This window comes from Schistosoma haematobium, chromosome ZW (genome assembly GCF_000699445.3).
Source record: "Schistosoma haematobium chromosome ZW, whole genome shotgun sequence".
NCBI classification, from domain to species: domain Eukaryota; kingdom Metazoa; phylum Platyhelminthes; class Trematoda; order Strigeidida; family Schistosomatidae; genus Schistosoma; species Schistosoma haematobium.
The window spans coordinates 30,839,937-30,906,313 of NC_067195.1; the positions used below are offsets into that span (position 1 = coordinate 30,839,937).

At 38.9% G+C, this 66,377-nt stretch overlaps 3 protein-coding genes across 4 annotated transcripts; 1 reads left to right on the forward strand and 2 right to left on the reverse strand.

Moving 5' to 3' along the window:
- Positions 1-3,987: 3,987 nt before the first annotated feature.
- Positions 3,988-11,198, reverse strand: MS3_00003266 (uncharacterized protein). The gene is made up of 4 exons (XM_051211010.1): positions 10,933-11,198; positions 6,512-6,813; positions 4,378-4,542; positions 3,988-4,249 (listed from the first exon to the last, which is right to left on the reverse strand). Exons 1-4 carry the CDS (start codon positions 10,935-10,937, stop codon positions 4,221-4,223), a joined length of 501 nt encoding a protein of 166 aa, XP_051071036.1. The 5' UTR covers positions 10,938-11,198; the 3' UTR covers positions 3,988-4,220.
- A 7,620-nt stretch (positions 11,199-18,818) lies between these two features.
- On the forward strand, positions 18,819-23,270 carry MS3_00003267 (uncharacterized protein). The gene is made up of 8 exons (XM_051211011.1): positions 18,819-19,097; positions 19,134-19,208; positions 19,255-19,450; positions 19,499-19,654; positions 20,690-20,923; positions 20,963-21,070; positions 21,724-21,879; positions 22,515-23,270. The coding sequence occupies exons 1-8, from the start codon at positions 19,018-19,020 to the stop codon at positions 22,581-22,583; spliced, it is 1,074 nt and encodes a 357-aa protein (XP_051071037.1). The 5' UTR covers positions 18,819-19,017; the 3' UTR covers positions 22,584-23,270.
- Positions 23,271-29,177: 5,907 nt separating this feature from the next.
- MS3_00010350 (uncharacterized protein) lies at positions 29,178-60,018 on the reverse strand. Of its 2 annotated transcripts, XM_051218712.1 has the most exons (16): positions 59,915-60,018; positions 59,770-59,881; positions 59,313-59,738; positions 59,194-59,280; positions 57,130-57,364; positions 56,237-56,408; positions 53,918-54,131; positions 52,839-52,964; positions 47,754-48,181; positions 45,814-45,936; positions 42,940-43,200; positions 41,076-41,373; positions 35,489-35,655; positions 32,376-32,625; positions 30,689-31,080; positions 29,178-29,331 (listed from the first exon to the last, which is right to left on the reverse strand). In XM_051218712.1, the coding sequence occupies exons 3-15, from the start codon at positions 59,520-59,522 to the stop codon at positions 30,691-30,693; spliced, it is 2,961 nt and encodes a 986-aa protein (XP_051071038.1). In that variant the 5' UTR covers positions 59,523-59,738; positions 59,770-59,881; positions 59,915-60,018; the 3' UTR covers positions 29,178-29,331; positions 30,689-30,690. The 2 variants fall into 2 exon arrangements, with proteins under 2 accessions (XP_051071038.1, XP_051071039.1); XM_051218713.1 differs by having other exon boundaries at positions 59,194-59,738.
- Between the last annotated feature and the right edge of the window lie 6,359 nt (positions 60,019-66,377).

Here is a 66,377-nt window from a genome sequence, read left to right on the forward strand (position 1 = left end):
AACTGTGAATAAATTTGTCTGCATTGCCAATTATAATACCTAGCCATCAGAATCCTTCAAAAAGTAAGAGGATACTCTAGGATAAAGAAATATCCGATAGTTGCTGAAGCACAGACAAGTAAATTTGGGTTCGTTACTTATTTTAGAACTTACTTACTTACTTACACCTGTTACTCCTCGTGAAGGAGCATAGGTCGCTCACCAGCATTCTCCATCCAACCCTGTCCTGGGCAATCCTTTCCAGCTCCTTCCAGTTGTAATTCATCCTTTTCATATCTGCTTCTATTATCCGACGTAATGTGTTCTTTGGCCTTCCTCTTTTCCGCTTCCCTTCAGGATTCCAAGTTAGAGCTTGCCTCGTGATGCAGTTTGACGATTTGCGTAATGTATGTCCTATCCATTTCCATCGTCTTTTCCTAATTTCCTCTTCAGCTGGAAGTTGGTTTGTTCTCTCCCACAGAAGGCTATTGCTGATGGTATCCGGCCAATGGATGTTGAGTATCTTGCGTAGACAGCTATTTATAAATACTTGTGCTTTCTTGATTGTGGTTGTTGTAGTTCTCCAAGTTTCAGCTCCATACAGTAGAATTGCCTTGACGTTCGTATTGAAGATTCTCACTTTGATATTGGTTGAAAGTTGTTTTGAGTTCCATATGTTCTTCAATTGTAGGAATGCGGCCCTTGCTTTGCCAATCCTCGCCTTTACGTCTGCATCTGAACCTCCATGTCTATCGACGATGCTTCCCAGATATGTGAAGGATTCTACATCTTCCAGAGTTTCGCCATCAAGGGTGATTGGATTGCTGTTCTCCGCTTTGAATTTGAGGACCTTGGTTTTCCCTTTGTGTATGCTGAGGCCTACTGATGCAGAGACTGCTGCTACATTGGCTGTCTTCATCTGAATCTGTTCACGTGTACGTGATAGGAGGGCTAGGTCATCTGCGAAGTCCAGATCGTCTAATTGGTTCTGAGCTGTCCATTGTATTCCGTGTTTTCCTTCAGATGTCGAGGTCTTCATAATCCAGTCGACCACCAGAAGAAAGAGGAAGGGAGAGAGTAAACAGCCTTGTCTGACTCCGGTCCTTACTTGGAATGCATCTGTCAGCTGTCCTCCATGCACTACTTTGCACTGTAGTCCGTCGTATGAGTTCCGGATAATATTGACAATCTTCTCAGGAACTCCGTAGTGTCGAAGAAGTTTCCATAATGTCCTCCTATCTACACTGTCGAATGCCTTTTCATAATCAATGAAGTTGATGTATAGTGACGAGTTCCACTCAACTGATTGTTCGACGATGATCCGTAGTGTTGCAATTTGGTCTGTGCACGACCGATTCTTTCGGAATCCAGCTTGTTGGTCTCGAAGTTGGGCATCTACTGCATCCTTCATCCGGTTCAGCAACACCCTGTTGAAGACTTTCCCTGGTATTGACAGTAGTGTAATGCCTCTGTAGTTTTCACATTTGCTCAGATCTCCTTTCTTTGGAATCTTGAAGAGGTGTCCTTCTTTCCAGTCCATCGGCACTTGTTCCTCCTCCCAAATCTTTTTGAATAGAGGGTAAAGCATGCTTGTGGTTACTTCGACGTCTGATTTCAGTGCTTCAGCTGGTATGTTGTCGGGTCCTGCTGCTTTCCCGTTCTTGATTTGTCTGACGGCCATTCTAATTTCTTCCGTCGTTGGTGGGTTGACATCTATAGGAAGATCTGTGTGTGCTGCTTCGATGTTCGGTGGATTCATTGGAGCCGGCCTATTCAGGAGTTCCTCGAAGTATTCTACCCATCTGTTTCGCTGTTGTTGAATTTCAGTGATTGGCTTGCCTTCTTTGTCTTTGACCGGCCTCTCTGGTTTACTGTATTTCCCTGATAGTTTCTTCGTTGTATCGTAGAGCTGTTTCATATTTCCTTCTCTAGCAGCTTTTTCTGCCGTCGTTGCTAATTCTTCCACGTATTTCTTCCTGTCGGCTCTAATGCTCCTCTTCACTTGCTTGTTTGCTTCTATGTATTCAGCTTGTGCTTGGACTTTCTCTGCTCGTGTTCGGCTGTTGTTAATTGCTGTCTTCTTGTTCTTCCTTTCTTTGATCTTGTCCAGTGTTTCTATAGAGATCCATTCCTTATGATGGTGTTTCTTTAGGCCCAGAACCTCTTGACACGTTGAAGTCAATGTTTCTTTGATGCCTTTCCAGTTGTCCTCCATGGTGGTTTCTTCTTCCTTCAGTAGATCTTGAAAGGCTTGGAATCTGTTGTTGAGAGCTATCTTGAATTCATTGAGTTTGTCAGTATCTCGAAGGAAGGCTGTATTGAACCTTTGTATTGCTGTTTGTCCACTTGTCCAGTTCTTTTTTAGCTTCAGTTTTAAATTGGCTACAACTAGGTGGTGATCTGAAGCTACGTCAGCTCCTCTCCTGGTTCTCACATCTTCCATTGTCCTTCGGAATTTTTTTTTGATGCAAATATGGTCTATTTGGTTCTCTGTAGTGTGGTCCGGTGAGATCCATGTAGCCTTGTGTATACGTTTGTGTGGAAATATTGTGCCTCCTATGACTAATTTGTTGAATGCACACAAATTTGCAAATCTTTCTCCATTTTCGTTCCTCTCTCCCAGTCCATGTCGTCCCATAATATCTTCATATCCAGTGTTGTCTATTCCGACCTTGGCATTTAGATCTCCCATCAGAATGGTGAGGTCCTTTCTTGAGCATTTCTCTATGATTGACTGCAGCCGCTCGTAGAATTGATCTTTAATGTCGTCGTTGCTATCATTGGTGGGTGCATAACATTGGATAATATTCATTAAGATCCCCTCCTTCTTTGTTTTGAATGATGCTTTGATGATTCTGGATCCGTGGGATTCCCATCCTACAAGTGCATTTCGTGCTACTTTGGACAGCATTAGAGCAGCATCTCTCCCGTAGCTAGCCTTTTCTGTCCAGCTTGAGTCCAGTGGGTTTCGCTGATTCCCAGTACTGCCAAGTTGTATCTCCTCATTTCCGTTGCTATTTGGCTGGTCTTCCCGGTTTCCCACATTGTTCTAACGTTCCATGTACCTATAAAAATTTTTGCTCTGGTTGTTAGAAGGGGCATCGGCCTCGTGGCTTCCGAAGGAATTCGGCTTTCACCATGAAGCGTCATAATTCTTCTAAATGAAGACCTTCTAACTCTCAGGGCAGAGTTAAAATGGTTTGAATTATTTTTTCTGGTAAGCGTTTTTTTAGCGAGTTAGTTTTCTACGGGATGGGGACGCTAACCCCATGCCCAACCCTCCTCCTTTACCCGGGCTTGGGACCGGCAGTAACTCTAGAAGAGCTACAGGCGGAGTTACTTATTTTAGAAAGTGACTTGTAATTCAGCAAAAATTTAAAAAATGCAGAAACATTGGTTAGTCCTGATAACCCTCATATTTGTTCAGGTACTAAGAAATTTAACAGACCGATTTCTCGACAGACTAATTTGCATTTTCCTTGTTTCGAAAGTACGTGATATTATATAAACTACTTATTTATAAAATAGTAGATTAGATGACAACTGGTTTTATGAGAAATATGTTTGTCTCAATTGCTAGTTATTTGCAAATTAATAATGAGAACTTTTATTTCACAAGACTTGTGGCTATTTCGTCATTCAACTTTATTTAAACAATGTCGTAAAAAGGAATCCAGAAGGATCTTGTTGGAATTGTAAACTAGATATTGTGCACATCAAAGGCGAACCATTTCCAGTTGATTCGAATTTGACTGTACGAACTAGGGTACTACACCTTAAAAATCACATTAGTAGAAGTAAATAAAATATTTTCTAAATACAGTGTACTAGATGTTCCACAGCTGTGACCTTTGTAGAAATGATGAAGTGAAAGTCACAAAATTGTCATTTCTAACTTATGAAATGTTCTGATAGCTGTTTACAACGACATACCATAGGGGAAAAGACTGAATGTAAAACTCGAAATTGACTTTGACTCCTCAAAACACTTATTGAAAAATAAAGGCATTTAGAAGTAGACTATAATTGATCAAACGTGCTAGAGATAAAGCAACAAATATACTCATTTTTGATAACTCATGATTAGTTTGCAATCAATACCAGTAACACATGCACACGATTCAACTTGGATTCTTTATCAGATTCTTTAATAATGTATCTTTGAACTGACACTTGATGGTAGATGCTCAAATATGAGCGATAAGTTCTAAGGATTTAGATAGCATTTTCTTGATTTTTTTTTACCAAATTTCACAGCTGGAGGATGTCTCTAGATTAAAGTACAAAAACAAATAAAGAAATGCTATTAGAATCACCGTTACTACAAGTGGATTAATAGAAAAATCACTTAAACACATTACTTTCGTTTAGCTAAACACCTTAGGTATATTTGCCTACCTTTAGAACATAGGAATTTTATGAAGTCATGAACGGATACAACAGAGCCATGAGAGCACAGCAATACTTCTTTTGAGAAGACTTTGTCAATCTGTCCAGGAATCCCTCTCAATTTCGGAGGATAAATATTTGAAATGTCTGTTGATTTGCTTGATGACCTATTGCCTTCAGAATGAAAAGTAAAAACAAAACATTACAATGGACAAGTTGACAAAAAATCACACAATAACTAAAATATTTTTCAGATATGGAACAGTCAAACAGATGATGGCAAACCATCAAGATTTCCATTTGTCCAAGAAACCTAACAATATTTCTTCGACTGAATAAAAAACTATGAAGATGACGGCTCTGCATGACCTACACACAGACTAAACTTAACTTGTATCATCAACTCCACACACTGCAGCAAGTAATTTCATTTAACTAACCTTTTTAATGAACGTAAACTACTACATAACACGAAGTGAACTGGTTAGTGAAGGAAAAATAATAGTGAGGAATTAACAAGCTCAGAATCTCAAGTGGGAAGATAAAGGGTGGATACATCTGCATCATCGCGGATGATGTTGAGCTGTGCTATTCAAACTCTAACCATTGGTTATGATAATTACACGGACACTAACCAGGCAGTCTATGCCTAATAACATGGCTCAGTTCACTTGTCAATGACTTCATGAACTGATGCCATGTTTTGGTTTGGCCTCCTCTAGCTTTCTTCCAGCTTACTTCACCACAAAACCGCTCGCCGAGGTAGGCAGTGGTTGACTCTTCACGAGCCTCACTTAAGCGTCGGATAGATGTTATTGTTATATCATGACGAGAATAATGAATGAAAACTTTTGGGATCCAATACTATACGTGTATTTTTATCGTATAATTGTTAAATAACTATACTATTCATATTCGTGTCCCTCTTATTATGAGCTTCATTTTGATCTGTCAACTATTATTATACGATTTACCATTCTTGAGTTATGCGCTATATATCAATTACTATAACAGACATTCACAGCCACATTCGGCTAACTTTTGACTTTTCGAACATTGGCTTAAACTCTGATGGGTCTTTTTACTGTAGCTTTTCTGCATCCCGTAAGATGCAGATAAAACGTGCTTGCACCAGAGAACGATTAGAATCTAAACATATGCACCAAAATGAGCATGTCTTCTACTAGGCCTCTTCAACGATGACTGGTGAGGATCTGGTCTATTTGAATCCATCTTTGAGTCAATTTGAGTGGAGGTGGTAATTTAGTCAGACGTCTCAACCGTGTACAGATCATACATCGGTAAGACCACCATCAATTCAGCTTCTTGTTTAGCAGTTTACTCCGTTCTAATTAATGGGCGTGAAACACGATCATTAAGAATAGAGGATATTCGTAGGTTACCGGTATTCGACCATAGGTGTCTTCGAAGCATCACTCAGGTATTTTGGGACCACCGAGTAACCAATCCAGGAGTCAGGGATAAGGTACTGCATAAAGATGCCAAACCGACTGATGAGGTAGTAATTCTTCATCAACTGAGGTGGCTGGGACATGTGTTCGTACGCCCAACCACTGCCTACCTGGACGAACGGTTTTTTGGTGGAGTAAGCTGGAAGAAAGCTTAAGGACGCCAAACCCACTGACAAGTGAACTGAGCCATCTTAATAAATGTAGATTACCTGGCTGGAGTCTGCGTAATAACCATGACCAATGGTTATAGACTTTTAATGAAATGGGTTAAAATCGTTTGCAATGGCCTAGGTACATCCGTTTTTCCCTTGAAAACTGGACTTCTAGACTCCTCACTTTATTTTTCTTATTTATATTTTCTTGTCGAATCGTGTCTTCAGTCCTTAATCTTTCCTTTATCACTGATACTGTTACCTCTACTACTCTGGGATTTGTTCTGACAATTTCATCTCTCTGGGTTAATGGGTTATAGGATGTTGAACTGATCTATGTACGTACGAGGTTGTACGTTGTGATTGGCGGACTGACACTGCTGTGGATAGGATAAAATGACCCGGGATATTTAGTGTTTTGCATGATTATGCGCTTGATTGAAAAGCACGTGAATATACGCGAAAAGAGTGGTTATAAATTAAATAGTAAAAGCTTGTTAATAACAATGTATGAATTACTATTGGATGCTGAACTTCGACTTTGCACGCTGGCATCACAGGAGTCCAATTTAGCTGGTTGTAGCTTTTTCAAGTTCTTCAATCTATTGGCTTTCACTTTGAGAACTAAGTACTTATCTTCCAAGATCCCTTTAGAACAATCGCCCGAGTATCTTTTTGGTCGCCAAGTACCAGCAATTATTCTTCGTACAGTAGCTTCACTTCGTCCAAAATACTTTGCGATTTCTTCAACATTTTCCCCTTCTTCATACAGCTTTAGAATATTTCCGCGTTCTGATTCGGTCAAATATCGACCCACGTGCCTTAAATATGTGGCGGATTTCAATTAAATCAGTTTAGCCAGAGAAAAATAAAGTTTAATTAATTACTTATACAACTATTTGTGGAGCCCAACATTTATTTAATTGTTAAATTGTCAACTAGAAACAACATATTAAGCTCCTAAAGTGAGAAAACGTAATTATCAAGTTTAAGAAAAATAGACGGTCCATCATCAAAGACCATGCATATTTTAAAAGACAGATTTTGCTGAAACTATTATCAAGTACCGCTTGAGAGATAAAAATAAAAACTTTATAACCACTAGATATTTGCAATGACGAAAAAGTGAACAATACGTTTACAAAGTTGTTTGTTTAAAGAAAATGTTTGCGCTAACAAGATTATTTTAAAGGCAAATAATAGATTAGTAGTTTAAGTTACTTCACTCAAACTTACATTTAATTTCTCCCGAGAAGGTAAGTTTACTTTTTTGATCCTAAGAGGTCGGCTATGAACTGTAGACAAAAACCAATCCTTTAAAAGACATCCTCAGATATAATTACCACCCAACGAAAGCAAAAGAGATGGAAAACACAGTGGCTGTAGGCAACACCAAACAGCTTTTCAGACTGATAAGAGACCGGGATTAAGAAGTCAAGTGTGAGACAATCTGGGCACTCTTATCTGCTCTTAGTCTGGACGCTTAAAACGATGGTCACAACACTTTTAGGATCAGTTCAGCTGGTCTCCAACTGCCCACCATTTATAAACAGCTTGATCTGAACGTTGAAATAGGGCCCCGAACCTTAATTGAAGTTCAAGGAGTCACAGCTAATCTGAGATGAAGAAAAGCAGATCGTTCAGATGGGTAAACTCCAAAGGACTTTAGCGATAGTGGTTCAGTTTCGGCGATTACGTTGAATAATATTTTAGCTAAAATCTGGAAGTCGAACGTAATCCCATCTGATTGGTCGCAAGCACTGATTGTCCCAATGTATAAGAACGGGTCAAAACCATCCTGTGATAACCGACCATAGAGGAATTAGTTTGACTAATATAGCATCTAAAATACTAGCTTCCATAATTATCGGACGCCTAACTAAAACTCGTCAGCTGCAATCACGAGAAAATCAGCCCGGTTTCAGACCTGGTCGTGGCTGCATCGACCACATATTCACCATTCGCCAGACTCCAGAACACAGGAATGCTTATCGGCGTCCACAATGATGGTCTTCCTTGACTTAGAAGCGGCATTTGACTCTATAAACCGAGAGGTGCTGTGGCAGTGTCTGTCATTGAAGGGTGTACCTCAAAAGCACATAAACCTCGTCAGGACTCCTTACTTAAACACTACCAGTCCAGTGAGAGCTTATGGAGAACTGTCATCTGATTTTACAACCTCAAGTGGTGTCCGGTAAGGCTGTCCACTATCTCCATTTTTGTTCAACTTCATCATAATCCTACTGCTGGAAATAACGTTCTCGTCGTCTGAATTTTTGGGGATTGATCTCCTACAGGGAGGTTCACTTATCGACTTAGAATATGCAGACGATAGTCCTGTTTGGTGAAGACTCTGAAAAATGCAGTCTTGGTAGCACTGAGCAACAATGCCAGAATGTTTGGGATGCGTCTCTCCCCTTCTAAATGCAAGTTGCTCCACGACTGGCCTGTGTGAACACCTGAACTGATGATAGGGAGTGAAGTAGTCAAACGCTTCGACAACTTCACTTATATTATCTTGGAAGTTTTATCAGCCCTAATGGGTTGGTGTCTGACAAAATCACTGCACGGATTTGGCTTTTGCCAACTTTTGTCACCTATGGCGAAGGCGAAATACCCGTCTATCAATTAAAGGAAGAGTATGCTACTCAGTAGTTAGTTCTGTTTTACTTTACGGTTGCGAAGCGTCTCTATTAAAGGTAGAGGATACTCGTTAGTTACCATTATTCGATCTCAGGTGTCTTAGAAATATTGCTCGCATCTGATGGGAACACTGAGTAAGTAGTAGTGAGATAAGACGCAAAGTATTAGGGAATGATGGTAAATCAGTTGATGAGGTTGTGGATCTCCATCGATTGAGGTGGTTAGGGCACGTATTACGCATGCCCAAGTACTGACTACAGTGGCGCGCAATGCTGACTCATGTTAGAGACATGGCAGGAAGTTAGGGAAGACTAAACCAAAACGCGGTATCAGTTCATAAAGTCACTGACTTTTGATCTGAGCCATGTTGGTAGATACAGGCTACTTGAAGTCCGCGTGAATATCGTAATGAATGGTTGGAGACTCTGAGTGGCATGGCTCAGAACGGATCACAATGGCGTAGGTGTATATACTCTTTGTCTCCCCTTAAACCGTGGGATTGAAATCACATCATATTTTTCTTTCTACGAACTAATTCTTCCTCCTTGTATCACATCCTCATACGCAATCCTTTTCTATATTACTACGATTGCGTTAACTGCTTTAATGAATTTAGTGTTTATCATGATTTGCTAATGAGGTATGGTAACTTGGTCCTACGTTTTAGTTGACTAAATGATTTATCACCCACATTAAAATTGACTCAAAGAGATGAAATTCTCATCATTCATTGTTGAAGTGGCCGAATAGAAGGCTAATGCTCATTTTGGAGCATATGTTTAGATTCTAGTCATTTTCTGGTGCAAGTACGGTTTATCTGCGTCTTAAGGGATGCAGAAAAGCTGCAGTAAAAAGACCCATCAGAGTTTAACCCAACGATCGAAAAGCCAAGAAGATATTGCGGGAAGAACTACAACAGTCCACCAACTCTTAGTGCATTTTAAAAGGTTGTAGGTAATCTAGATCAGGAAAGAGCAGCAGATACAGATGGCTCAGCACCAGAGATCTTTAAGAATGGTTGTTCAGTTTTAGCAGTTAAATTGAGTGATCTTAGCTGGCGTCTGGGAACTGGACGTAATCTTATCTCACTAGTTTCGATCTCTGACCTCATTCTACAGGATGAATCAAATAGACTAATATAACATCTACCCGACGCTTAAGTGAGGCTCGTGAAGAGTCAACCAAAAGACTAGCTTACTGATCAGCAGTTTATTCCATTCTAATTATTGGGCGTAAAACACGATCATTAAGAATAGAGGATATTCGTAGGTTACCGGTATTCGACCATAGGTGTCTTCGGAGCATCGCTCAGGTATTTTGGGACCACCGAGTAACCAATCCAGGATTTAGGGGTAAGGTACCTCGACGAGCGCTTTTGTGGTGAAGTAAGCTGGAAGAAAGCTTAAGGACGCCAAGCCCACTGACAAGTGAACTGAGCCATGTTATTAGGCATAGATTGCATAGTTAGTGTCCGTGTAATTATCATAACCAGTGGTTAGAGTTTGAATAGAACAGCTCAACATCATCCGCGGTGATGCAGATGTATCCACTCTTTATCTTCCCACTTGAGATTCTAAGCTTGTACATTTTCCATCATTATTCTACAATCCACTGTTTTGTATTTCTTTTCTTTGGATCGCGTCTTGGATGTTGTTCTTTCTTTTGACACTGAAACTATTACTACCTCTACCACTATGAAATTTCCTGATGTCATCTCACTGTGATGACGAGGTATGGTGACTTGAATCGATTTACATACGTACTGTGTGACGAGGGTTTTGACTAGTTTTTTCGATAGTACCGTTCACCCAAACAGAAATGACACAGAAACGCGTTGTTAGTTATATCAACAATTACCCTAGCGGTAGTTATTCAGGTGTAAACAATTACTAACAGAAATACATGGAGTAAATAAAGTGGTATTTCAAGGACGAATATTTTCCACCACTGCAACTGATTTTGATCCACATAATCAAGTAATTCTAAAAGCACTACTTCTTACAAATTAGTGAGTTTTTTTGGAATATCTAAAATTCCTAGTAAAATGACCGGTACAAATCAGCAGATCAATGGATCACTAATTAGCAAAAAGGCTCACTAATTCACATTACTTCAGATAGATATTAGCTGGATATATACGCGTTATATTACCTAAGACGGATACTGAAAAACATGCGGATCTAAGGATGAATAAGATCAATGAATTGTCATGTAAGTTATCACTGTATCTAGAGAAACTACCGATCATAAACAGTCAATAGGATGATTCTTCAACACTATTAATCACTAAAACTTACTTCATTACGAATGCAGCGGTCCGTGTTTAGCCAGAAGGTAATTTGTGTACTGAAAGAGCATGCAGAGTAGCGTGAGGACTAGAAAAGAGAATAACAAAAAAGTTGAGTCGACGACACTGAAAGCGCACAAAATGCACTAACATTTAATAACGAGAGAAATCGACGAAAACCAGCAATAACGAAAGCCTCAGATTAATACAACCATTGGAATAAAAACTAGAACTAGTCGTCGTACCGCCTTCAACTAACAACAGCTGTTACCGTATGGTTAAAACAATAATCAATGAAATTGAAATTAAAGCATGCAGAAAAAAAAGTGTTAAAAACTTGCTCTTAATCCCACGTTTCAAAACCTACTGATGCGTTTTCCGACAGAAAAATTCTAAATCGTATATACTGTGGTGACGATGTATGTATCACAAACGTCAACTGACCTTCATAATAAAGTTTGTTCGTAGGCCAAACAACACCGTGCTTGGTCATAAATAGGCCTTCATGATTAATATAAGAATTAAACCTTCCAACACAATTTTGCAAGTATTAGTGTCCGATGACAGCAGATTCAAACATTAACTGTTAATAATCACATGAACTTGAGCGTGCTGTGATGGTAGAATGTGCGTCGTTCTCGGGATCTCAGCAAGCCATGGTAGATGTTGCCACATCCTGAGCACTGTTTTAAACATTTTATTGTATTGTTACAGCTTTAGGTATTTCAGTGTGCGAAATTTTATTGGAAAAGCAAAGTTCTTATTCTTCGGATTGGATTTCCACATTTCGAGCTGCTTGTTTCATGCATTATATGTTGACCGCAGTTATGCACGTTTTAAGAAATCAATTCAACCGTTATGATAAGCTACTTTTCAGACATTTTTGATAGGTGCAGAACGTTGAAGGTTTTGATCGTCATTTGTGTCCTCAATTATGACTGTGACTCGGGTAGATGCTGATTTGAAGACCAGCTTTGTTTTTTTTTCTGGACGGATGTATATAAACTTGCAAAAACATCACTTTGTTGCACAAACTAGTGGTTTATTCTAATAAACATATCGATCGATAATACGCTAGGCTCCTGATTATGGTTGAGAACAATTATGGTGTAATGGGTTTAAGGGAAGGAATACTTGTATTCACCTTATTACATTGCTGATTTTTGTTTGTCTAATGAAGTAAGACCTGCAAAGTTGTTTAAAAAGAGAGATAGGCTACCGGTCAATCACTGTTCATATTAGTGCATTTGATAGTAAATAGGGCTATTACAAAGAATGTAGATTCCAGAAAATTCGCCATTTTCTTGTGCATTGTTACGGCCGAACCTTCAAATGGAAGGAAAATACGAGAAAATAAGTACAAATAAATAAATGCATGATTAACTGTCCTTCCACTATATTCATTAAAACTGTCTGACAGTCAGAACCCGATTTGTGGTGGCTAAATAAGAGCTTTTTAACCACAGTACAAAATTCCCATACAGAATTTCGAGACTGCGTTTCTGCCTAGTGGTTGGGACGGGCTACATTTGTACTACAACCACCTGACACCATCTATCATTTATCTTGTTTTCGTCAAATATACTGATAATTATTCTACTCTCGCTCTTTTATATTCTCATTATATAGTCGTTCAGCGAATTAAATGCAAACCTAATACTATGTAGTAAAAAAAGGAAATTATGTCACTTTTATTTCTTCTATGCGACGAGGGAAACAGTTTTGGCCTAATCAGTTTCTCGTTGTACGGCATCTGTGCGATTCCGATAAGCAGCATAGATTCTGTCTCTTGGCTACTTCACAATAACTATGTACTGCAGATCCCATACAATACACTCGCCAATCAAGCATCACTATAACCTACGCACTACTTAGGTAGTCTGTGAACACGTGGACTTCATTGTTTAGTTCCTCCTTTGTTGATATAGTACTACTATCACTAAATGATTCAAAGACGCCTTCTACTCTCTTCGTCCCTTGGACTGTGTAGGAGTATCAGCGCTTTGGGTGTCTTACAGAACTCCTAATAGTCTTTTATTTACACCTTCTTCCAAAATTCCATGAAGGTACAAATTTTTATGGCTTCCCAAAATTAAAATCATCTCATCAGAGAGCGGTGAAATTAATCTCGCTCACGTTTTTTTCCTCACACGAAAAGTGAATAAGCGTCCTTACTGAAAAATCATGAAGGTTATCTGGGATTCTCTGGTGAGTTAGTACTACGTGTGACGTTGTACTTTTTGCGCACTAATTCTCACTTACATACAGTCCGTTGATGTTAGGGATATTTGTGCTTCTTCTCCAATTGCTAAGCGTGCAGATTTTTAGTATATCTGAATTCCAGAAGTTTCGTCTGGCTCACTTTGACATATAGATATTGACAATTATATGGAAATCGAAGAATAAAACTGCATTGTCCCTCTTACTGAGTTGAATGTAGTGGTAGATAAATCCCCATCCATCAAGGATATTACTGATGAAACAGTGGTCCGCGTCTTCGTCCAACTATAGGAGGCATATTTGGGCTGCACTTCTACTATCATTAGAAAATGTGGACGCCAGTTAGAATCTGGACTTTACCGTTGTCCGATTGAGCTATTAGGAATCACACGACTCCGGACGAACGCTTATCACCCATAAGCAAACTGGTCGGTAGAACATTTCCATCGAAGCTTCCCTATCAGCAGCAAATGTTTCACAGTGGGCCGACACTCTTCCACTTGTCGTACTTGGTGTTCGCGATTCAGTAAAAGCTGACTGCACTGCAGCTCAAATTGTTTATGAAACGACACTCCGACTTCCAGAAACCTTCGTGGACCCTTTGTCTTCTTCAATGAATATGGATCTAAACGCCTACACGAGTAGGCTTACAAACGCAATGTGTTCAGCTAAACATGTTTTCGTTCAACCTGTCCTACTATATAGTACGCACGTCACTGTAAATCGTGAATCAATTCGACGACTTCTCGAAACGGAATACCAAGGACTCTTCAAATTCCCTCAGGGTGAACCTAAGTACTATATCATCGATAAGAACGGAACTAAATATAGCCTCGGGATCGATCGCCCCAAAGCCGTGTATTTGGAAGGAAATACTTATAATGTCTATCTTCCCTCAGTACAATGGAAAGGGACGAGTCTCACAATTACGACAACTCACCCGAAAATCAACAACCAACTGACTCTGGCAGAAGAATAAGGTTCCCAGAACACCTAAGCGATTACTAAACGTAAAGCAATACATAACACTTTAATCGTTTAAAGATCCCTGTCATATTAAAAGACCAGTATTTGAACGAGGAATATTCTTTGCGATAAATTCTCTTCAGGTTCTACAATTATATTTCCAAATTAATAATCCGAAAAATGGTCAGGTCAAGGGCAAAGTACATCGTTTGGAGCATGTGAATTTCGGATTGTGATAAACAAAATACAATAAAAATTGTTAATGTTAATATGACTCATATAGAATGTTAACTTGAATCAGCTTATATGTTAAGTAAAATTTTAAGATCCATGATCAGAATAAATATGGATCAAATAGGGTGAGAGAGAAATAATAGTAAAATTACAATTCGATCAAATAAGTAAGACGTAATACGGAGGGATGAATGCGAAGTGAATGAATCATGTATAGGGTAGATTAATGATGTTTGACCAATAAGACGAATAATAATAATGATAATAATAACAATACAAAGATTTATGGATAAAGATAACAGGGACAATTACAATTGACTACGAAAGGTCATAGTCAAATTAGGTCATTTAATAGTTAAGATTACGATTGCTTAATTGGCTTTGATGTTGGCCAGGGGAAGAGGGGTGGTTGAATATATTTATTTTGTATTTATCAGTTCACCTGCTCCTGTGGAGCGAGTTATATTGGTCGAAGTTTCAGGAATTTACATTTACGTGCTCGTGAACACCTTCCAGCGCGGCTAAACAAAGGTTTGATGAAGAAGATGAACAGCGCAATATTGGCCCATTTAGTACAAACCGGTCATAGTGCCAGTATAAACCAATCTTTTTCAATTATTTATAAGGTAAGTAATTCTTTGCCAAAACTGGTCAGACTAAAGTCCTTCAAACGGCTGAAGCAGCAGCCATCCGGATGAAGAAACCGGAGCTATGCGTGGAGAAGAAATATATTCATCCCTCCGTATTACGTCTTACTTATTTGATCGAATTGTAATTTTACTATTATTTCTCTCTCACCCTATTTGATCCATATTTATTCTGATCATGGATCTTAAAATTTTACTTAACATATAAGCTGATTCAAGTTAACATTCTATATGAGTCATATTAACATTAACAATTTTTATTGTATTTTGTTTATCACAATCCGAAATTCACATGCTCCAAACGATGTACTTTGCCCTTGACCTGACCATTTTTCGGATTATTAATTTGGAAATATAATTGTAGAACCTGAAGAGAATTTATCGCAAAGAATATTCCTCGTTCAAATACCAGTCTTTTAACATAACACTTTGTTTCTTTCCAATTTTCTCTTGTATTACTGTGTCAAAAAACTTTTTCAATATGCTTATATATATTTCAAAAAAGCCAAACACGAATTTTTTTCGAATATGTTTATGTGTGCATAACTTTTCCAAATAAAAATTTTCACTGCGCGGAAACCTTTCCTGCTTTAATTCATGTTTACGAAACGCATGAATATAACCTTATTATCCTTTTTGAACCCGTTTTGTGTCCTTGCGCACGTATGAGTGTAATTCGACAAGCACCCATATATCCTATTTTGTTTTTCAGGACGGCTGGAAAAGACGGAAAACTACGAAGAACATAACGACTAGAAATTTTCGTCATACACACTTTTACATTTCCACATCGTTCTTTGTGTTAGGGAAAGATACTTAGATGTTACTGAACATAGCAAGCTATCTGAAGAGTATCTACTAATGATGAGCTCGTTTGGTTCAAAATTCCGGTTGCATATCTATTGGTATCATCATTATTCCGCTAAAGAGAGGGTGTGCTGCAGGGGTAAATAAATCCTCAATATCAATGGCCTTGTATGTTTTCGAAGTTTGATGCTGGCCTGACTAGTTTCACAGGGCTAATGGCTCGCGGTCACGCATTCGCACTAGATCACGAGTGGGTAAACTGTGCAACACATCTCCTACAACGCTAGCGGGTTTACATTATTCACTTTCCGTGATATCGATATTCTAAAAAATAAATATTCGAAACATTCCGCTTCTGATTTCACTGGGCTGGCATACTTTGATTTTGAAGGTGTCACTGGATAAGGTGTTGTCAAACTAGGAATACTTGTGACATATTTAGCTAGTTATGTTTGTGATGTCGTATCCGTGACAGGTCATTGTATGTTTAAGGGAGAACGATTGTTTCTAGTTAATTCTTTCACACTCAGCACTAGGGCACATTTAATAACCCTACCAAATATTTTTTGATAACTCTGAATTCTCTGTTCTTAAACTTTCTCTAGTTTACATCAGATGCATCGAAGTGTGTCAGAGAGAAACATCAAACACCAAACGAATAAACATTGGTTTTTTTGGCTAGACTTTATTGCTTCAAATAATTTGTATATTTCACTCTCATTTGATAAGTTATCGAAAAATGCATTGGGCAAGTTATTTCTAATGGATACAATAACTCCTTCCTTACGCTTGTGAGTTCTACCGGTTCTGAGGTCATATATTCCATAAACCAAAAAGAGTACTGATGCAAAATCGCAAGAAAATAATACTTTGATAATTTGACATGAAATATTTCATCTAAAGTGATGGAAACTAGGAAAACTTATTCGGAGTGAAAATCCAACGTCGCCATTTAAATAAGGTGTATGATCCACTAAGACTAGTGTAGCTTTATAGCTAAACTGTTATAATATTTGAAAAGAATTTGAATCATAGTATGTACTAGGAATCCCAGAATTAACGCAATTGAATCAAGAATTACGACACGAGTACAAACGAATGTATTGTATTTAGAATTCGAAATGGAGCATTCAACAAGTACCATTAGTTCATTCGAACACCACATCCGCCACAGCGTAAATACGAGTATAAGTGTCTGTAATCGGTTTTACGTCTTCTTCTCAAGTTTATCCTGAGTCTGTCCGACATTGTATTGGATAAAAACTCGGTATTATCTGGAATGTGCTCATTAGTTTTGGAATTAACAACCGAAATCGGAACAGATTCACCTGGAATTGTATACAATCGGCATGTCGGTTTTGTACTGAAATCACTAATATCTAGAATTTGAACCATAGATTTTTCAACACTATTCACCGCCACGAAATAATGTTGGATCTTTATATCCCCAATTTATGAATGATGTGGCTTCATTTAAAACATATTTCTCACATTGATTAGAGTATACATCGAAAGTGGATTTGTGATAAGGATGAACAGCAGTTGATATGAAATCATCCGAATCGTAATCAAAATCGAGGTCATTTAGTACTAGTGCTTCTCATTGAACAAGTTTACCACAAGAAACAAACGCATAATGAGTACAAGTAATATTTGATATGACATCAAGATTTGACTCTTCTGAAATAGTTTCCTCGAAATTATTAAGAATGTCATTGCAGAGTAAAGGATCATTAGAAGAATCAGCATCTACCAAAACTACATCAGGTTTTCGATCATAATTATGTCCACTCAACATATTTTCTTCAGATTTGCGAGGAATTTCATCAGAAATATGTGAATCATTGGGAAAAGCCATATCTGGTACAATAACGTGAGAATTCTGACAAATTGATTTATTGGAAACCATTGTCTCACCAGGATTCTGAGTTTCATTAAACTCCGAACTGCTATATGACCCTACATTGTCTTTTAACATCGTTGATAAAGATAAATGATCATTATGAATACTCGACTCAGTAGAATCAGAATTACAAGACTTAATATTAGTTGCAGTAAGATGAACATTAGTATTACAGACTGACTGAATATATCCAATATCACCACATTCGGAGCACTTAGAATTACGAAATTTACATGAATTAAAAGAGTGGAACTTGCCACAGGACAAAAATTGACCAAACTTTTGCCCATCTTCGTGAAATGCATTGCAACTCCTTGATGAATTATCTGCATATCGTTGATTATGCACTGGGTTGGGATGACGTAGTAATGTAGTGGAAATTTTTGTATCCTCGTGAATCACTTTACAAAATCTTCCTTTACTGCGTTCGAAATTTGTATACTTAACATAGTCTAGCAGCAGTTCCTTGAGAGTTGTATAAGGAAGCGACATAAGCTTTTCTGGCATAGCCAGAGTTCTTAATAAGTTATATGCTTCTTTTCCGATGAATGTGAGGAAATGTACAACAATATTAACATCCTCATCATCTTCCTTGGTCACAGTCCAGATTTCGAAACTTTCCAAATAATCTTCAAAAGCTTCAGAAGTTGAATGAATATCTAACTTTTCCATCGCAGGCTCCATTGCGACGCCAATTTAATGTTTCGAATTATTTGAATTACATTATGTACTAGGAATCCCAGAATTAACGCAATTGAATCAAGAATTACGACACAAGCACAAACGAATGTATTGTATTTAGAATTTGAAATGGAGCATTCAACAAGTACAAAGGTATCATTAGTACATTCAAACACCAGAACTGTCCAGGTGCTTGAAAATTCTTTCATGAACAGTAAGAAAGCAGATTAATCGGTCCTAGCAAACTCTCCGCAAATATCGTGGGTGGTGAAATGAACGTCTTGACATAAGCAGCAAATACCAGTGAGGGAATTTCGCCGTGAAAGTTGACTATAAAATTAAAAAAATAGCGACTCACACCATGTGCACTTGTTTTTCGTAAGATATGTATCTGAAGGTTTTTGCGTAACAGTAGCTTCATGTTAAGATAGAAATGACCCGTGATTAAGAATTAACGATCGGTTGAATCAGTACCTTTATTTGGAGAATTCCAGTTAGTAAGAAGTTAAGTGAGTCAAGGATATATACCCATTACATCGAGCGATTTACTTTAACGGCAACTCTAACCAACTGTTCGAGTTGCTCAATACATTTGTTTCAAAGATACAAAAGGTAGGTCATTGCCATAGCTTCAAAAATGCAGGGTACAGTTAAAGAAGAGGATTGGATTAATAGAGCCACAAACGAAGAGTTGCTTAAAGCTATAACAGAAATACAGTAAACATGGACAATTTATTGTTTTTGATAATCTAGAAGCCATATTCCTGAAGAATCATTGGAAAATGAGTGTTACAAGAGCTTTCTAGGCAAACTAGATATTGAAACAGAGTTTGTAAAATATATGTAAATAATGTTTATCACTGCAAATCATCAGGAAAGTTATGCCATCTCTGAGTAGGAGGGCATCATTGGTGAGAAAGCGTTCAAAGAGTAGGAGTTCTGCTGTAGATAGGTTTGTCACGTTGACAAATGAACAGAAATGTCTTATACTACAAGCACAATATGAAGACCTCAAAAACGAAAGCGAACAGACACGAATTAGCTTTGAAGAAGCATTGGATCTACAAAAAGTAATATACGTGTGACTCATATTAATGGTACTATCCCATTTTCATCAGGCTATTTCTGAAGAGTTGAAAGCACGTCAAGAAGAAATCCTGAAAAATTATAACCAATTTTGCAAACTAGTGGGAAACAAGAATTCATCTGAGGGTCTTCAAGTTGTTCCAGCTGAGAAGGTCTTACGTTTTTCGGACGACTACTCGAAATTTCTTGTAAGTATAGTTAGTTTATCACGTAATCTATTACTCGATGTTGAAGTTTATTTTTATATAGTACCTAACTTGAACTTATTGGGGCGCAAACGATTGACATAAGTTTCTAAGTGAGCAAAGTATGTTTATTCATGAAATATGTTTCCACCCTCAAAACATGTTTTATGCTCAGACGTCTAGGATTTCACACTGTTCCTAAGGAAGACACTTATTGACAATTCCTTATCATAAATGCTGATATAGCACATTCGGAAATACATGTATCCAAAAATCGGTCGATTCTAACCTTGGCGTTGGCTAGGTTCATAACTTGGCATTCTATTTTTTAATGGACACTTTATTATTTATTTTGACGCAGATCAACTAACAATTATGTTGTGTAACAAACATCGAACTACATGAGGGAGATAATTACAGCACTGACACCTTATTTTCTAATTTTCGACCAGTAATGTCGAACCGAAATTTCAACCACAGATGTTTGTCTTGGTCTCACTTGTGACTGAATTTCCTGGATTAGAAAACTGTCCATTATTTTTAATTATTTGCGTACTAAAAGTAAACAATATTTAATTCGCAAGAGAAAGAAGACCGGAAAAGAAATGGTTGAGAGTGTAGCAGTACATGATCATGGAGTGGTTTTTATATTTTTGGCTAAGGATTTAAACCAATTAAACACTTATATGAATCCCAGTAAAATGTGCATAATTGTAAGGTTTAGATTGAAAAAGGACTGCGTTCGCTATGTAACGTCGTTAGGCTAGCCGATATCACTCCATAAACAACAATACACTTTAGTATAACAGTAATATACGTCTAGATTGGATATAGCGTAATAAGCAAAACACGCTGATCAAATCTGGACATGAAGTCTTAGTGGTTGAAATACAAATTTGGACACATTAAGTCATAATTTCCTAGCGAAATAAAAAGATGCAGAAATTAGTACAAAATTTTAGTTACAACGTAACCCAATACTAAGCATTTTTCTGATGTTTTTGAATATTTTATTTCTTAACACTGTATACATTATAGGACACTCAATCGGATAAACTTCGTTTGAAAAATAGTTCTATAAAAAGTACTTTGAAGAAAGTTGAAGAACAGCTGAGGCAAAAGGAATCTGGCGATGTGTTAGGCGCTGTCGATTTTGAACAGACGAAGATAGATAACACTAAATGTCTTGCAGAAATCGATGAAAAAAATCATAATATTCAGAAAATGAAAATAACTGCTGCAAGGACACTTCAAATCTTAAATGGATACAAAGTAACAATATTATTCATCACTGACTGTATGTTTCATTAGAAAAAGTTAAATGAAGCATTACAAGAGGAGAAATACATTAAAGAAGAACAAAAGCAACGTCGAGAAATGCAAAAGCGCGTCGAAAGTGAGACCATCCTAGCAAAGCAGGTACCTCTTTTTGGAATCAATAAGTTAACCCATATATATATATATATATATATATATATATATATATATTACAGCTCATAAGGAATATTTCCTACAACCAATGGAAATACTACAAATACCAGAAAACAGTTAAGCAGTCTGAAATTCCGAAACAAGATTCTTAGATAACATATGATGCTTGACAACATATACGCGACGTACAATCAGAAAACTTAGCCAATAAATAACAAGCATTGGAAAGGTCACAGCTTTAGTTATATAATACGTAAATTTTGAATTTCTACAAAAATATGATTATTGACAACTTACTCATTATCAAGGCTTAAATCTTATATAGCGATTTTTGATATTAGGCTGCTGAAAATATCTGTTTGATAATCCAATGCACAGTGTTGAAGTGAAAAATGGCTGTTTCTCATAAAGACTGAGTGAGAAGCACATAGATACACCACTGTTATTTAACTGAATGATACGAACATAAACGTTTAAGAGTGTAGATCGATAGGTAGCCTAGCACTCAGATAAATGCTTGGTTGTATATGATAGTAAATATAACAGATCATGGCGGAACATTTTTCTTATAGTGATAAAACTTCACCCTGAGCCAACTGAATATAATCGCAGATACTTTAACTTCCCTGTTTTTCATGAAGGAATTACAATTTGAAAGAACTCTTAACGAAAAATTCGAGGACCAAATCTCATCATATCGTGTACCATCTGTAATCGATTTTGTAAAATTGGTTAGCGAAGAACGAGATTTAACACGCAAACAAAATATATACACTCGAAGACTAAAGATAGCAGAAGTAAGTCACATTCTTTAGGTATAAAATGCTATGTATTACATGGCAAATAATTGTACTGAATATCCAGAGTTCTACATTACTATTTTACTAATGCTTTGAAGCAGTTTTGTTGTTTATTTGTTGACACATTTATATAAAGCATAAACATGGTTTACGACATTTTCTAGCATGGACATTAAACTTTCATTTTCAAGGATTAGGAAATATTACAATGACTAAAAGCGACAAACATTAACATAGATTTATAGAGGATTTAAATTTAATAACACTAGGAACTGAAAAAATAAATAGATTGTGCAGTTACCAATTATTGGTGACTAACAACAGGTAGTAAAAAACAATTTACACTCATTTTTTTCAGGAAAAAGAGCTCAAGTAAGAAACACTAGCCTTATATTGTTACACATTGAACTGTACTATTAGCATAGGTGAGTAAGAACAAATAAATAAAGATGTAATATACTTATTTGTATTATTTCGAAGTAAAAATAATCGTCAACTTACTCGTACATGTATATAATAAGTTTGTTAATGCAAAACTGAGATTTACATGAGCAAATGCTTATATTTATAGTAAATGTATTATATAACTTGGAAATTAAATGTAGATATTTAAATTACAATTCTTCTTCAAGGTGGAACTACATTGTCAAAAGAAACTCTGGTTGAAAAAACAACGGGGTAGCCATAATGAAACAATTTAACCGATGGCGTCTACGGAACAGCTTCACGATTACTTTTGAAAATAGAATTTATCAGGATGATATTTATTTATTTATCCATCGTAATATACAAAATATTGAAACAGAATTTATACTCTTTTCTATAAAATAGTTTAAATTGCTTAAAACATACTAACAGAAGAATAAGTTAGGCATACATGGTAAATTGCTTGGATTGGAGCTAATTTGCACAGTAAAAGATTTTCTTTAGTCAATCAAATTAATTGACTTAAAAAACTTAAACATCAGAATTACTTTTTACTTACTTACGCCTGTTACTTCCGATGGAGCATAGGACGCCGACCAGCATTCAGCAATCCATTCTGTCCTGGGCCTTCTTTTCCAATTCCATCCAATTCTTGTTCATTTTTCTCATGTCTATTTCCATTTCTCGGTGTCATGTGTTCTTTAGTCGTCCCCTTCTCTTTTGGCCTTGAGGACTACAAGTGAGGGCCTGCCTTGTGACGCAGTTGGGTGCTTTCCTCAATGTGTGTCCTATCCATTTCCAGCGCTCCTTCCTGATTTCTTCCTCCTCTGGGATCTGGTTTGTTCTATCCCACAGTACGTTGTTGCTAATAGTGTCCGGCCAACGGATCTGAAGTATTTTGCGTAGACTACTGTTAATAAACACCTGTGTTTTCTGGATGATGGCTTTCGTAGTTCTCCAGGTTTCCACCCCATACAGTAGAACTTTCTTGACATTTGTATTGAAAATCCTGACCTTGGTGTTGGTTGACAGTTGCTTTGAGTTCCAGATGTTCCTCAGTTGTAAATATGCTGCTCTTGCTTTGCCGATTCGCGCCTTCACATCTGCATGAGATCCACCCTGTTCATCAATGATGCTGCCCAAATATGTAAAGGTTTTTACATCTTCTAAATCTTCTCCGTCAATTGTGATTGGATTGGTGCATGCTGTGTTGTAACGGAGAATCTTGCTTTTCCCTTTGTGTATATTGAGACCTACTGCTGCTGAGGCTGCTGCTACACTGGTCGTCTTCTCCTTCATTTGTTGTCGCGTATGAGATAGAAGAGTCAGATCATCTGCGAAGTCTAGATCATCCAGCTACATCCTGGCCATCCAGTGCTTCCCCCCAGATGTTGACATCTTCATGATCCAGCCCATCACTAGGAGAAACGGTAAAAGTAAGCAACCATACATGATACCAGTCTTTACTTGAACGAGTCTGTGAGCTGTCCGCCATGCACGATTTTGCAGTGTAATCCATCATAGGAATTCCGTGGTGTCGAGAAAGTCTCCATGGTGTTGTCCTGTCCACGCTATTAAGCGCTTTCTCGTAGTCAATGAAATCGCTGTAGAGTGATGAATTCCATTCAATTGATTGTTCCACAATGATCCGTCGTGTTTCGATTTGGTCTGTACACGATCGATCCTTATGGAACTCAGCCTGTTGGTCTCGAAGTTAAGCGTCTACGGAGTGCTTCATTCTGTTTAAAAATACCCTGCTGACGACTTCCTGGTATTGAGAGAAGAGTGAGGCCAATGTAGTTTTTGGTGGAGTTTTGTTCTCTGAGCTGGATGGTTTGGTCGTGGAGCTTTCATCGTTCATCTGAACGACATCATCAGCACAAACTTCAGATAGAAGTGTAGTTATCACACTTGCTGGAGTCGCCTTTCTTTGGAATCCTGATCAGGTATCCTCCTTTCCAGTCTGCTGGTACTCGTTTTTTACCTCAAATCTTGCTAAAGAGAATGTGGAGTAACGTTGTGGTTACTGCTACATCTGCTTACAGTGACTGCTGGAATGTTGTCTGGTCCTGCTGCTTTGTGTATCTTGATTTTCTGATGACCATGCTGATATCTTCAATTGTTGGCTGGCCAACATTGATTGGGAGGCAGGTCGGTTGAAGAGCAGTAAGACTAAAAGCAAGAAACCCAAGGTCCGAAGGCGAAGTCGTACTGCTGACTGTACAGAGGTGTGACAGCAATAAGGTGTTTCCTTCAGACAACCAGCATGACAGCGATGCTGCCTTCCCACAACGAGGGGTGGGGTTAGAAAAGGTCGACCCTAAAAATGCACACCTCGCCTTATCCCACGGATATCCGTCTCCGGTGGTAAGATCCAAACAAGTAAGGAGGTAATACGAAAATTACTAACAAAAAGTTGTATGTGACCGACCTCGAGCAGTTGTCCCTTGGGCACTGCGGTAACATTCTGGAGTCACTAAAACCGCTTTTATTCCAATTTCCTTTTCAGGTACCTCCAGAAGGACCCCTCCACGGTGTAGGCTACCAAGAAGTGATAACCGCCCTCATACTTCTAACAGCATTCAAGACAACTGTATTCATAATCAACCCCTTCAATTCTTATCATTACTCCTACATCGAATTTCAACTCTAAACTTACTCTTTTGGCTTCCTCCTCAAGTGTCACCATAACCAACGATTCTAGTGCGCGAAACACTGTCCCAGGTCTACTGAAACCTCGCTACAAACTACACATTGGAGCCTTCAATGTACGCACCCTATGTCAAATCGGTCAGCAGGCTTCCTTGGCTAAAACCCTAGAGTCTCTTTCCATTGATGTATGCTGTGTCTCCGAAACACGCATACAGGATTCCAGTGTGGTCATTCACTTGACCTCACCTCGCCAAAACGGAGAGCCGACGAGACACACTATCCGTGTATCTGACGACTCCATGGCTGATTCTTGTGGACTGGTAGGTGTGGGCATAGCACTAAGCATGAGGGCGGAACAAGCACTGTTAGAGTGGATGCCCGTTAACAGTTGTCTATGTGCTGTTCAGGTAAACGACTCCGTAAGAACTCGGAAGGATATGGACACACGTCGTTGCCTTTTCGTCGTTTCTGCCTACGCTCCCATTGACTGCAGCCCGGGTTAAGTGAAGGATGATTTTTACAGAAAGCTCTCTAAACTGCTTCATAAAGCTAAGCGATCAGACATAGTACTCATAGCAGGGGACCTTCATGCCAAGGTAGGTAGCTGAAACAAAACAGAAAGACATTTATTGATTGAGATCATGAACCGATTGATGTTGGACCACCATTGAAAACGTGGAAGCACTGGACGGCCGTTTCGTTCTATTGTGGGACTCCTCAGCAGTGCGCATCCACGATCCCGCTCGCGTGATTCGAATCCAGGGCCTTCAGTCTTGCGCGCGAACGCTTAACCTTTTAGGTGGGTATTTTGGTATTCCGGCACAGCGAAGAGATAATGATGATCGTCTGCTGCAACTGCGCACAGACAATCGTTTATTTTTAGCAAACACTAATTTTAGGCATAAGGAGAGACATTGTCTAATATGGCGACCCCTACACCAAACCAACGATAGACTCAAATAGACCATATTGCCATCAGTCATCGCTGGAGATGGTCGATAGAAGATTGTCGCTCATTCTGGTGTACCTGCTTGGACTCCGACCATGCTCTAATACGGGTACGCATCTGCTTGCGACTCACTGGACGCAAAAAGCCACAATAAAAAGACCCATTAGAACTGAATTGAGTAGCGAGAAAACTAAAAGTAGGTTCCAGGAACAACTGAGGTCACACATAAGTAGTTCTGAAAACGAGGCTGATCCAGATGTTGCTTGGAAAGATATTAGTGATTTAAACCAAAGGGTTACAAAGGTCTATTGCACTGATAGATTCTCGCAAACTCATCCCATCAGGTTCTGAACACGATGTAATGCGTAAGCAAATCAGATCTAGATTAAGCAAATATCTAAGAAACGGCCGTGAGCAGTGGTGGGCAACGAAAGCAAAACAGATGGAAAAGGCGGCGGCTGTAGGTAACACCGGACAGCTCTACAGACTAATAAAAGAAACTGAAATTAATAAGTCAAGTGTAAGTCAGACTATTTCGGAAAAAGACGACACCCTCATCTGCTCTCAGTCCAGACGCTTAGGAGGATGGGCGGAACTTTTCAGAAAACAGTTCGGCTGGCCTTCAGCTACTCTACAACTACCCTCAATTCCCAGACAGTGTGAATGAGACATTGAAGTAGGCCCCCAACTCTAGCAGAAGTTCAAATGGCTATAGTGAATCTGAAACGAGGAAGGGCAGCTGGTCCAGATGGATTGGCTCCAGAGGTCTTTAAGGATGGTGGTCCAATTTTAGCGATTAGGTTGACTAATATTTTAGCTAAAATCTGGGAGTCGGGCGTAATCCCATCTGATTGGTCACAATACCTTATCGTCCCAATATATAAGAGAGGGTAAAATCATCCTGTGACAACCATAGAGGGATTGGTTTAACTAATATAGTATTACAAAGGTCTATTGCACTGATAGATTCTCGCAAACTCATCCCATCAGGTTCTGAACACGATGTAATGCGTAAGCAAATCAGATCTAGATTAAGCAAATATCTAAGAAACGGCCGTGAGCAGTGGTGGGCAACGAAAGCAAAACAGATGGAAAAGGCGGCGGCTGTAGGTAACACCAAACAGCTTCTCAGACTGATAAAAGAAACCGGGGTTAAGAAGCCAAGTGTGAGAAAATCCCAACTGACTGGTTGCAAGCACTGATTGTCCCAATGTATAAGAACGGGTCAAAACCATCCTGTGATAACCGACCATAGAGGAATTAGTTTGACTAATATAGCATCTAAAATACTAGCTTCCATAATTATCGGACGCCTAACTAAAACTCGTCAGCTGCAATCACGAGAAAATCAGCCCGGTTTCAGACCTGGTCGTGGCTGCATCGACCACATATTCACCATTCGCCAGACTCCAGAACACAGGAATGCTTATCGGCGTCCACAATGATGGTCTTCCTTGACTTAGAAGCGGCATTTGACTCTATAAACCGAGAGGTGCTGTGGCAGTGTCTGTCATTGAAGGGTGTACCTCAAAAGCACATAAACCTCGTCAGGACTCCTTACTTAAACACTACCAGTCCAGTGAGAGCTTATGGAGAACTGTCATCTGATTTTACAACCTCAAGTGGTGTCCGGTAAGGCTGTCCACTATCTCCATTTTTGTTCAACTTCATCATAATCCTACTGCTGGAAATAACGTTCTCGTCGTCTGAATTTTTGGGGATTGATCTCCTACAGGAGGTTCACTTATCGACTTAGAATATGCAGACGATAGTCCTGTTTGGTGAAGACTCTGAAAAATGCAGTCTTGGTAGCACTGAGCAACAATGCCAGAATGTTTGGGATGCGTCTCTCCCCTTCTAAATGCAAGTTGCTCCACGACTGGCCTGTGTGAACACCTGAACTGATGATAGGGAGTGAAGTAGTCAAACGCTTCGACAACTTCACTTATATTATCTTGGAAGTTTTATCAGCCCTAATGGGTTGGTGTCTGACAAAATCACTGCACGGATTTGGCTTTTGCCAACTTTTGTCACCTATGGCGAAGGCGAAATACCCGTCTATCAATTAAAGGAAGAGTATGCTACTCAGTAGTTAGTTCTGTTTTACTTTACGGTTGCGAAGCGTCTCTATTAAAGGTAGAGGATACTCGTTAGTTACCATTATTCGATCTCAGGTGTCTTAGAAATATTGCTCGCATCTGATGGGAACACTGAGTAAGTAGTAGTGAGATAAGACGCAAAGTATTAGGGAATGATGGTAAATCAGTTGATGAGGTTGTGGATCTCCATCGATTGAGGTGGTTAGGGCACGTATTACGCATGCCCAAGTACTGACTACAGTGGCGCGCAATGCTGACTCATGTTAGAGACATGGCAGGAAGTTAGGGAAGACTAAACCAAAACGCGGTATCAGTTCATAAAGTCACTGACTTTTGATCTGAGCCATGTTGGTAGATACAGGCTACTTGAAGTCCGCGTGAATATCGTAATGAATGGTTGGAGACTCTGAGTGGCATGGCTCAGAACGGATCACAATGGTGTAGGTGTATATACTCTTTGTCTCCCCTTAAACCGTGGGATTGAAATCACTTCATATTTTTCTTTCTACGAACTAATTTTTTTTCTGTACTACATCCTTACAGAGAACCATTTTTCTATATATTACAACCATTGAGTTGACTGCTTCTATGTATCTGGTGTTCGTGTTGCTGTGCTAATGAGGTACGGCAACTTGGACTGATACACATATGTGCCTGGTCCTACGTTGTAGCTGACTGACCAGCAAGTGATGATCTGAGGCTATACCAACTAGTCTTAGTTTTAACTTCCTCCATAGTCCTCCTGAACTTTTTATTGATGCAGATATTGGCGATTTGGCTCTGTGTAATGTGATCAGGTGAAATCCACGTGTCTTTGTGTATGAGTTTATGTGGGAATATCGTGCCGCCTAACTTTTTACTATTGTGTATTTAAAAAAATCTTAAAACTATATATACATAAGTAGGTAATCTGCGACTGCACATAGTGATACTATCGGATGCAATCTAAATATGCTGTTTGCGTAAAAAGCATAAATCGCAGAATGATCGACTTAACTGTTATAACGTCTTTATGCAGGTGGAATTCTACAACTCACTAAAGAACAAAATCAATTCGAAAAGTCACCACGAAGATCTGGACTTCAGTCTGTTATTCAAGTAAATGACTTTTCACATAGCTAGGAGACTGTGGGTAACAAGGATAATATAGCGATATAAAAAACCAATAGTGACAAAATAGGCATTTATTTCATAAAAAGCCAAGTTTAATACAAATAGAATGTATTGCAAAAATGTCCATCACGAAAAAAATACTATTCACTACGATCCCATGTTTAAGGACGAACTTAGATAAATCACAGCGGAGGAAAGTATGTAAATGAGCTAGTAAGAAAATCAATAAAAATTAAAACATATAATACACAATTAAATATCTTCACGATATAAAGAAATACCAATTAAGTAACTTTATGTATATAAAATTCTATCAGAAATATGTTGATAGGAACACATAGCTAACTGGATGAAGAATATTATCCTCTATTAGATCAAATGAAACTAAGCTATTACAAATGATTGATCACTGGGTGGTGATCAATGTCATGTGAGTCAAGTCCTTGTTAGTGCAGATCGAATGCTATCGACCAAGTTGCAATGTATCCACCAGTCTAGGTGACTCGACACTGCGTGCACTATGTTGAGATAAGCATTGGAAATTCCAGTATTTTGGACGCATGACGGATACTACAACAAAAGCAAGTTTTCAAGCAAAGTTAAAGGAAAAGTCAGTCAAGCTTTGGTGCTGATCATAGATCAACATATTTTCTACAGATTCTTCTCTCTAATGTTCCTCGTGAACAATTAAAACAAGATTTAAAATCCTAATTTCTCCTTGTTGTTAGCTGAAAAGTGAAGTTGATTATGATTATCTGATGTTTGTAGTTTAACCTGAACTACTTACGTTTTGTATGTGTATATAAATAGAAGAAACAGAAAAATATGTACACTAAGATAATTTCACAATACCGATAAATCACCCCACTTATTTTGGAAATTTCATCAACCCTAGTGGGTTGGTATCTGACAAAACCTCAGTGAGTTATGTCACCTGTGACGTAGTCAAGATGTTCATATTCTAATCAAAGAACAGTTTTACTAAGCACCAGTTCGCTCTGTTCTACTCTATGGGTGAACCACAGCAATCAACAGTACATGATATTCGTAGGTCACTATTATCCGATCATTAATGTCTTCAAAGTATCGCTCCTATATTTTGGGGATAACTAGTGGCTAAATCTGAGGTTTGGCATAGGATACTAAGTCACGATGGCGAAACGGTTGATGAAGTAGTGAATCGTCACCTTCTGGAGTAGTTAGGAAATGTTTACCAGGGTTTCAAGTATTAGATCGTGATCAGAGCGAAATTCAGTGTAGTCACGCAGTTAAATGATCCAGTATTGTTGTGGAAATGTCCATTTAGAGTCCTAAATAGTCATTATTTTATATTTGTTTGCACTCATCAGGAAAAGATGTAAGAGGAACTGATGGAATATATGCCTTCAGAAAGATCCACATCCCAGTCAATCGGCATTGAAGTTATTCCCAGCCCATTCAGATAAATATTCCGAGTCTATGTTTTTCTGTCAGTCGGTCATAAAAATATGAGTATCAGTTTTGTGTAAGTTGGCATTATACGCTAAGAATATGAATGTATCAATGACATATCGCGATGAAATCTTACACTCATATTTGCTTTGCGTATGGATTTCCATTTCGTAAAACCGACCATTTATTGACACATATAGATGAATTAAATGGTAAAGGATTTAAGTTCAACTTTGTCTTATTTTTTGTGCCAGAAATACATGGTAAAAAAAAACAGGTTGATTTGTCATTTGTCTCCTCTTTTGAGATTGCTTTAATGCCTCTCAAAGTTTCAACTTGTGCAAACGAACTCGAACCAAGAATAGGTGCGTACAGATGATATGTAGATGTAATTGTATTTGCAACATTACGACTTAATTTCGAAGCACATACATTCCAATCGAAAGGATCAACAAGTGTTTCTAAACGAGAGGTGAGTTCTTGAATCATTGATTGAACACGTTTTGACGAGACATCCATTTGATTTTTCTTTAAAAAGAATAAAACAAATACTGGATGAAAAGACAAAATAAAATTTTATACTTTGAAGTATTGAAATGTGTGGGAGTATTTCTACTTGTCTAAAAAAATGCCATAATCAAAGCGATTTTGGAAACTCCAACTTATGGAAACTCTAGTGATCACCATTTTGAACTGAAATATAACATAGACGAATTTTCGACCATTATCTAACCGTTACGTTTTTGCTAAGGTTAGGGATTGATATAAAAAAATACTGGTAGGATTCGGACAAAGGTAATCTGATTGACTGAATAAAACTGATTATTGGAAACAAAGAGGGTATGCATGATTGTACATGTAGATTGAAGAAAAAAAATGAAAAAGATTAGTCGAACTCCCGAATCATGTGCTCAGCAATGATGTGGAGCGGTGACCTAGTGTTTAAGGTGTCAATATTCAGTCATTAAGCCATAAAATCATGTTGTGCTTCACCCACTTCGATCTGGACACCCAGATAGTATCCCTAGTCCTTAAACATTAGGCATAGCTCAAAGCCAAGTAATGGAAACTGAACTTGATTTGTATGTTTGACCACAATGTGATACGATAGCTCCATCCAACTCTGTCCTGAGTTATCCTTCCCAGTTCTAAAATATTGACTTACTTAAATTTATACATAAAAACGCCGGCTCACAAATATAAGTCAACCTAAAGAGAGAACATTTCACATGAAAAAAATTTCAGGTTGTAAAAGTTAACCTCTGTTAACTTTACGTATATAATTTAGTCAATTTTGCACATTTGTAACGTCCATTCAGGCTCCTATCACCCTGTAGATCTTTTAACTTCAACTGAAGAACACAATTAACTCCATTAATATCAGAAGCAAATGAAAAATCCAGTAAATTACACTGTGATTCACGTGTTTTGAAATACTTAAAACATCGTGGAAATTTATAATTGAGCGCTGAAATCTGGCAATTGTATTCCTGATCACTTTCCAATGAAATCGTTTGTGTGGTTAATGTTAGGAACTGACTATAGTTAAATTCCTCAAGTTGCTTAGTTAGTAAATCAAGTTTAATTTTAAACACCATTTCCTGAAACTCTAGTATAAATACCATGTTTCTTTAGTACGATTTCACTTCTGACCATTTCTATGCATAATTCCAAATGACTTCAAAAAAGATTTGCGGTCTTCATGCTTTAGTTTTCCCACCTCTGACGTATAACAATCAATCGTGCAGAATACTATTGACGATAAATTAAAAATTAATTGGAAACGGTTATACAACCTTCATATGAACATTTATTCGACTTGCCTGAGCAAGACTAGCTTCACTAACAGATACAGACGAAACTAATAAACGTTGGAGGAATTTTAAATCGAACATAATTTGTAAAGCCCGTGATTGCATCGACTTTTGCAAAGAATCCGAAAACCATATTGATGCTTCGTCTGTGCATTGAATTGATATATCTTGATGTGACAGCAATTCGTCAACAATACTGGAGTATATTTCAAATAATGAAGTGCATACTTTAGATAAAAATAGATGACTAAATGGTGATCTGTAAAGTGATAAAAGAGTGGAATGCAGATTATTAAGTATAAGTGTAAGGTTTGCAATCTGAACGCTGATCTGCAATTTCTCACATGATATACATTGCCAATCGTAGTTTTGTAATTAATTACTGGTCGTTAAGTATAACAGTAAGCATTTTGTTAAGGCAAGATTAAGACAGTTATCTCGACGTTATGAAGATCAATTACCAACAGGAAGTTTTGCGATTATAAATCTGAGTCAACGCACCCAGCTTATCAGCCTGCAGTGGCACTAGTTTTTTTTCAGGAAGACATTTATATGTTGATATCCATGAGACTTAGACACGAATTAATGATGCGTAAATTCTACGAAACTCAGCCTGTACCTTTTATAGGGTTACTGATGGTCCCGAGCCCGGGTAAAGGCGGAGGGCTGGGCGCGGGGTCAGCAACCTCATCCCCTAGAAAACCACCTTGCTAAAAAACGCTAGCCACAATAAATAAATCTATCCAAACTCTGTCCCGGGAATTAAAGGACATTCTTTCAGAAGAATTATGACACCTCACGGTGAAAGCCGATATTCTTCGGAAGTCACGAGACCGATGATCATTCTAACAACCAGAGCAACAATTATTATAGGTACATGGAATGTTCAAACTATGTGGGAGGACCAATCAAACAACTGCGGAAATGAGGAGATACAACTTAATGGTGCTCGGGATAAGTGAAACCCATTTGATCCAAGATGGGCACAAACACTTGGTTGTGTCCAGGATGAAACTGAAACTAAAGAAGCACTGGACAACTAGAGAAATGGCATTACAACGTTTAAGACAGCCTTCCTTCAAGATACTGACAAACTCAACGAATCCAAGATGGTATTCAACAACAGGTTCCAAGTTTGATTTCTTACTACAATGAAAACGCTTGTAAGTTAAAAAAAGGTATGTCTGTCATTTTATTTACATTATAGCGAAAATCCCTATTTTGACATTTAATAAAAAGAAAAATTACTTTTAATATATATGTTGTTGAATTTCACTGAAATCATACACCGATCCAGGTTTCCAAATGGCGATCTAACATTGATCTATTCATGATTTCAATGACAAGAAATTTTCACAGATTGAAATCATGAGTCAGTTGAAGCTAGACCACCATGGAAAACCTGGAAGCACTGGACGGGCGTTTCATCCTGGTATGGGACTCCTCAGCTTCAACTGACTCATGATTTCAATCTGTGAAAATTTCTAAAACTCTCCACAAAACCCATTCTGATAATAATCAACTGCTCATTAGTGACTGACTTCAAGAAAAACTCCTGGAGTTCTAGTGAGAAGCCGTTACCAGTGGAGTTCAACCGGTCTGTTGTGAGATAACAACTCACTGAAGACAATGGTGTACGGTGGCGCAACTTCGTGGGTTGGTTGAAGTTAGACATTAACACCGTTGGATGCCCGCTCAGTGGTCTAGTGGTTAAGTGCTCGCGCGCGAAGCCAGTATATCCTGAGTTCGAGCCCCGCGTGGTGCGGGATCGTGGATGCGCACTGCTGAGGAGTCCCATACCAGGACGAAACGCCCGTCCAGTGCTTCCAGGTTTTCCATGGTGGTCTAGCTTCAACTGACTCATGATTTCAATCTGTGAAAATTTCTAAAACTCTCCACAAAACCCATTCTGACAAGAAATTTCTTCACATTATTCTATTTACAGTTACTATATTGTACCAACTGGTTTGCAATCCTACCCTGACAGATATTCACGGTCTCAATAATATATATGCTGTACTAGTATATTCTATTTTACTATAACACATAGATATTGGTACAAGGAGGCACCAAATACATATGCGCCACACAAATCTCATTTGATATGTGTCAGGGCTGTGATACTCCCTGGGTGCCCAAACCAAAGCAGGTGGTTTTCTTAGGGGGCCACACCCGGAGACTTTGACTTAAAGGTCTAATACACAAAGCAGTGGAACAACATCAGGAAATGCAGTACCATGGTAGCTGGTGACCAACGATTGGTTCATACGTCATTTGTTCCCGCAGGATCCTGGAGCTTATGGACACCATTGGTTTGGAATCAGGGTTTTCCAACTCCCCTAGGTGGACTCTCCATGTCCACCAACCCGGTTAAAGCGCCGGACATTTGCTTTTTGTCCTCTCATTTTCGTAAACAACACCCCCGCCACGAGAAGGTAGTGAGTAGGACTTCCCCGGCAGAGGATATATACGCGTGGCCATGTGAGAGCATTTCGAGAGGGAGAGCGGACTCTCCCCACTCTCAGTCGTACCAGAGCATTTAGGGGCAGTATACGAAGTAAAGAATTAAACAATTAATTCATTTCAGTAACTAATTATAATTCCTATGTACTAGGTCTTTGTATACAATTACTGTGTGTAGTTTACACATAATTTTAGCTTACAAGTGTCAAAGTATTTCCCCAATTATAGGCTGAGCCTCTACATCACTAAAAGGCAGCTATACACAACAGAAACTACAAAAAGAGTAGGCTTTATCAACTTTAGTTATAGCATGTTGATATTTCTAGTAAAAAACTAATTGTCTTTAAAGAATTAATTAAAATTATGAAGAGGTTAACAAGTACTTAGGTCAAAACTTAGACTTTACAAGTTTCCAGTGAGCTTTTACAACAGCATACAAATGCCTTTCTAATCAATCAGCTATCGAAGACTACATTTATGAATGACAGTTTAATTTTTTTGAATCCAATCTAGCTTTCATTTAAATTAATAAACGAAATGGAATATATAAATGAGGACAAAAAAATTTACACAATTCAACATAAGAATTTAGAACATACAAGTAAACATAAAAATTAACTGATAAACGAACTATAACTGATCAGACAAAAAACACTTACGGAAGTGATTTATGTACAACAAATTTTCCCATTGTATAAACAATATTTAAAAGTAAATGATGAGTTGGTAGAGAAAGTTGTGAAGGTATGCGCACAACAGCAGACGAATTACCATCAACATCTGTGAGTTCGGAAGAATGTAATTCAAGTCGGACTTCTTCAAAAGGCTAAAAATGAAATGATTTCTTAAATGATAAATATATATGAAATAGGTATTGGACTCATTAAAACATTATCCAGCAGTCAATCTAAGACACTTATGGTTTAAGTTTCGAGTTTAAATTATGCAACTCACAAAGTATTGTTTGTTTCTCAAAACATTCGTGGTTAACGGATGAAGAGTGAAAGACAAAAACTACCATGTCCCGAACAGCATCATAACAGTGATGGGAAATCAAAAAAGGAACAAAAGTACAGTATGTGCCTGACGAAAATACAAATTTAAAAATAAGATGTGTAATTCGGGAATGAAGAAAAATTAATGTATAAGCCCTTTAAGGCGTGATTGATAAAGAATTATTATTATTAGACCTTTAGGTCAAAGGCTCGGGTTGTGGCCTCCTAAGATAACCACCTGCTTCGGTCTGCGCACCCGGGCAGTATCGCAGCGCACACGCAATTAATGAACTGAACTGTCTATGATCATGGAAACTAATTCTCTTGCTTCGACGAACATTCAAATGATTCAATTATTATTATTGCTATTATTATTATTATTTACTATGTCATTATTCACCCTCTTTTATTCCTACTCTGTCTATACTTTTTTTCGACTTATACAGCAGCTCGTCTATGGTGGAAATTCGACTGTATCTAAACGTTCTCGAGTCACTGTCCGGTTGAAAATTGTATGTTACCACCAAATATGAGTACTGAAGCAGTTTTTCTGAAACCACGTGCACCATTCAAACTGGCTGCCTTCAACGTTCGCACACTTATGCAGGTCGGACAACAGATAGGGCTGGCTATGTCTTTAGAAAGTATTAATATCGATGTTGGTTGTCTATCTGAGACCCGTATTCAAGACTCTGGTGAAGTACTACAAATTCGATCTCCATCTGTCGCTTCAAAAAGCTTGTTTTACGTGCGTTTATCCGGGGACCCTGTGGCATCTTCGTCTGGTCTTGCTGGCGTTGGTGTCGCACTAAGCGCCAGAGCTGAGGCAGCACTAGTCGATTGGATCCCCATTAACAGTCGGTTATGTGCTGTTAGATTAGAAAGTTCCATCAAAGTGAGAAGAAATCGGCCTGAAAAACGATGTCTTTTCGTCATCTCCGCCTATGCCCCGACAGATTGCAGCCCGGATGCAATCAAGGATAAGTTTTACCACCAGTTATCTGTTCTGCTCCAGAAAGTGCGTTCGACAGATATTGAAGTACTAGCCGGAGACTTGAATGCTCAGGTCGGGCGTCTAGGCACAGAAGAGAACCGTTTAGGTGGCCGATGAGGACTTGTTAGTCGCAGGACAGATAACGGGGACCGTCTACTGCAACTGTGCACAGACCACAACCTGTTTCTGGCTAGCACTAACTTTCCGCACAGTCATCACCGATGTGCCACCTGGCGTCCTCCCTCTTCGTCTCAAGCCTGGACTCAGATTGATCACATCACGATCAGCTACCGCTGGCGTGGTTGTGTACAAGACTGCCGCTCCTTTTGGAGTACCCGTCTGGAATCTGATCATGCCTTGGTCTGCGCCAATCTTACCTTTTCAGTGGCCAACGAAGTGACCGCCACCAAAAGAATTAATGTCAGCAAGTTGGTTGCAGCTCCTGTTGCAAGTAAGTATTGAATCGAGCTAGCTTCTAGGCTAGCTATAATACCACCGAAAAGTATAGATGAGCGTTGGTTGCCATTGCATGACGCCATGAAAATGGCGGGTACAGTCAGTTGTGGGTTCGCGAAACGTCCCGCTTATAAGCACTGGGTTTCTGCAGGTTCCTTACAACTCATTGAAGCCCGTCGGTCTACTCCGGGTGACCGTGAGTTTGACCATAAACGAAGGATGTTACGTAAGGAAATCGGGCAAAGCTTGCGTAAGGACCGAGAAGCCTGGTGGTCGGAGCGTGCTAATGAGCTGGAAGCAGCAGCTGCATATGGTAATTACCGGAAGCTCTTCCAACTCATCCGAGCAACTGGCAGCAAGAAGTCTGGTGTGAGTGAAACAATCTGCGAGGATGATGGGATGCCAATCACTGACATCCAACGACGTCTTGGACGATGGGCAGAATTCTTCGAAGAACAGTTCAAATGGCCCGCTGTTCCGGTAAAATCGGTCGGACTGTCCTGCCCTCCATGGCCGGTGACGACTGATCCACCAAATGAGGCGGAAGTCCGCAAGGAACTCCAACTCTTGAAGCGCTACAAATCGCCTGGCCCAGATGACTTACCTCCGGCTCTTTTTAAAGATGGTGGTGACTTTCTGACTAAGGGACTGACGACGTTGTTTACAAAAGTCTGGGAACTAGAGAGTGTACCAACGTTATGGAATGAGTCGATAGTTGTCCCTATCTTTAAAAAGGCTTCACGTCGTTCCTGTAACAACTATCGGGGGATAAGTCTACTTCCGATTGCGTCCAAGCTATTGGCTTCCGTCATAATTCGTATGTTGTTCAAAACCCGAGAAAGATCAACTAGTGAGGAGCAGGCTGGGTTTCGTTCTGGTAGAGGATGTATTGATCATATCTTCACCCTTCGCCAAATGTTAGAACACCGCCATACTTATCAAAGGCCAACAATCGTAGTGTTTCTTGGCATCAGGGCTGCCTTCGATTCGTTGGATAGGACTGTTCTCTGGGATTGTCTATTGAAGAAGGGTGTGCCTGAGAAGTTTATTAACATCCTAAAAGCCTTATATACAAACACCTCAGGCAGAGTGAGGGCATACAACCACCTCTCTCCATTGTTCCGTTCAAGCAGTGGGGTTAGGCAGGGTTGCCCAATCTCACCATTCCTCTTTAACTTTGCGATCGATGACATTCTGGAAACAGCTATGATGGATGTAAGTAATGGAGGTGTGGATCTGTTGCCTGGAGAAAGACTTCTCGACCTTGAGTATGCGGACGATATTGTCTTACTGTGTGATAATGCTCAAGCCATGCAATCCGCACTTAATCAGTTGGCAATCAGTGTCCGTAGGTATGGTATGTGCTTTGCACCTTCGAAGTGAAAAGTAGTTTTACAAGACTGGCAGGATCCTAATCCTGTACTCACCCTGAATGGTGAGCAGATAGAAATAGTCGAGAAGTTCGTGTATCTGGGTAGCTGCATAAGTGCTGATGGGGGTGTGAGTGATGAGATTAATGCACGTACAGTGAAAGCCAGAGAGGCTTATGCCAATCTGGGCCATCTTTGGCGCCTTCGTGATGTTAGTCTGGCTGTGAAAGGTCGAATCTACAACGCGTCGGTGAGAGCAGTCTTGCTCTATGCTTGTGAAACCTGGCCTCTCCGAGTTGAGGATGTTAGACGACTCTCTGTGTTCGATCATCGCTGTCTCCGAAGGATTGCTGACATCCAGTGGCAACACCATGTTAGTAATGCAGAGGTTCGGCATCGTGTGTTCGGGCACAGAGACGATAATGCAATTGATGTCACCATCTTGAAACACCGATTTCGGTGGCTTGGACATGTCCTACGAATGTCGTCCCAGAGAATTCCATGTCGTGCATTATTTGCCGGCTCTGGGACTGGTTGGAGAAAGCGGAGAGGTGGTCAGTATATGACATGGTGTCCTGGTATGAAAGAAAGCTGCGAAGGGCTGGCTTGTGTTGGTCCTTCACGACTCCCTGGTTGCGTTCCGAGAGATGGTACAACACAGTGGCTAGAGACGTTATCAGATATGGCTCAGAATAGAAGCCAGTGGCGATCATGCTGTAACCTTCTTTTACTTTCTTCGTAAAACGTGGTTGTATCTTCCTTAACTGAAATATTTCTTCTGATTGTACCCTTCTGTTCCCCTACTATTACTATTATTATTACACTAGCTTACACCAATCTCTTCGTTATTGTTTTTTTTATATTTTTTTACGTTCCCCACTTCTTTCTTCTTCTTAAATTATGATTGTTTTGTGTGGCGCATATATATTTGGCGCACTCCTGTACCAATATATATGTGTTCAAATAATAATAATATTTATTTTAACACATAGATATTGGTACAAGGAGGCACCAAATACATATGCGCCACACAAATCTCATTTGATATGTGTCAGGGCTGTGATACTCCCTGGGTGCCCAAACCAAAGCAGGTGGTTTTCTTAGGGGGCCACACCCGGAGACTTTGACTTAAAGGTCTAATACACAAAGCAGTGGAACAACATCAGGAAATGCAGTACCATGGTAGCTGGTGACCGACGATTGGTTCATACGTCATTTGTTCCCGCAGGATCCTGGAGCTTATGGACACCATTGGTTTGGAATCAGGGTTTTCCAACTCCCCTAGGTGGACTCTCCATGTCCACCAACCCGGTTAAAGCGCCGGACATTTGCTTTTTGTCCTCTCATTTTCGTAAACAACACCCCCGCCACGAGAAGGTAGTGAGTAGGACTTCCCCGGCAGAGGATATATACGCGTGGCCATGTGAGAGCATTTCGAGAGGGAGAGAGGACTCTCCCCACTCTCGGCCGTACTAGGGCATTTGGGGGCAATCGATAAAGAACCCACCAAGGACAGTACTAAACGCGCACCATCACATTGAATCTTTTGGACCGTGTATAAATAGGACCTGTTTATTCACCAATCACGATATTTCATATTTGTTATAAACAATATTGAGTTTTGTTGACTAATTGTGCCGATGCCTCAGTTACTGTTTGATATGTTATCTCTATCGCTTTCTTTCCCTGTTTAATACTGCATAAATTGTTCTTTTGTAAACTAACAGTGTTAATTTACGTTTTATAAACAGGCAAAGTTTGTCAAGACAAGTAGTTTACTTGGCCTGACCTTGACCAAGCTAAGACTGTTCGACAGCCTGGGGATTAGCTAAGAATTGCGTCTGTAGGTAATTGTTTCCTACAAGCTCTATTATTGTCCATTGTACAAAGTGGCGATAAACGTATTGCAACAAACAATAAAATTTAGTCACAAAAGCCAACAGTCTTCCTCATGGTTGATATTAACAGTCAATGAGTCAACGAATTGGCATCAATTTTTAATCTAACTATGAAAAGACACTTTACTTAGAACTTAATCCAAATCCATAGTTTTTTTTTCAGAAATGTAGCCCGATTATTTCAATTAATAAAATATAACAATAGTTGTGCTATATTAACTGGTATTTTAGAGAATAGAACACTATGGACATTGTTTTTGACTCATAAATCCCCGTCACTATAATTATAATGATTGTAACTTAACGTATCAAAAACCTTATAAAGCTATGGTACTTAAGTTATATGACGAATGTTTCTGTGAAACAGGCAACAAAGTGTAGGCTAGTGTAAGTTACGAAAGTAATGGTAAATGAGAACTATAAATCTATATTTAAGAGTTCAACTGATCAGTGTTTGTTTATCCATTATTATCATTTATTATGCAGAAGTAATAATGAACATACAACATACAAAGTAGTGATTTTTTACTTACTATTATACCGCTCAGTATGGCACCTGTGTTAGCGTATTTCATTAAAAGACTTTCAACTTCATTTTTATTAAAAACTAAGTCCAATTTCGTATCACTTTTAAATTCATTATCTGTTTGTTTGGAATTGATCAAAAAAGTTGAACATAAACTATCACGAAATTCGTCAAGAATTGTATGCCCAACTGCGCCTTTTACCAACGAATCAAATGTGATCTGGTTAATGACTTCAAATAACGAATGACTCAATGATTCCCATTTACAACGCAGCAATGAAATATTTTTCCACACTAGATTTTCCCTAAGCGTACAAAAAGTGGAAGGGTAAATGCTGAAGAAACCATAACGGTTATATTAACTAGATATAAATAATTTTAAAAAATTACACTGACAACATAGGGCCAGTGCCTAATGAACATCTGAATACTTTATATGATTTTCTTTTTGATAATCTATTTGTACACTAAAAAGTACAACATACAACATTTTTATATACATTCTAAATAGGTGGAGTATAGTCAAGCTCTTACCACACATTATTTCAACAACTGCAATTTAGGTAAATCTTGTTTTCAAAATACAGAATAAAATCTCATATTAACTAATAAACAATCTATTAAGAAAGGTGAGAAAACTTGACAATGAATTACTGTATATCTACTAATGATCATTTCTACCGTGTTAGAGAACAATCAAGAAGAAAATTATCTAAGTTTTTAACAAACTAACAATGGGAATAATAAATAAGAACTTTCGTCTAAATTTGACCGAATAGTTTCACAGTATTTAGGCGCCGATTTGATGTGAGACATTTAAGAGGAAAAATGTATTTGTAAAATCTCAGCGAAAGAATTTGAAGTGAATCCAACGTTTCGTCTGGTAAGTTTTTTTCAAGGAAGTATATCCTTGGATTTACTTCAAATTTTTTCTCTGAGACTTTACAAATATATTCTTCCTCTTTAAACTAATAATGGATTTAAATAGTTTTATTGTGTTTCTCAAAACTGTATCAAATAGGGAAGGTGGAGGAATGCTATTCTTAAAAACAACCTTCACAGTCTTGAACAGTAAATCAATCTCTGAAAGTTCACAGAACGATGCGAAGGAGAACAGCAAATTAATTATGTTGAAAGTCATCAATAAATAAAGATTTTATATAATTGGTAAGACAAAAAAACCCATATTGTTAAGAAATAAGTAAATATACACATGGAGATATCAAACAAAAATGTAGTGAACTTCGATGGATAAGTTAGATAACTTCTGAAGAAATTATGCGAGGATGATAGACATAAAAAACAATCAGTGTGTCTTTTATCAAAATTGAGTTAGATTATCTAGAAGACGCAAGTTTTGGCTACATCCTAACTCCCATATGTATTCGTACCGATCTCTAAAAACAAGACAGACTCAACTACCTATTAGAAGACATAAAACAGATCATATTAAGAAAAGGTATATTCGCTAATGATGGCGTCGTATGACAATACCTATCACGATGAGTTGGAAATTTATAATAAGATGTGTATTAAGTTTGATTATCGGATATCTAAATGATGTACTTGCACAAAAAAACCTGGTTCATGATTGGTATCACAATTGCAATTCAAATAACTTGGCATTGCCAGATTCATCAGAATTACTCACAAATCTGTGGACTAGTAACCAAAATATAAAAAATTCTAAATTTGACGAATTAAAAGAAGTAAAAACTTGCAATTTAAACGAATTAATGTGAATTATCTGGTGCCACGCATGATGTTAAATCACATTAACAAAAAATGTTTATAAAGTCGATTTCTCAGAGACTGTAATCGACCAGTTTTTTCAAAAATGTCTTTAAACATCAAAATTTTAGCTTTCATACATGGGTAAAGTACTGTCCATAGAATGTACCAAACGATCGGAATTTTCGATGTCAGAATGTACGGGATGAATTGATTCAATTTGTCCGGTGGCAGCAATTGAGGCTGCAATAATGGAAGGACAATAATTTACTAAAGCATACCAAGCACGTGAAATAAGTATACCACATGATGGATGAACTTTTAAAGGGACTGATATACTTTTGCAATCATTTTCAAAAGATTGGCTTCCATAAGCTTTATTTGTCATCCAGTATTCTAACCTAGGGGAAAGTGAAAATTGTAAGGTGTGAATTCCTTCGTTTAAAATAAAACTGAATTAAATTGAGGGAAGCAAATTATCCTTATTTGTCAAATAATAAACATGCCAGTTGTTCAGAAATATTAACTTACATAAATTGAGTGTGTGGACAATAGATATAGTCATGGTTAAGCTACTCGAACACAGTTGACTTGTAATGAAGAAGTGTATACTGGTACATCGCAAAACCGAGAAAATTATTTGTAACAAATGGTGTTATGGTCAACTACTAAATTCGTAAAATGTTATGATAAATACACTTCAGCACAAACATTTAATGAATATTACTATAATCTAAAATTACGTCGCATTCTTCAACACTAGGTAACACAACAATAATAAGGATGGAAGAAGTACTACATGATGACAGTGAGATTTTTCAGATCGTAAGACGCTATATATGATAACTATACAATTTAGGCTGAACGAGATAAGGTTTATTTGCTTGAAGTGGTGACCGATTGTACTTACTTACTTACTTACGCCTGTTACTCCTCTTGAAGGAGCATAGGCCACTCACCAGCATTCTCCATCCAACCCTGTCCTGGGCAATCCTTTCTAGCTCCGTCCAGTTGTAATTCATTGTTTTCATATCTGCTTCTATTATCCGACGCAATGTGTTCTTTGGCCTTCCTCTTTTTCGCCTCCCTTCAGGATTCCAAGTTAGGGCTTGCCTCGTGATACAGTTTGACGATTTGCGTAATGTATGTCCTATCCATTTCCATCGTCTTTTCCTAATTTCTTCTTCAGCTGGAAGTTGGTTTGTTCTCTCCCACAGAAGGCTATTGCTGATGGTATCCGGCCAATGGATGTTGAGTATCTTGCGTAGACAGCTATTTATAAATACTTGTGCTTTCTTGATTGTGGTTGTTGTAGTTCTCCAAGTTTCAGCACCATACAGTAGAACTGCCTTGACGTTCGTATTGAAGATTCTCACTTTGATATTGGTTGAAAGTTGTTTTGAGTTCCGTATGTTCTTCAATTGTAGGAATGCGACCCTTGCTTTGCCGATCCTCGCCTTTACGTCTGCATCTGAACCTCCTTCTTCATCGATGATGCTTCCTAGGTATGTGAAGGACTCTACATCTTCCAGAGTTTCGCCATCAAGAGTGATTGGATTGCTGTTTTCCGCTTTGAATTTGAGGACCTTGGTTTTCCCTTTGTGTATGCTGAGGCCTACTGATGCAGAGACTGCTGCTACACTGGCTGTCTTCATCTGCATCTGTTCGTGTGTACGTGATAGGAGGGCTAAGTCATCTGCGAAGTCCAAATCGTCTAATTGATTCTGAGCTGTCCATTGTATTCCGTGTTTTCCTTCAGATGTCGAGGTCTTCATAATCCAGTCGACCACCAGAAGAAAGAGGAAGGGAGAGAGTAAACAGCCTTGTCTGACTCCGGTCCTTACTTGGAATGCATCTGTCAGCTGTCCTCCATGCACTACTTTGCACTGTAGTCCGTCGTATGAGTTCCGGATAATATTGACAACCTTCTCAGGAACTCCGTAGTGTCGAAGAAGTTTCCATAATGTCCTCCTATCTACACTGTCAAATGCCTTTTCATAATCAATGAAGTTGATGTATAGTGATGAGTTCCACTCAACTGATTGTTCGACGATGATCCGTAGTGTTGCAATTTGGTCTGTGCACGACCGATCCTTACGGAATCCAGCTTGTTGATCTCGAAGTTGGACGTCTACTGCATCCTTCATCCTGTTCAGCAACACTCTGTTGAAGACTTGCCCTGGTATTGACAGTAGTGTAATGCCTCTGTAGTTTTCACATTTGCTCAGATCTCCTTTCTTTGGAATCTTGAAGAGGTGTCCTTCTTTCCAGTCCATCGGCACTTGTTCTTCCTCCCAAATCTTTTTGAATAGAAGATAAAGCATGCTTATGGTTGCTTCGATGTCTGATTTCAGTGCTTCAGCTGGTATGTTGTCGGGTCCTGCTGCTTTCCCGTTCTTGATTTGTCTGACGGCCATTCTAATTTCTTCCGTCGTTGGTGGGTTGACATCTATAGGAAGATCTATGTGTGCTGCTTCGATGTCCGGTGGATTCATTGGAGCCGGCTTATTCAGGAGTTCCTCGAAGTATTCTACCCATCTGTTTTGCTGTTGTTGAATTTCAGTGATTGGCTTGCCTTCTTTGTCCTTGACCGGTCTCTCTGGTTTACTGTATTTCCCTGCTAGTTTCTTCGTTGTATCGTAAAGCTGTTTCATATTTCCTTCTCTAGCAGCTTTTTCTGCCGTCGTTGCTAGTTCTTCCACGTATTTCTTCTTGTCGGCTCTAATTTCAGGAGTCACGGATGAATAACTAATGAGTTCCAGAAAAGTACTATTTGAACTTAGACAAATTTTCCTATGATTTTGGACTGTGAAGACAATTATTAAAAAATTACTCACTAATAACTAATGGAATTCAGTAACCGAGTACAAGTACGTGGTATCTGAATATGCTTAGTAGGCAATGGTTGGCGACATCACAAGGTTATTTAAACTAAGGAAAGTAAAACAGGGTTAAAACCAGAAAACCGTTGTTCGGACTAATTGAAAACCAAGAGAATCGGAAATAATCCTTACTGTTTCATTGATTTCTGTAACGCCGTAAATACGAGCGACCAGATGTTGAAAGCATCCTGACCAACATTCAAAGTTAACTTGATGATATGATTTGAAATAGCTATGTTTAACTTTTCACATAAGCTGAAAGGGTAGGAATAAGTCATATATACCTAGTGAGATAATTAGCGACCAACAATAACTTTAAATTTGTAGGTGTCATTAAAACGGTTTGACTTGACAATTTCAAATAACCAGTTTAATAACAATTAACTTGAAACCATATTGAACTAAGACATTTATACAAACCTGGAAACATATCTTGTTATAAAAATCTATTTTTGCGTGGCTATATCATTAAACAGACTAACTGCTACCAAAAATAACAAGATTACGTTATGCGTTTACGCTTACGATAAAAATGCTTACGGTGGTGTACCCGATTACGAAGCTGGTATAAAAGTTATGTCAGAGTGGGGCAAATATAAACATCAGCTGCTCGTGAAGAAACTGCATGTGCATTATTAACAAATAACTTCTTAAGTACTAAGATGAACATCTGACAAATACCTAGGACTGAAAATGATTCTGAACACTATCTATCTTTGATGAGCCCCACTGTGTTTAAGACATGGTCTTTGTAACACTACATGTTTTTAAATCGCTCATATCGATATTCAGCAACCTTGTTTGCTTTTGGTCACGATGGACGGTCCTAGGCTATGTAATCTTTTTGCAGTAGTATTCTTGGAAACGAAGCTGAAGTACATACAAATACAACACCATATAATTTTTAGTTGTGGTGTTTCCGAAATATGGAGAATGGGTAGCATATTAATACGAATTAAATCTCTTATGAGGGGTTATTTGATTTACGGGTTGTTAAACTTCATGTGATGCACATGAGAATGAAAGGATGCGCCAATAACATTAAATTGTAGCACTGAAAATACTGTACTCATTATCATACATCAACCTTTCATTGGAATTCACAGACACAATTTGTAAACAAGTCATGACACCAACATTTCTGACGATTAAAACAAGATGAATGGTTAGCCGGTAAGATTATGTAATCGGATAAATCGGTGTCGTTTTTTATCCTGACGTAACATATAATTGTGGATTTGGTAAAATCTATTATGTGCCAGTTTGCTGTGGACTATGTTGATGTCAATTATGGTATATGAAAAAAGAAAACATGCACAGGCTGCATGTCTTCAATCATAAGTGTGTTCGAAGCATTACTCATGCATCGTCAAATGATCAAGTGATGCAAGAATACCAAATCGGTTGGTAAGATTATGAATCTTCTTCGATCAGAGTGTCTGGAATATGTCACGCACGTCCAATCACTGTCCACTTAGGCATGCTTTATTAGCTCGAGTAGGAATAGGTCGGAAAAACACTAGGAGAGAATAGACCAAAACATAGTGACAGTCCATGAGGTTATTGACTGTTATATTGATCCATGTTGAAAGGTGTAGACTATCAAATTGGGGTTCCCGCAATAACTGGAATGAGCGATTGGAGACTGGTTGACATGGCTCAACATCCATCACTGTGGTGAGAATGAGTTCACTCTTATCACCTCATAAATCTTGAGCTCCGATGTCATTTCGTGCATTTTACTCCTCGTATCCATTCCTTTCCGAACAGTGTTCTCCAATATTTGATTTCGATTACTATCTTTGATACTACTATTGTTTCAACTCTAATTTCGTCTTACGGCAGGGATATGGTACGGAACTTTGTACTGACTGATTACGGAAGTCTACAATATATGTCACATTTTCTTCCAAACTCATCACACAAAAGTACTTAGATTTTCATGAGCAAAATTGCTCAACTTGAAACATAAATCCAGTATTCACTGAATTAGTCATAAAAAACCTCACTAATTATATGTGAACTTCTACAGGAAATATGTGAGTAAGATAACACCCACAAAACTAACTTACGCTAACAATTCAGGTGATAAAACCTGAAGCTGTTTTTGTAAATCTGTATATCCATTTAATATTATCCCAGGTAGTGACGGGACATTTTCACTGACTAATCGTTGCAAAAAGACTAACAGTTGAGCTGATGATGTGAAGTCATGTTCATGTTCATTTTCAATCAAAGCAAATGAGTCAGGAATCGGAGAATGTAAAAGACAACAAAATACAGCCAAGCCTACATTATTGGAATTTACCAAATGAGACATAACTTTACTATTCCAGGCACTGACCGATGATGCTGATGTTTCTTCAGATTTGGACTTTCCACAGGAAAATAAATCTGGCACAACGGACGAATCATTTATATCAATATCTCTTAGGCAGTCTGACCAAACGAAATTAGCCCAGTCAAACTGACTATTTTCTATGGGACTGTTGAAAAAGGGCTACGAAGGCGAAATGAGAAAACGTGAAAGTAGACGTGAGTTAGTATCGGATATATAAATATATATTTTTTCAAACGATAAGATGTTCAGTGAGTATTAAAACTTCAGGAATTCATTGCTTGATTTGAATTTATCGTGATCTTAAAAATGGCTACAACCTTACATATAACAGCAGGTGAGAACCATATTAGTAACCAGCTATAGAGAAAATATTAAGATTTATGTGAAAAGCTACGTAGTGAAGAAACGGATTGAGCTAAGAGGAGAGCCAGTGGGACTCCAGATGTCCGGAGCTTTAATCGGGTTGGTGGAAATGGAGGGTTCAGCTAGGGGAGTTGGAAAACCCAGATTCCAAACCAATGGTGTACATAAGCTCCAGGATCCTGGAGGAACAAGTGGCGTCTGAACCAATTTTTGGTCACCGGCTACCATGGTACTGCGTCTCCTGATCTTGCTCCACTGCCTTGTGAATGAGACCTTTAGCTCGAAGGTTCGGAGTGTGGACCCTCAAGAAAACCACCTGCTTCGGTTTGGGCACCCGGAAGGTATCCCAGCCCTCACACAAATCGAATGATGAAGTAGTATTACAAGTAGGATCCCTAAAATAATAGCTACTAAAGGTATTTACTGCTCGTACAGAAACTATTTAAATGATGGGAAAAGTTTGTTGTGGAATATTACGACACGTTATATGAAGTAATGCAAATTATGAATGGGATTCCCATAGATGTAAACTCAGATTACAATTGCATTTCGTTCTGTTGAGTGGTGGTTTATTAGTAAGGACGTTCAGCTTTCCACCACTTAGTCCCACATTTGGAAACCCACCTACCTGCTTCGGTTTGAGCAACCGGGAATTATCACTATTCAAAACATCTTAAGTATTGCTCTTACCCAAGTGTCTGGTCAACGAATGAGTTGACTATATCGCTAGAGTTCAGTAAGTTCTTACCGACACGAGCGGATTAGTCACGTGTCGAAACTTTATACATAGCCAAGGTTATCTCATGAAGTGGAAATTTGAAATATGAACTATGTCATAATCTATCGACGCAATCACCTATTTTCGAATTGGCACCTAGGTAATAGTATATTACATCTGTTTTATTTATTTGTTTATTTAAACACATAAAAACTAATACAAAGAGGGACCAAAAACATACATGTGGCACACAATAAGTATCAGATTGTGAAGAGACAGAGAAACGATGAGTATAATAAAAAAGAACAACAGTGAATAGAAATTAATGCATGAGGGTGAAACAATAATAATAATAATAATAATAATAATAATAATAATAATAATAATAATAATAATAGGAGCAGTTCAGTTAGGCAAAATACAACCACACAGAGGATTCAATTAGGAGTTCCTCTTACTTATATGAAGAAAGTAAGAGCTATAGAATGATCGCTACTGGATTCTACTCTGAACACCGTGTCGTATCGCCTCAAGGACTTTGAGCAGAATCGTGAAGAAACAACGGATGCCGGTCCTGTACAGCTTTCTTTCGTACCCCAGTACTACGTCAAAAACCAACAACACCTTCGCATTTTCCAATCAGTCCTTGCGTCAGCAAATAATACACGATGTGGAATTTGCTGAGACAAAATTCGTAGCACATGTACAATTCACCGAAGTCAGTGATTCGAAATGGTCACATCAAATGAGTTATCATCGCTGTGCCAAAATACACGTTGATGAACCTCTGCGCTACTAACATGGCGTGTCACTGGATGTCAGCAAACTTCCAAAGACAACGACGATCAAACACAGAGTCGTTTAACATCCTCAACTTCGAGATCAGGTTTCATAACCATACCATATAATTGCTCTCATCGACGCATTACAGATCCAACCCTTTACAGTCACACTAACATCATAAATGGCCCAAATTGGCATAAACTGCTCTGGTCTTCCCTATACGTGAACTGATTTCATCATTCATGTCACTACCAGCATTTATGCAGCTACCCAGATACATGAACTCGACTACTTCTATCTGTTCCCTACCAAGAGTGAACTCAAGTTCAGGATTCTCCCAGTCCTGTACAAGTACTATGCACTTAGAAGATGGAAAGTACACGCTATACATACGGACACTGATTATGTGCGGATTGCATGACTTGGGTATCATCGTACAGCAAGATAATATCATCCGCATACTCAAGATAGAAAAGTCTTTCTCCAGATAACAACCACATCACAATTATCTACACCCATCATGGGTGCATCTTAAACGTCATCCATGGGAAATTGGAAAGGAATGATGAGATTCGGTAACCCTGTCTAACCCTACTGCTTGAATACACAATGGAGAGGTGGTTGTATGCTTTCATTCTCTTTGAAGTGTTTGCATATAGGACCTTAAAGATGTTAATACTCTTCTCAGGTACACCCTTCTTCAACAGACAATCTTAGAGAACAGTTTAGTTCAATGGATCGAAGGCGGCCCTAATGTCGAAGAAAACAATGATTGTTGACCTGAAATAAGTTTGGCGGCGTTCTGACATTTAACAGGGGGTGAAGATATGATAAATATATCTTCGAGCAGATCGAAATCTAGCCTGCTTCTTGCGCAAGCAAGGGTATGATCAGTCTTGTACACAACCACGCCAACTGAACGCGATGTGATCAATCTGAGTCCAGGCTTGAATGCAGAGTTAGGACACCAGGTAGTACATCGGCGATTACTGTACCGGCAGTTAGTCCTAATCAGAAACAGTCTGTAGTCTGTGCAAAGTTCCAGTAGACGCTCACCGTTATCTGACCTGCAACCGATGAGTTCCCATTGGCTACTTAAACAGATCCCCTCGGTCTCTAGACGCCCGATCTGCACATTCGAATCTCCGGCTAGTACCACAATATCTGTTGGACGCACTTTCCGGAGACCACTTAACTGGTGGTAGGACTCATCCTTGATAGAATCCAGGCAATTTGTTGGGGCATAGGCGGAGATCAAGAAAAGTCATCGTTTCCCATACCGATTTCTTCCCAATTTGATGAGGCATTCTTACTTGGTAGTAAATAATCGACCGTTGATTGGGACCCAATAGATTAGTCCTGCTTATATTCTGGCGCTTAGTGCAACGCCAACGCTACATAAACCGGACGAAGACGTCACAGGGTCCCTGGATAACCACACACGAAACAAGCTTTTGAAGCAACAGATGGAGAGCCAATTTACAGTTCTTCACTAGTTTTGAATACAGATATCGGATAGACAACAGACATCGATGTTGAAACCTTCTGAAGACATAGCCAACCCTATCTGTTGTCCGATCTGGATTAGTGTGTGCTTTTGAAGGAGGCTAGTTAGGGTGGCATAGGTGGATTCAGAAAGGCTGGTTCAGAACTCGTGTTCGGTGCTAGCGCCCAACCCTTGACCAGTCAGTGACTTGAGATCGTTTAAATAGGACAGAAGTTCCACCATAGGTGAACAGCTGTATGAGTTGAAGGATAAAGGAATAAACGAAGTGGGAATAAAAGAGAACAGATACGCGATGCAATGTAAAACACAAGTGAATGTTACTAAATAGTTGTGAGAACGGGAATAGGAACGAGAGTATTTTCTTCGGTTGTAGTCACCATCAAACGTTTCGTAAACTGTGATACTTCCCAAGTGCCCAGACAGAATCAAAGGGTTGTCTTAGAAGGACACTCTTCATGTCTTTGATCTAGAGGTCTAATCCAAAAGGAAGAGCAGCAAGGTCAGGAGATATGATCCCATGGTACTTGGTGACTAAAAATAGGTTCATATACCATTTGATCCCTCAATACCCTGGGGTCTATTTGCACTATTGACTTGAAACCAAGGTTTTCCAACACACACACATATGGATCCTCCGTATCCGCCAACCCGGTTTAAGCGACAGACATTGGTTTTTCGTTCACCCACTACCACTAACAGCCGTCCTGCCGCAAAGATGCAGAAAGCGGTGTGCATTGGGACAGTTTTATAATATGCTTTATTATCTTATTCGGTTGACATAAATTTTTGATAAATGTTTAAGAACATGGAGTGGTTTTATTGCTACTAGGGGACTTTCTGTTAAAACGGGAAGAATTTTGTATGATTTGAGAATGAGGATAGAAGCTAGTATACGTTTTTTTAGTTATAGCCATTGCCAACTTTCTGTGAAGCCTGGAATACTACACGGATGACCATACCGAAGCAGGTTAAACATCCTGACCTCACATTAGTTGTAAATAAGTATCTCGCCAATAAGAAACGTTTATCACTGAATTAGGGAATGGAACTAGATTTTCACCGAAAAAATTATTATTGAGATTTCTGCGGCTAGATTGGCTTAGGGCTATAAAATAAACAGAAATCCAGTTTGGGTAAATTTCTGTCAATCTTCATGGACGCGATCATTTAAAAAATCATCGAAAACGTCACGTACATTTCCATAATTTAATTAGTCACTTCTTGTAAAATAAGCATCTAGTAAATGACATTACCTAAATATGATGAATACTGCTACCCATTTGCTTCGTTAACTAGTACTTTACCATATTAAGCATGGTACAAATGTCACAATCATGAAGAAATATATATTGTACTATCTATGTACATTTCTAAGTTCCAGTTAGGGTTCAGCACCAAGTTAAATATGTAGTTTGTATGACGCAATTACTGGTAAATAAACTCACTTTTTTAGACGATAGCATTTTCGACAAGTTATCCTCACTCTTTAATTTCGAATCACGGACTAAAATTTGATCGAATTGGTCAATCCATTCATTGAAACTGCTCTCAAAACTCTCCGTGAATAACACCTGTAAAAAACATCAATAAGATTTTTAGGTTGGGTAAATAATTATGTATGTAAGTTTATTTTACGAATGAAGTATTGAATCAAAATAGAAAAGCGAACTTAAGTATAAAAATGCAAACTTTGGTTCTACAAGAGTAAAGTGTTTACAAATTTAAGGTGATGAGAATAAATACGACTGATTACAAAGAACATAAATAAATAGAGATATTAATTCAATGATTATATTCTTACACAGACATTTGGGCAGATACCTATTCCAATGTGGGATAACCGAAAGTAACCAAAGTAATTGTTACTCAAGCCGTTTGTGAGTAACGTCATCACTTGTGACACTGTTGCATTGCTTATGAAATGACTCATTAGTGTAAATATTTACAGTCAAGGATATAGATATGGGATAAATATTGATACAATGAGCCCATCAGAAGTAGCTCAATGAGGTCTGTCGATGGCAATCAAAAGTGACATGAAGGTTATGTGAATTTTATTGTCTGAGAAACGGATCGATTTTCTAAGGATTAGAGTGGTGTACATATGAATGAGTATTTGTGCATTTTATCCGGCAACCCAATATGCTTTTCCGATTACTCTTGAGTTCTCGTCCAAATAGTCAGTCGAGGGGGTGTTAGAGCGTAACACACCGTGTATCAGTATCAGATTTCGTACACCGCCCGTCACAATATATTCCCATAAATTTAGTTTCAGATGACAAAAATTTTAATTTCAAACTAGACGCCATTAACAATATGGATTTAAAGATGTTATAATGACAACAGTGTCAATCTAGGAATTAAGATGATTATCATTCAAAACTATCTTGCACAGAACATCACATCAAACGCGTTTAAATATTAACTAGTTGAAACAAAACAAAAACATGAACTGTACCCAATTTTACCATGATCGTTTAACTAGAAAATCTAATCAAGACCAGATAAAATTTAACAGAACTACCTCTAATCTTTGTAGGAATAAACCACGCAGTAATTCTATCCAAATATCAAATTTGATTGGTCTTGTATCACAATTCTTTGCACCATTTTTAAAACTGAAGGTTTGTAGTCGTTGTACAAGAACTAGTGCAGTTGTACGGAGATCAACCAGTGTTTCAAAACTAGACACATGGCTTAATGATTCTGACAGAACTTCTCGGCATATTTGAATGGAGCTATTAGTAAGTAATCAAATCACAAATTTAATAAATGTGGTTAGATACCACTGCGATGAAAACCATGTTATTACTTTACATTTTTCATTATTATTGATATCCATTGCTCTCCCTCTAGATGGCGATTGAAAATTTATTTGAAATGAGATAGATAACTTAAGAATTGATAGTGAACTGCACAGTTCACATCAGAATTACTTAGTGCGTTTGTTACTTTGTGATGCTTACGTTAGCCGGGTCAAAACCTGAAACCTTTTAACTAGGTGCTTTTTAATCGAAACAAAGTTAACACTGGTAATTAAAAATCCACATAATTGTGGGATGTTACCAGTTCACTAAAAGTGAGTTGTAATGATAAGACAGAATATGAGGCTAAAGATACAGGACGTGTTATCAACATTTCGATATCTCATGACGGTAAACCACATTACAGATTAATTAGCTAAGCAAACTATTTTGAGTGAAAAACATGGTCATTACTTTCGTTTGGTTGAATTAATACATTTTTTGTGATTTTCCTGTGTAGCGATGTATTCAAAGATAATACTAATGAAAACTAATACTATGAAATACACACTTTTAAAAATTTGGCTAAATAGTAAGCAACAGCATCGAACTTTTTATCTTCGCAAATTTTCGAGTCCGGTTGAGAAAATCAAAAACATGTCTATTACTATCTGCAAAAGTAAATTTTCTGTGTTCATTCTCATGCAACTGAAACTAAGGGATACCACATCCTTAAGCAAAATACAGAATAATAATCAATCTGATAACATTAGATTTCAAATTATACTCCCTTGCTTCCTCGACTTTACTTTGCTAAAGTCTACCACAATTTTATGCTAAATTTCTCTGATTTTAATTGAGGCGAGAACAGTATTCTCAGTCATTATCGTTATTTCATTTTATTTGTGTGTGAGCTGTGATACTCCCTGGGTGCCCAAACCAAAGCAGGTGGTTTTCTTAGGGGGCCACACCCGGAGACTTTGACTTAAAGGTCTAATACACAAAGCAGTGGAACAACATCAGGAAATGCAGTACCATGGTAGCTGGTGACCAACGATTGGTTCATACGTCATTTGTTCCCGCAGGATCCTGGAGCTTATGGACACCATTGGTTTGGAATCAGGGTTTTCCAACTCCCCTAGGTGGACTCTCCATGTCCACCAACCCGGTTAAAGCGCCGGACATTTGCTTTTTGTCCTCTCATTTTCGTAAACAACACCCCCGCCACGAGAAGGTAGTGAGTAGGACTTCCCCGGCAGAGGATATATACGCGTGGCTATGTGAGAGCATTTCGAGAGGGAGAGAGGACTCTCCCCACTCTCGGCCGTACTAGGGCATTCGAGGGTGTTGTTGGCAAAGGGAACTCGAACCCAGGACATTCGGACTCGTGCACAAATACCCAGCCTCTAGACGTTATCAGACATGGCTCAAAACAGAAGCCAGTGGCGATCCTGTTGTAACTTTATTTTACATTCTTCATAAAAATGGACGTAACTTCTTTAAGTGGAAGAATTCTTTCTGGTTGAAGATTTGCTAACTGGACCACCCCTACCACTATTATTATTTCACTATCATACACTAATTTCTGTTCGTTATTGTTCCCCTTTTTCTTATACGCACCTTACATTCTTTATCACTTCATATTCTTATTGCTATTGTGTGGTGCATATGTATCTGGTGCCTCTTTGTACCAATATTTATGTTCAAATAAATAAATAATTTCTCTGATACTCAAATAGTTGGTAACGATTTTCTACAACATAAAAACTTCCAGTCCACTACTTTTAAGTTTCGAAAGTGATAAATGCATTGTTTCTTCTAACCAGTCTTGTCGTAAAGAGTAATTAAAACATGTTCTGTTGACTTACTTAGACATCTATAAAAAATCAAATGTAAACGTCATCTCAGTGTGCTGTGGTGTAGGAAATGGAAAGAACATTTTTGTTAGATCGTTCACTACCTGTAACTGAGTGGCCAACCTAATTCTAAATTTGGAAAATTCAGTACCAATTGTTTAGCTTTGTTTCAGCAGTTAACCTACGAGTTGTTTAGCAATGGTCATAAAGTTGCTAAAGTTAACGAGCTCAAAATAAACTCACTCATCTCGCCAAGCATCCCAAAGTTTACGTAGTAAGTCTATCAGCAAGTTATATTGTTCATCCTGCTTAAAATTAGAAAATTCGTCTGAAAATTTAAAATCCTTCAGTTTGAAATCCAGTACATCGCTCGGTAAATGTGTATAAAGACGATCTCTGGAGAAGATGGGTGAATCTAAAATAATAAAAAGTCTTGTGATGACGAAATAGAGAAACTTACAAAGGCATTACAATTTGTGGAGAAGTTTGTCAATACTGACTGAGGTTAAGTAAGTTTGACGCTGAAAACGAGTAGGATCAAATTTATTGACTCACCTTGGACATCCATACATTTGTCTTAACGAAAACTATGACCGGATCTAACATTCTCAATGCACTACAACAACTGTAATACACTCTATTTATTGCACTAATTATGATTAATGTAACAATCTTTAGTAATACATTGTGATACTTTCGATGAAACAAAGCACGACCTACAAAGTTAAGCATAAGAAATTGGCTCAGGACAAAGCTTAGAAGCTTAAATACTGTCTGCTACTTAGATTTTAACCCCACTAATCAGAACTAGTGGAGTTTGTAATCTCCCTTTGACTGATTACGTTACTAAAGGTATATACTGTACGAAAATAATTATCACTAATTTTAGTACATGTCCTAAAAATGAGATCATTTTCGTCATATAACCTCGAAATCCTGAACGATAAAGGGAAGAACTGTTGACTTGCAGAAACAGTCGGTTGGTCATTTTCAACAGTTTCATTTTCACTATATTAAGCCTTAATGTAACACAAAACATCCAAATTTTTATCATTTAAAACAGGGTTGAGCAAAGTAGACAACATGAGACACTAACTACAAGTTTTAATTTATAACGTTCCACAAGAAAGCAATACCTTGGAATGTCCAATCCACAAACCATTTAATCCGAGAATCGAGAGCTCCTTTACAGGTAGATCCTTCACCGCTAGTATTCGGCAAAAATAGGAACTCAAGATACTCCAAAGTTGACAAAATATGTCTAACAACCAGTAAAAGCTGTTTGCGAATTGATAGGATAAAATTAGGTCTTAGTCTTATTATCCCATCGTGTGGTGAATAATCTCTACCAAGAAGGCAATATAATCCAACCTTGAACAAAACAGTAAAAAAGGAACATTTAAGAAGACATAATAAGGCATCCTATAAATATTTTAGGACAAAGTAATCTAAGACATTCTAAAAACTTAGTTTTGTCTCATAACTATTCTATTAGGAAATCGTATAAAACAATTATTAAAGCACGTTTTGAAATGTGTTCATAACAAGGTATATAATAAGGAGAAAACGGTGGGATAATTGTGTAAGTAAAGATTTGAATGCCATCTTCGTAGAGAGAAATTGCATTTTGTGTGCGACTTGACCAAAGTTACATACATAGCGAGAATCAATCCACCTGAAAGAGTAACCTGTAAACTAAAGTGCTCCTGAAGATGAGTAGCAAATAATACTATCAGGCTATATGAGTTATGGAGTATTATATCCCTTTGCATGACATGAAAACGGGAATCAATTTGTAGTAATGTTTTTATGTTCTACATAACATGAAAATGCAGTCTATGGGATATTTGCTTATGGTAGACAAGCAGTTTTGGAAACGCCTATTCCGATTAATTTGTATCTTGAAAATCTTACCGTTGTAACCAAAACTCTGTGGGTCGAAAGAGGTACTAACTTCGAGACTGACCAATTTCAACTCATCCTTCAAGAACATCTCACTACTGTTAAACACCGGCACCAGAAGTATGATTTCGCTTCCTAATCAACCTTTAAAGTATGGGAAGCCATTAGGAAATATGAACGTTATTACATACAGCCTGAAAGGGGCTATTATTATCAGGCTTAAACATATCACGGTTACAACACTGGCTGACTTGACAATAATGGCGACGGTGGGAAGACTTCCTAAACAAAATCGATATAAAACTAAACTATGAAATTAACTTAATGAAACGCCAAGTAAACAACAAACCAGTCGGTCATTCAAAAACAACGTACTACGTGGCACATGCGTGTACTAGCCCGTGTTTCCACAATATACGGCAGTATGGAGATCACGATTAAATCAAGAGTGTAAATAATTACACATAAGTTTTATTATTTATTTATTTGAACGCATAAATAATGGTACAAAGGGGCACCGAATACACATGCGCCACACAAGTCACTTGATTTGTGTGTGGACTGCGATACCTCCCGGGTGCCCAGACCGAATCAGGCAGTTATCTTAGAAGCCACACTCGGAGCCTTCGACTCAAAGGCCTGACTCACAAGGTAGTGGAGTAACATTCGGATATGTACAAACAGAAGTGTAAAACTAAAAATAGGAATAAAAATCCAGAAGCGAATAAGTTGCAGGACGAACAGCTGAACAAGTAAACAAGCATCGGATATTAAAGCAATGTGAAAACGGTTTTCATCTGAGAACAAGTTGAATTCATTTTCGGATTTCAAACACTTAGGGAATTTCAATCAATCAAATCATTACCCTACAACTCTGTTTGAGTAAGAAAATCATGCTTGAGATTCGATTCTGAAACCCTAATGGAGGTTTAGTAGCAATGACATATTTCGTGTTGGACTGGGACCCAATATATTACCAGGATATCTCACATAATTAACACCACATATATTTCGATTTTTTATTTGGTTTTGGAGAGCCGGGTAATATAGGCAGCCCTTGTACAGAGTGTAGGATTGAAAAATGACTAACAAAATATGTATGTGGCACATCTGTTATTGAACTTCCATATAAATATTACACCAACATAAAACAATGCACTTGTTCAAATCCCTCCATCAGTATGAGGGGTCAGTAAAATACCACAGGCTTTAAACAGGTAACTGCCAGTAATAAAAATATTGTTATATTACATTTTCGTGGTTCAGTGGTTATTTGCTACTATTTTGGGGAAACTCACCTTTCTGCCATTGAAAAATTCTTCAAGCACCTGTAGGGTAGAAAGGTCACCAACCACTGACAGAGCAGCAAGAGAATCGCATAATTCCTGAAAACGTAAACTTTTATACATTTAAGCACTTCTTTAGTTGACGGAGGAGCAGATAATCGTTTGCGGAATGCTGAAATTACGGCTGCTTCCATATGGACCAAAGAGTCCCATGCCCGACTGACAAGAACACTTGCGTTTACATGTGACAACTGCCGCTCATGGCTAAAATTTAACCTAGCGTTCAGATGTCTGCCAAGAAAGAGCATTCTCGCAGACGAAGAGTGTCGTCCCAAATCCATATAATTCCAAATCTTTCAATACAACTTATTGTGCGAAACCTACCAATTCCGGTATGTCAAGCATCAACTTCAATTGAGAAGCCGTTGATAATTCGAGCGATTGTGTTTCAACGGAAGGACTACGATTAACAAACGGATAACTTACTCTTTTTTTGTTCCCATATCTCGACTCCAAGTTGTCAAGTATGACCTCAGCTGGTCTAATAAGATGGAAACCTAATGTTTATTGGGCACACAAAGTCCTCACTTCATTGGCAAGGTTCTTCATTAGTAGTATTCGATCAGAAGCATCAATAATATCTCGATGTCTTTCACCCACAAGGTGACGTAACTCATCTTTTTTATGTTCTACTTCAGCTCTGAAAAGTAAGAAATCCGGGTGAAAAAACTACCTTTTCTGACGAACTATACGGTGTAGCTCATCTATAGTATGTCCAGTAAGTAACTCAGTTACCGCTCCAACCCGCTCAGTTCCCATTGTTTAAACTGTAGCGCATGTAGCTAATGTGCCGCTCCCATGTTTCAAATGGTTCAAATGGTTGTGGACGGAATAGAAGAAGCTTTCGCTTAACAGGCTTCCGTGTCTAGTAGCAGGGGATCACCAAATCCTCCAGGCAGGAACCTAGGCATGTTAACAATAAAACAGGAAAAGATATTAGTAAATCATAGTGCGATACTATCCTTAGTCCTTAAGAATAGTTCAAGTTGCCTCTTAAAGGACTCCTGGGAAGTCGCTTGGACTAGCTCTACCAGCAGCGAATTCCAGCATTTGACAACTCTTAAGGAGTAGAAGTTGTGTCTACAGTCCGTTCTGCTATGTTGTGTCTCCAGTTTTTGGGTGTTACCTCTTAGGTTAGTGTTGGAACTAAGCTTAAGTAGGTGTTTGAGGGAATGTCCAGAAGTGTTAAGGATACTATAAGCCATCAGAAGGCCACCTCTAAGACGTCTATACTCTAATGGGTAAAGGTCTAGTGAATGGAGGCGCTCTTCACAAGGTTTGAATTTGAGTCCCAGAACTGATTTCGTGGCTCGCCGTTGGATACACTCCAGGGTGTCCTTATCCTTTTGGAGTTAGGGAGGAAATACTATGTTTCCGTACTCTAAATGGGGACGGATAAAACTATTGAAGATCATGTGGAAAGTTCTTCCGTCAAACTGGCCAAAAATGCGCTTCAATGTTACCAGTGCAAGGTTTGCTCGGAAGGCATTTTTGTGACAATTAGCGTAAGACTTTAAATCGTAAGGCACCAGGACTCCTAAATCTTTTTCGACTTGGGATACTACTAGGGAGGAGTTTCCTAAGTTATAACTGTAGTCTGCGACATGTCGCAGATGGGCTACTTTACACTATGAAGTGTTAAAGGTAAGTCCGTTATCGTCTGCCCAATTTTAAAGTCGAGTCAGATCCTCCTGAAGTGCCTGTATATCGTCTTGGTTGCGTATCTCTCTTCAAAGTTTCACCTCATCGGCAAAAAGTAATAAGTCTGACGTTACCTGTTGAGGAAGATCATTTATGTAGATCAATAAGAGAAGAGGTCCTAGGACTGAGCCCTAGGGGACCCCACTAGGACATTCCATAGCCTGAGATAAAGTGAAATTAACCCTGACCTTAAAATGTCGATTTTTCAGGTATGAAGTGAGCCAATCGATTAGAGGTGGTCTGATACTCAATCGTTTGAGCTTATTGATAAGGCATGTTTGGTTAACCTTACCAAAAGCTTTAGAGAAATCTAGGTAGATGATATCAACCTTCCCCTGCTTGTCCATCTGTCCACCGCAGTCAGCAGGTTGGTAATACAAGAGTAGCCCTTCCTGAAACCATGCTGTTGGGGTGAGAAGAAATTTAAGGACAGTAAATAGTCATTTATACCATCGCATATCAGGGACTCCATGATTTTTGAGGGTATGGATAGAAGAGCCATCGGTCGGTAACTTGAAGGTTCGCTGCGGCCACCTCCTTTGAAAATTGGTGTGATGTGAGCCAGCCTCCAATTTTCTGGTAGTTTTCCTCGACTTAGCGAGTGTGAGAACATCACGCTAAGCGGTGTTACCAAGATTGAGGCTGCTTCCCTCAGTATGGCGGAATGGACCATGTCCGGGCCAGGAGAAGTGTCTAATCTTAAGTGCTGCAGTTTCCGGAACACCAAGTCAGCGCTTAGGCTCACTTCGGAAAGTCCTGTGGAATTGCAAACGAAACTGTCATTAGTAAAGTTAATGTCGGTCGGTTGAAATGTCTGGGAGTAATGTTCAGCCAGAAAGTTAGTGGCGTCGCCATAGTTGTTGGTCGGGCCGTTAAGACCTACCAGTTGGGAAACTCCAGTTTTGGCTTGACGAAGAGAGGCTGCATAACGGAATAAGCTTTTAGGATTAGAGGCAAATTTGTCCATAAGCTTTGTCTGGCACTGAAGCCTGTCTTCTCCTATAGCCTTCGTGCATATGTTCCTGATATAATTATATTGCCTGTACGCTCCGCCGTTGTCAGTTCGTTTGTATTCCGCCCAACAGTGCCTTTTGCGGCTTAGCAGGAGAAAGGTACGGTTCTTGATTATTGTAGGTGGCTTGCAGGTTTTGGGAACCGTTTGAGGAACTGAATGGTTTGTAGCACGTAAGAGCGTGTGCAGTAAGAAGTCCCAATGACCGTCCACATCGAGTTGGGGGTGAACATCCCAAACCACCTGTTGTAGATAGTCGTGTAGAGCTGGCACATTCAACCGTTTAATATTCCAACGCAAGTTATTGGTGGGGTATCGTAGCTAAGTTTTACTGACAAAACTGAAGGCTATGACGGCATGATCGCTTTTTCCCAGGGGAGCCAGGATTGAGAGGTTGTCAACTAGAAATTCTTCGTTTATGAATACACAGTCTAAGCGCGATGGTGTCTGATTATTTCTCCAACGAGTTGCCGACCTCACATTTTCGTACAATCCGAAGTCATCGATGAGGTTGAAGAACCGAGCTTCAATTGAGTTGTCACCTCCAGTATACGTGTGTTCCGCGAAGTTGACTCTAGGGAGACTGAAGTCCCCTAGAATCAGGATATGTGTGAAACCGAGACGAGTAGAGCGGGATAGTCCTTCCAGCATACGACTATCGTACTCAATGTCGGCAGTTGGCTTTCTGTAGATGACTCCGACTAGACACCTCGAAGTACTTGACAATCTTACAGAACACCATATAGATTCCTCAAGATTGTTAAACTCAAGGTTGTGAACTTGATGCACCTCCAAGCAAGAACGTATGTAAACAGCTACCCCGCCCCCATATCCTGATTTTCTATCATTGCGGAACAAAGACATCCCAGGTAATGCTAGCTCATGGTCCGAGAACTGAGAAGATATCCAGGTTTCAGATATTCCTATCAGGTGGGCCTTATTAGCATTGCTAAGTTCACGTAGTTCATCCAACTTGTTTGGTAGACTCGCGGCGTTCATATATAAGCAGTGTATGCTTTCAATTTGGAACGCGTGAGCTTCTTCCTGTTTGTCTGTATGAGCCTTACGTGAACGGACAGGTAGCCCACCTATATAAGGTTTGCCGAGGTGGTAGACCCTGTCCTTTACACGTTCTTTTTATCGTCTAGACAGTCCACAAGTGGAATGGTCAGTTTCAACTTGCCTTTGTGTTTGGTCCTAGCTTCGTATGACCTATCCAGGTGCATGTGGATTCCAGGTGGCAGTCGACGTCTGTTGGTACGAAATGCTTCCAGAGTTGCAGCCGCCATGTGGGAAGATGGGAAGGTTATCTTCATTAGACGGGGTCTGGGGTCACCGTCCTTCTTGGCTAGTCTCGTCACATGCTGAGTCAGTATGTTTTTGAGCCTCAAGGACTGTTTGATGAATTTCCAATCCCTGATGTTGGTCTTTGATTGAGTAGGGTCCGTATTTTCCGGTATACCTTACACGATTATATTCCTCCCGCGGAAAAACTGATCGCGAGATTCTTTGGGGATGTTCCGGATGAGATTGCGCTCAGAATACGGTATGTCAGGCAGTATTCTTACATTACCATCTGATTTCAGTAAATGACTCGCTAGTAAGACATCCTCTACGTCGGTAGCATTCTTAAGTGTTACACGAAGTAGCCTCGGGTGATTTTGATGCTTAGATTCCTTTCCCCGAGTGAACTGTGTGACTGTCAAAGGCTCTACTCTTGGAAGTCCAAGTTTCTTGTTCAATTCTCACCAGAGCATCCTGTCATTTTTGTGCTGCAAAATGAGAGGAAGTTCAGGGTTGTCTTTGAAGTTCATGACTATGAGAGAGTCATCACGAACCGTTATTGTCGTCCCAGGATTTCCGGTGCGTTCAGGTTTAGCACCTTGTTGTTTGGGGGTCGAAGTACGTTTATGAATCCTTGGCTCTTTGATGACCGGACGGACAATCTTGGGGGTAGATTGTGCGACCAGATCACTAGTTGACTTCCGTTCAACAGCTGGGATGTTCAACTTAGAATGTGACGCTTGGCTCTTTTTAGCTCTCTTGACATTGGTCCAATCACCTACAGAGTTTTTGGGAACCACTGTCGCGTTCAAGGACCTTGAGCTGTGAGACCTGAGTTTGCTGAGGGAGTCGAGTACCGTCGTCGTAATCATGGTGCTGAGTTTCAGCGTGTCATCAGTAATGCTGTTGCATTAATGCTGTTGAATCCTCACGTAATCGCATACCCATAACAGCATTCAGAACTAGGGTTAGTAGGTCGTCTGATCTATGTTAATCTTTACAGTAAGTATCTATCTAGTTTTGTAGTTCCCTTTCGGAGGTGTTCACTGGTGAGACCAGTGGTATCCCCAACATACAATATCTTTGCCAAAACTTATAACCTGATTGATTTCCTTGCGCTCGCTTGTTATTGTCTCAGTACGGCCCCAGGTATTTGGTAATGCTCAGTGGGTGGTGGTCTGGCCATTTAACTGGGTAAATTGTAGTCAGATTGGTAGTTATCTGTAGATTTGTATATCTTTTAATTCGAATGCATTCGTGCCACAGCAGCAGAACTTCTGGATGCCATCAGCTGTCGCATTACTAGGCAGCTGGTTGAAGAGAGGAATGGTAACCAGTATGTGAGCACATGTTTGTCAATTCACTTCTTCAAGCTATCTATTGATGGGACTGTTGTCACTTCAACTAGAAGAGCATTCCAAATGAGGACAACTCTTGATGAGAAAAAGTGGAAGCGTACCTAGATCTTCGCTCACTGATGTCCAGTCTTTTGAAGGTTGCCTCGAAGAGCATAACGGTGATGTTCTGACAAGTTTTTTGTGTTGGAGTGATTTGGCATACTTGGTACTCTGTATGTTACTATCAGATTACCTCTTGTCCTCCGATAGTCTGACGGGAATGATCACAAGTGTTGTAGTCTGTCTTTGTAGGATTTAAAACTCAACATCATCAACCACTTAATTACTCGTTTGTGTACTCGGTCTAAGAGATCTATGCCTTATGAAGAAAGGGAAGGCAACAACACTGCGGAATTCGAGAAGGGTCGTGAGTGTGATTCAAAAAGTCAGGAAAAATTCTGGAATAATTTTGCCAAAGTGTCTTTGCACAAAATTGAAGAGTTCCATTCGCCTTTGCTATATCGTGCATGTAGTTTTAGACGATGTTCAAGCTCTCTGTGGTTACAAGTTCGAGATTGACCTCTGAGACGACGACTGGGAGCAGATCTCCGTTGAGGGTGTATATCCTTTATGTCAAATAAGCCGGAATGTTCACGACGAGATATTTTGACAGGTTGTCTTAAACCGCTGTCCACTGTCCATTGCTCTATCGTTGTAAAGTCCAAATGAAGCCCAAGTGAATCATTTTCCGTTTTTGTGGGCTTTCAGATCTTTGCACAGTCTCCCCAGATCAGTGCCATCAAACTAATTTTATCTAACAAGTCATTCGCAAACATCAGAAAAAGAAGTGAACCTCTGAGAGACTCCTGGTGTCGCGACTCTTCAGCTGGTGTTCACTCTATTTACCTTGATACGAAACATCCTGTTCTCCATGTGCTTTCGGAGTGACGATAAAGGTGGGTCATTGAAACCCATCTTCTCAACAGTCGCTATCAGGAGTACACACAGCACTGTGTCAAACTATTATGCAAAGTCAAGGAATGTTACATGGACCGGAATCTCTTTGTCCTAACTGGTTCATGATATGAGAAGATCAGAAAGTCAATATCTGCCTTTCCTCAACTTGTGTTGCTCATTGGCCAGCCTTTCCACAACCTTCTATAGCACAGGGGGTGATTCGATTGGACTGTAGCAGGCTAGGTCACTCCTCTCTTTTTCTTTAAAGATCAAAATGAGAAAGTGGTCTGTTGAGAATTGATGTGACTCTGGCGAGTACCTGAATGGGTCAAATAGCGGTATGCTGACGGGTTTCGCTCACTATTTTAGGACTATAGGTGCCTGTTCAGGGTCAGGTCGTCCCTCTTGGTATAGCTAGCGTGCGGAGCTTCGTCGTCCCTTTAAAGTATCCGTAGCGTGATCACTACTTTTAATTAGTACGTAGACATCGGTATCCCCAGTTAGAAGCTTATAATTTGTCTGTATATTTTAAGTTTGAGTGTTCTATTACCTGACCACACCTCGTAACATCACCCATATGTTCATCCGGTGCCGAACTCCTGACGGCTGCAACAAGCTCCCTGTGCAACCACTCTGCAGGGGTTATATCTTGCTTACCGACACCACGGAGTGTTGAAGTCTGCAGCTAGTAGCATATGGTCAAACGCCGGTATGGTAGGTTTATGATCACCCGGATTATCTCGTTCCTTTTAGTTTTAAAATTTATGGGGAGGTGCAGATTCCTCTGGCCAAGAACTTTGCACTGTTTGCATTTAAGCAAAGCTAGCATAATTCTGTTATTCCGG

Excerpts from the sequence above, each read along its gene's own strand:
- MS3_00010350 (XM_051218712.1), bottom strand. The coding sequence starts at position 59,522 with ATGGATTTGGGACGACACTCTTCGTCTGCGAGAATGCTCTTTCTTGGC. Across the intron at positions 48,182-52,838 it reads AAATGCTATCGTCTAAAAAA|CCCTTTTTCAACAGTCCCAT; the intron begins GTGAGTTTATTT and ends TCGCCTTCGTAG. Across the intron at positions 31,081-32,375 it reads GTGAAGCTAGTCTTGCTCAG|AAAAATCAAATGGATGTCTC; the intron begins GCAAGTCGAATA and ends TTCTTTTTAAAG.
- MS3_00003267 (XM_051211011.1), top strand. The coding sequence starts at position 19,018 with ATGCAGGGTACAGTTAAAGAAGAGGATTGGATTAATAGAGCCACAAAC. Across the intron at positions 19,451-19,498 it reads AAGCATTGGATCTACAAAAA|GCTATTTCTGAAGAGTTGAA; the intron begins GTAATATACGTG and ends CATTTTCATCAG. Across the intron at positions 19,655-20,689 it reads ACGACTACTCGAAATTTCTT|GACACTCAATCGGATAAACT; the intron begins GTAAGTATAGTT and ends TATACATTATAG.
- MS3_00003266 (XM_051211010.1), bottom strand. Across the intron at positions 4,543-6,511 it reads TCGAAGTTCAGCATCCAATA|GCAATAGGTCATCAAGCAAA; the intron begins GTAATTCATACA and ends TTCATTCTGAAG. Across the intron at positions 4,250-4,377 it reads AAAATTCCTATGTTCTAAAG|AGACATCCTCCAGCTGTGAA; the intron begins GTAGGCAAATAT and ends ACTTTAATCTAG.